Raw genomic sequence first — 72,089 nt, 5'->3', positions numbered from 1 at the left:
GTCCAAGTATTGGTCGAGCAGCTGCATATGTACACGTCATCACCTAAGCTCTCCAACTCAAGGATGGTCCAGCTTTCTTTTGCCTTTACCTGCACCACATAGCACCCGTGAGCCAAAGCCCAGCAAGAAAACTCATATGCTCATAAACAGTCATATCATGATATCAAATCATATCTGGCATGCCTAGCAAACATAGCTTTTATCAAGCATGCAAATGAATTCAAACAAATGCTGGGGTATCCAGGATAAGAAATCCTGCTCTTCTGATTGGAGGACTATCAAGTCAATCCTAATCAAATGAGTGTTTCGACACTTGAGGTTCTGATAAACCATATTGAGTGACCAATAAGCAAGTCACTACAGGGCTCAGCACCCAAAGCCATGCATATGATGATCAAAATGATCATACAGAGCTCATGGCTCTGATCAGATGAGTGAATATCACTTTGAGGTCCTGTTAAACCATACTGAGTGACTGACAAGCAAGTCACTAAATTAAACAGAATAGTGGTTGCTGGGTAAGCCACTAGCCTTCACAAATGAGAGACTGATGGGTAAGCCACACAAGCGCTTATAATATTCATCGAACTTGAGGTCGGTCCGGCATTAATGCTCTTTGACTCATCCAATGCAGATTGTTGATTAGATCTAATCTTTATTGGCTTGCATTAAACATGCTAAAGCCGTCCTGGCTTATGAGTCAGCACCATGTGACCAGTGCCCAGTACCACTGCCGAACCTGACTGATTAGTCACAGCTTCACAGATGATACTAACACCTTTGCCAATTCTGACTAATGAGTCAGTACCATGCACAAGTAAGCATTGCTATCAAACATATATCATATGTCACACATCCAAAGATGGGGCACTCAACATGCTTACTTAACAATTGCGAGCATAATAATGATCATGCACAAACACAGAGACTCAAGCTCTGACCAATCTCATATTCAATATCAATGGCATGCCATAATCACATGTTTCTCGTGCATCACATGCATCACACTTAATCATCCATAATGCCTCAATAATAATCATATGCAAATGAACAAGATTGCTAAGCATTCAATATGCTATCAATGTTTACATTTAAACATCCAACATGCATCAATAATACCCATGCATGTCACACATGTGGTGCAGTTTTCTTACCTCTAGTTCGAGCAAGAATTAGTAAAAGAACAACTCCTGAGAACGATCAATTCTTTGATCCTTTAGTGGTCACCTAGTCATAACCAAAATATAGGATTCATCAATAAAATGAATAACAAAGGGTTCCCAAACCAAAACCTAGCCTCCGAGACATCAAACACTACTAAATCGGGTAGTAGGATCGACCCTAAGGCCTAAGGCTTGAATCCCCAAGCTAAAAACTCATTTTTGGCCAAAAATGCCCTATGGGCCGCAGCCCTCCCTAGCTGCGCCGAGGCTCGCCCCTCATACAGAGGCGGCTCTTCCCTACCACCCAGCATGGGTCGTGGCTCACCATAGCCATGTCGCGGCTTATTATGCAAAACAGCAAGAACTAGATTTTTCTCCCCTGCGTTTTCCTTAAAACCAACCCTTCAAACCAATCCCAAACATCAACCTAACACCCAATTCAACCCCTAAACTTCACCTACAACTCACCCTCATCAAAACCCAAGTTAAACATCAACCAAACTTCCATTAATTCCAACTATTTACCAAGAAATCACAAACTGAAAACTTAAAGAAAACAGGGTATAACAAGACTTTCATGGCTGAGTTTCCTTACCTCAAGCTTGATTTTGAATCCCCTTCAATGGCTAAATCAAGTTCCTAAGCTCAAACCTTGACTCCCTAGCTTATTCCTTCAAATTGGCTTCAAAATTCCAAAGAGAGAAAGAGGGAAAATGGTGCACGGGTGAGGGAGAGAAAGAAGGGTGATGATGCTATGTTTTTTACACTTCCACAGCCTTCTAAACTCAAAGGGCTGATATATATCTTAGGGGTGAAAAGACCATTTTTCCCCTAGGTCATATAAAGGCTTCTAAAGACTCCCAAGGGTAAAATCGTCCTTTCCCGCCTATCTCGTTAATTATAATTAACACCCTCCAATTCCCATTATTCTCAATATTCTCAAATACCAATAATTCACATCCCATTACCCTTTAATTCCCAGCAACGTTCTAACCACCAAATTACCCCGAGACTCACTCCGAGCCCCGAACTTAATCTCGTTATGACTAGACCGAAAACTTGCATTCCATGATCGTCTCATGTTGAATGGCTCGAACCGATCCACATATAATGTGGTATTATTTATAATTCACCCACATGCACGAAAATACACAATCACGCCCTCAATGGGCCAAATTACCAAAATGCCCTTATAATTAAAAATGAAGCCATAAGCATGCATTTACCATCATATAATAATATAATCCACATAAACATGCATATAATCATTGAATATTGTACGCCCTGGTTTTCCCACGGGCTGATTAGCATGTCGAGCCTCGGACTAATCAAGGTTAGTCCGTAAATTTCCCCAGGCCGGAGCTCCTGTTTTCGAGGTCGTACCCTATTAGCTCGAGGTATCCTCAAGGACTCGCCAAGGTTGCCCAAGACTGGGGGAAGGAGTTTGAAGGCCTCAGGTCGGGTCAGGGGAGCAGCTCGTGGTACGAGCTTCTCATTGATCTCTGACCCTTTGTAAAGTCAACACACGCAAGATAAACGTGCCTATATCTGACATCACGTGTCCGATATCTCCCTCACTTCTCGGACACGCAGCAGGAACGTGCGTGTTCAGACACCCACGGCTGGGTTGGGCCGTGCGGCCCATTATCTCCTTACCTATCGATTTGACCATACTTATGTGTCAGGTTTAGGAATTAATCATGAATGTCACAGAGTTGATATGACATTTAAGAAGGTCACGGGATGACCTCCTTACCAACTTCTAGGTGCCTTCTCCTATAAATATGGGGACCCTGGGAGTTGATAAGGGTTGGAAAAAATAGTCTCTAAAGGGATATATACTTTGTAACCAAATACCCAGAATATATCAATAATATTGAATAGTGGAGTAGAAGGATTTTAACCTTTGAACCACTTAAAAACGTGTCTTGAGTCACCTAGTTCATCCTCTAAGATTTCATATCTGTGACGGTTCTACTTTCAGCACTAATCCCTTTCTCTTCTTCTCTTAATTACCTGTTGGCGAAGAACCGCGTCAACAAATATCATAATAAATCAATTATGGCCCTCCCGACCTCTTAATCAAGGTCCTGAACCTTATTAGGTAATTTGGGGCATTACAACAATTATCCCCTCGTTATAGTAATTTCAACCTCGAAATTTTACTTGAAAAACTCGGGATACTGATCCTGCCTGTTGGACTCTCACTCCCATCTCATCTCCTCGACCTTGTTGTTCCTCCATAGTACCTTAACTAAAGGTATGGTTTTGTTTCTCAGGACCTTGTCCTTGCTGTCTAGTGTCTTGACTGGCTATTCCTCATAGGAGAGATCTGCCTGAAGCTCCACACCATCGTAACTCGATACATGATTCATGTCTGACACATACTTCTAAGGTGTTAAAATATAAAGTACATTGTTTATGATCGATAGTGCCGAAGGTAAGGCCAATCTATAGGCCCCCTGATCGATCCCCTCCAGGATCTCATATGGTCTAAAAATTCTAGGGCTTTACTCGCCCTTCTTCCCAAATCTCCTCACCCTTTACCATGATGAGACTCTAAGGAAGACGTAGTCTCCCACTTAGAACTCCACGTTCATGAATTTTAGATCAGCTTAACCTTACTGTCTACTTTAAAAAGTGAGCATCTGAGCTCTGATCTGCTCATGAGACTCATCAGTCACCTAAAGTGCCTCAGGACCCAAGTATTTCCTCTTACCCATCTCATCCCAGTGAATGGGTAGTGTTTACGGTGAGAACTCGTCAACTAAGTTAAGTTGGAAAGAATTGCAAGATAAAGATTATCAATAGAAAAGCCTTAGAAATTTAAGTATCAACTCTAAGAACAATTGCAGAAGAACAATGGTGAAATCAGTTTTTCATTCACTATGGTGCACTTACTACAGTAAATTTTCCAACCTCCTTTCAGGTGGGGTTAGAGTCCATTTTATAGTGGGCTCTAATGACCCTGGGTACATGGTGGTCCAGGGGACCAGATGGTACACGAGTCCACTAAGAGGAGAGTGGTTCCAGGGGTAGTGGTGTCGGCTCTGGTACATGGTCAGAGTTCATGGGAGCACCTCAGCTTTTGTACCCGGTCATGACTCCACTATTTACCTTGTACGGGTGTCAGAGACGTGGTGGTGGTGTAGCCACTCTTCGTACCATTCCCAACCGCCACTACTTGTCGGGCACAGGTGTCAGGCCCGTCCCCTGATCCTAGCAGGCATGTACGTACCCCTTTTGAGGTACCTTGTTCGTACTCTTTTTGTCTCTTGTGGGCCACCTCGACCACTGTCATTATGCACGCGAGGCCTTGGGACGAGATCCATTGGGGCATGGTTGTCTCACACGCGTAGCTCTTTGGGAGAGGCCTTCACGAGATGCCGAGAGGGTGGCACAGCCTCGCAGTTGGGCCAGGACGAGGGCCTCGCACAACCGAGGCAGAATGGCCTCGCGTGGGTGAGGCGGCAGGGATACGGACTCGTGGTTGGGCCTCAGGTGTGGCCTCGCGTGGACGAGGCGGCAGGGACACGGCCTTGCGCCTGGTTGCGGTCGAGCGAGGCGGTGGCTCTAACACTCACTTAGGCCTTTATGGGACCTTAGTGTGCATCTTTGATCTTTTAAGGGCGTGGAATATTGAGCATCCACACTTGCCCCCCAGTCTAGGAGAAGACCTTTTGGTGCTCTTTTAGACTATTCTCCTTGATTCTTATAAATAGGCCCTCACGTAAGGCTTATTATTTACACCTTACTTCCTTAGCTTAGTGGTTCCTAGACCCTTATTCCTTTCAAGAGGTAAGGGGTTCAATCCCCCACATCCTCATTTTTTTTTCCATAGTTTCCTTCATTTTGTTTTTTCATTTTATTTTCATCATTCATTTTTTTTTTTTACATATGAGCTAATTTTTGGTATGTCTATTTGGAGGCTAACACATCATTTTTGTTTATTTCTGCAGACACATGCTTTCGACCACTTAGCTCCTTTTTGACCCTGCCGGCGCGTTTGGCCCTCGACCTCCTATAGACCGTGACTGCATTCTATTTTTCCTGCTTGAGGTATATTTTCTTTTTTCCTCATACTTATTGGGTCCAAATTAGCATTACTCGGGATGGGGTACTGTAACGCCCTGGATAGCCAAGACCATTACACAGTGTACTTATAAAAGTGCAGGACTTGCTAATCAAGTCATTAATTTGAAAACATGTTTCTAAACATGTGAGATCTATGGTTAAAAAGGTTTTGGTCTCAAAAGACTCATTTCATATATTTAAACATTGGTAAACATGGGATCCCATACAAAACAAAGTTAAGATAAGTTTACAGACTCCCAAAAGTACATAAATAACTGCTAGCCATACTAAGGCAAAACAGACGGTCTTTAGGTTCCTCGTCCTTGCCTAGACCTCAACCGTGGCGGCCGAGCACCTGGCTATGTACATTCCGCTCGCTGAGCTCTCCAGTCAGGGCTGATCTAACTTGCCCTTGCCTTTACCTGCACCACGTAGCACCCGTGAGCCAAGGCCTAGCAAGAAAACGTCACAGGTAACTCAAACAATAACAACAGACAAATAGCTCAGTAAGCATGTATACTTATCAGATAATCCACAACAGATAATCAACATATATAATCCAATCCATGATACATTCTATCACACATAACATTCATATCACATAATATTCAGGGCCGACGACTTAGGCCGCACCCTCTGTTTAACTCACTGACTCTGGCCCGCTTAAACCAAGCCCAGTGCATAATAAGCTGTCCTCGGATACCAGTGTCCGAGCCGCGCCCTGTGCGCTAGTGAAACCCTTGGGACCCTTAGGCCGTTGGTTCACTAAATGGCTTGCATGGCATAATACCATCTTTTCAAGCTTCCACAATAGGGAGCCCTTAGTCCCGTCACATATATTCAATCGGGTGCAGTTTTCTTACCTTTAGTGTGTACGATTACCGAATTACGAGCAACGCCCCTCAAGCACGATTCGTTCCCGAGCCTAAGCTTTTATCACCTAGCCACAACCAAAACATAGGGTTTCATAAATAATCAAATATAGGTTTCTAGTTACAAAACTAACTCCTGAGACTCCTAATTCCGCCAAGCACGGTGGTGAAACCAAACCTGAGCACACTAGACCACCTCCCCATGCTTAAAACCCTCAAAATCTCAAGTGTGCAACCAAGGGCTGCAGCCCCCTAAGCCTAGCCGTGGCCCTTCCTCAAAAAAGAGCCCACTCCCTCACTGAACCACACACGCGCCGTGGTCCTTGCTTTGGGCGCCGCGGCGCGCCCCCTTGGCCGAGCCCCCTTGGCTTCTTTGCATGCTAGGGCCGCAGCGCTCTAGAACAGAGCCACGGCCCTCCCCTTCGAACCCAGATTTTACACCATTTTAAAGCTCAAAACCTTACCTTAAACCATCCCAAAACTCCCCAACACTTAACCAATTAATTCCCAACCTCTTTAGCATGATCTAAACAACATAACTCCCAAGAAAACACAGCCAAACACACTCCAATCTCTTCCTTCCAATTTCTGAAACCCAAGTGCTAAAACACTCACAAACTAGCCATCAAGCTCAATGGAAAACCTCCAAACCAGGAGTAGAGACTCACCTTTGCTATAGTATCACTTTGCCAAGCTGTGACCAAGCTAAGCTCCCAAGTTTCCCCTCTTAATTCTGCCTTAGAACATCACAACTAAACTTGTTTCAGCACTTAACTAAAACCCAGCTAAAACTCATAATTCAACCACAGAAAATAGAGTTAGATGCTTACCTTAAACCTTGCTTCAGTTCCTTAATAAATCCCTGAGCTAGACCTCCAAATTCTCACCACCAAACTCAGAAATCCCCACTAGTTTCCCTTGGTTTCCTTTGTGTTTTTCTTTGTGTTTCCTTGAGCGTGAGAGAGAGAGAGCCTAAGTGTTTAGTCGGTTTATTTTTCTTCTAAAGGCTTCCTTAAGTCTAACTTATCTATTAAGTTAATCCCGAGGCTCGGGGTGCTGGAACCGTCCCCGAGGCCAAAATGGTAAAATCCCCCATTACTCCCACCTAGACATCCTAACCCCAAATATATCTCCATATATTTATTTTCATGTCCCGGTAACCCAAATCACTATCCACCATCTAAAAGTACCCCCCGACTTGTCCAAAGTCAAATCTTAAACCCCATTGTGTCTTTTCCCGCTATCTGACACTAGAGTCGTCTTGAGTCGTGCTCAACGAACCTGTCCACATAATAATGTGGTTCTCACATATATCACATATCATATTTCCACATAATACAATCAATTATCATATAAACAATATTAAACACATAATTACTCATTAAATCACAATTATTCCAGCAATGCCCTCCTGGCATACTAATCAAGGCCCTTAAGCCTTATTAGCGAATTTGGGTCGTTACAGGTACCTTGGCCTGAGCTTGCAGTGAGTTTGCCCATTTGCATGCCCCTCTTCTTTATAACCCGTAGTGAATCATCTAGGGCGTTTGCATCTAGATGTTCTAAGCCCATTCCTTTGTGTTTTGTAGCCATCCCCTCATTTACACGTGAACCCCTTTTTTCTTTCAGGACGAGGCCTCATGGCTAGTGATGGTCCGTTTGACATACCTCCGGGGGTTGAATTTATTGACCTGTCCTCAGACTCAGAGTGCCCTGAGGAAAACCCTCACCAGGACTATGACTCCTTAAGGCAGGCCCGTATCCGCCATCTTGAGTACATGGCTGAACTTAGGTGTAAAATTTGGGTGGTGGAGAGCGAAATTGACTCGGTGTTGAGAGGAGACGGAGCACCTTTCCCCCCAGACCTTAGTGACCATGTAGCGAGCCTTAGGGTGACCCTTTTAGATTTGCAGAGGGAGTTGGAGTTTATGGAGGGACACCTTCTGCCTGAGCCCTCCAGCCCATCCTCGCCTGATGACTGTCATGGGGCTGCCTCCGCTTCTCCTCAGCCCCTAGTCTTGGTTTTTCCTAGCTCAACACTTCCGCAGTCGCTCCCTCGATGGAAGACTCTTGCTAGAAAGAAAAAATGGAGGGTCAAGGGTTCTGTCTCTTCTTCACATTTTTCTTTTGATTTTGCAGATATGCTGGGGGCACGACGACAGGTGGCTTCCAATGAACCAGAAGATGCTCCTTTACTGGCAACCGAATTGGTGTCGCGTGTGTCCGAAAACAAACTGAGGGACATTGTGGATCACTATCGCGTCCCTCCTGAGTACACGTTATATGTTCCTCAGGAGACATGCCGGGCTGACAGTCCTAGGCCCGACTTTGTGGCCCTCAGCGAGCACATCCTGAAGGCGGGTGGTACCATCCCGTTACACCCGTTCTTTATTGCGGTCCTCAACTACTTCGACCTTGCCCCGCTTCAGCTGGCTCCCAAAGGCTGGCTGACTTTAAGCGGCCTTTTCGTTGCATTTACGAAGCTATTTAAACGCGCTCTTACGACGACAGAGGTGCATTTCCTCTACAACCTCATGCCCCTTCCCAAGTCCAAGGGCTTTTACTATCTACAAAAAGCCAACAACGAGGCCTTTTTGATAGAGGTCTCGGTGTCTAACCCGGGGTCCTGGAAACAGGACTTTTTCTTCGTGGTAGGCCCCCTCTCTGTCCGCGAGGACTTCCGGGCCACTCTCAGAAAGTACCCTGAGCATCACTTTCTCTCTTTTACTTTCTTACAACTTATTGTTTCATGACTTATGTTCATATCGACCATGGCGTGTATTATGCAGAGAAATTCACCAAACCCACAGTTGTCGGGTCGGAAGCGAGAGACATGAGAACATTCCTCAGTGCTGACCCCGCTATGAAAAAGGCGGTGTGCCTATTCACCGTGAAGAATCTGAACCGCCATAAATTGTCCCCTGTCTCGGACCCCAAGTTGTTGTGGACCATCTCTGGGTCCACGAAGATGAAGGGGGGCTTGGCCGAGCCTTGCTCAGATGACGATGAGGATGAGGAAGAGCTGAAAGAAGCCCCCCTTGACCGTGGGGGATCTCACCAGCTGCCTCCGTCTCCTGGGGGATGCCCTCCATGTGCCTCTTATGTTCTGGACATAGCCCCTCATTCTCAAGACCAGCAGGGCGTTCCGGGGTGTTATGTTTTCCCTGACCCTGAGGGCTATGACGCCTTCACTCAGGCTCCTCTCGACCCTGGACCATCGGGGACTTTTTTCCTCGATCTTCTGGAGCCTCCCTCTGATCTACCGGGGCCTCACTTTTCCACTTTCACCGCACCCCCTCCCGTTTCAGGGAGCAGGTCGTCTGTCCTCACCCAGCCAGGTGCCTCTGGTGCAGGTGGGGAGCCTTGGGTGACTCGGATGGAGATGTCTTACGGGCAGCAGTACATCCAACTTGCCTCAGGCCTCCCCGTATTTGACTGGAAGGATCTTGGGAATGTTGCTCTGCCAGACCTTGGGGAAAACCTAAGGCGCACCATGGCTTGGGTGAGTTCCTGCACCTCGCGTCGGCCCTATTATGTATAGATATACATGCATTATTTTTTTTTCTTGTTACTTATTGTTGTTGTCGTTAACTTTCTTGTGCAGGCCTATTCCGTGGCTCTGCGGTTTGCTGACTTGTCTAGCAACCTCTCCGTGTCTACTACTGAGAGGGACTGCCTCATGGCCTGGATCCAGGAGCTTGAGAACACTCGGGCTGATCTGCAAAGGGTCCGGACCAAACTTGCTGACTCGTCGAGAAGGAAGCTAGAGGCGGTTGCTAAGGCCACAAAGCCGAAGGACCAAGTTACCAGCCTGAAGAGCGAACTCTTGGCAACCAAGGCTATCGTGGCAGCATCGCAGGAGAGGGTTACTTATTTAGAGGCCGAGGTCTAGGCTACCAGGGCCGAACTCCAGGCTGCTAGGGCCGATGTCGCCTCGTTGCAGGAGAGAAATGCTTCCTTGGAGGCAGAGAAGGCTGCCTTTGAGTACCAGTCCATAGATCGCACCCTTTACAGCGTGTGGAGGCAGAACCCCAATTTTGATTTTTCTTCTTTCGGTGAGCACGCCGTTGCTCGAGCGGCCATGTGGAGCGCCCGTGGCAGGAAGCCCTGAAGTTGTTATTTCATAACTTTTGTCAGCTAGCACGCTATGGGTGTATGCTCTTTCTTTCTGTTTGTGTAAATCTTGTACTGTCTTCAAAAATTTCTTTTTCAATGTATATATACATGTGTGGCTATTTATCCCTTATTCCACTGCATTTGAGGTCCTTTTGAGCCTGTATGATGGGGTTTGGTTGGTTCCCTTCTTTTATTTACCATGCTGGAGGTCCTTTGGAGCCCATGTGAAAGGGTTCACTGGGACCTCTTTTGGTGCCTCTTGATTACTTCTATAAGGATATTTTGACCCCTTGGGTCCTAGCTATCCTTTTATATATTCTTGCACGCACTTATTATTTTTTGCGAGAAGTGTCCTTCTCATCATTATTCATAGTACTATTTTTGCAAGGGTCTCTTTTAGGACCCTTTTTGGCTAGACGGCTTGGTGGTTGCTCTAGACTTATTAGTGTTGTTACTATATATATATATTTTTTTATTTTTTTATTTTTTTGTTGTAAGACCCTTTGGCCTCCTTGATGTTCACAAGGGTAACTAATCCTTGTGAACCCAAGGGATGCCTTGCAAGGTCCTCTCCCTGTTTTCTATATATAAGGACTTCACCTATGGCCCCGATATAAGGGGTCCTTCTGGGACCTCCCGTTAAAGGGTCCTTTTTAGGGTCATGTTCCCTTTTGGGTCCTCCTGATGGAGGGCCCTTTTTAGGATCCTCCTGGTGCATATGGTCCTTTTTAGGATCCTGGTGCAAGGGGTCCTTCTTTGGATTCTCCTGCTTGTTGCTTGCATTATCTTCACATGCCACTTCCTCCTGATAGAGGGCCCTTTTTAGGATCCTACTGATAGGGGGTCCTTTTCAGGAGCCTCCTTTTTAGGAAGGCAAGGGGTCCTTTTTAGGATCCTCCGTTAGAGGGTCCTTTTTAGGAGCCCTTTTTAGGTCCCCCTTGCTAGCTGCATGTTTTTGCCTCCTGTCCTGCCCCCTAAGTGTTTGGTGAAATTTATTTCAGCAGGCACTTTGGCTGATGCCCGCGTAGCGAAGAAAAGTAACACATGAAGTTGCAAACAGTTTCATTCATAGCATGCGGTTTACAACCAACCTTGTAAATAAAAGAGTTACATCTAACTAGGAGGTTACCTAGGTAGCCTCTTTGATTCTTACTTACTTAAGCTAAAACAACAAGGAACAAACTAAACATAGGTTCTTTTTGTACTGAGTGCCGAAGTCTCGCTGGTAGCACTTCTCGAGATGATCTAACTTGTGCGGGTCTAACTTGTGCGGGTCTAACTTGTGTGGGTCGCTCCTTCATACACGACCATTGCCATCGGTACAGATGGTTTGGTGGCTGTGCGGAGGGACATGTTATAGCATTCCCTCGCTTCCTTCTGCTCCCCTTTCACGCATGCTACTCCCTCGGGAGGTTTGGAACTTCATAGCTAGGTGATACACAGAAGTGATCGCCTTCAATTCTCTCAGAGAGGGTCTCCCTAATACCGCATTGAAGGCTGAGGCGCAATCCACCACGACAAAGTTAGCCATTACGGTGGTTTGCCTGGGTTACTCCCTCATGGTGAGGGCTAATTCGATTGCCCCCAGGGGCTGTATCGAATCTCCCATGAACCCATACAGAGACGTAGTGTAAGGCTTTAAGTGACGGAGGCTCAATCCCATCTTTTCCAGCGCTGGTTGATACAAGATGTCCATAGAGCTCCCGCTATCCACCAAGACCCGATGTATTCTCATGTTAGCAAGCTGGGCAGTTAGCACCAGGAGGTCATTATGAGGGAAATGCACCCCCTGCGCATCTTCTTCAGTGAAAGTTATCGAGTCATTCTCGCCCTTGAAGCTCTTCGGGGGGCGTTGTTCCAAACTTAAAATGCAAGGTGGTGGACTTCGTCTGGCCTCCTTGGCGTACTTGTCTCGCCCCTTCCTTGAATCGCCTCCGAATCTTGGTCCTCCAAAGATGGTCCTGACCTCTCCCTGCACTTCTGGGGCCGCCCCTCGTGCCCGCGGTGGGGACACTCCTTCTTCTGGCCTCTGGTTCTCCTTGCGCACATATCTGCCCAAATGTCCTCTGTGGATGAGTTCCTCGATTTCCACCTTCAAATGGTTGCACTCCGCGGTGGTGTGGCCGATATCCTTGTGATATTGGAAATTCTTGCTCGGGTCTCTTTTAGACCGATCTTTTTTTATTGGCGGGGGCCTTTTGAAAGGGACCTGGTTTTCGTTCGTAACAAAAATATCCTCTCTCGCGTGGGTGAGGTCTGTGTAAAAGGTGTATGGGCTCTGTATGCGCTCATCAGAGTGTTGGTGCTTCCGGGGTCGATCATCCCTCGTTCCCTCATAAACCCCCTTCATCTTTGCACCGCTTTGGTTTTCCCAGGCTAAAGGTTTTGGGGGCGATGGGCCTTTTCCATCCTTGAGGTTCTCGTGACCATCCTCCACGCGAATGTACTTTTGTGCCCGCTCGTAGAAATCATCCAAGTCTGTGACCTCTCTCTTGAGAATGTTATCCCATAACTTGCTCCCTGGGCGTACTCCCGTTGTGATGGACATTTTCAGCTCTCGGCGGGTCAGGCTCCCTACCTTAGCTGCCTCCATAGTGAACCGGTGGATATAGCTCTTCAGAATCTCGTTTCCTCCTTGCTTCACATTGGTGAGGCTGGTGCCTGGCATCATGTAGTCTCGCACGGCGTGGTGTTGCTGGAGGAATTCATCAGAAAGTTGTTGCCAAGATCGGATGGACCCCGGTCTAAGCCTCTTGAACCATTTGTATGCAGGTCCTCTTAGTGTGACAGTGAAGCAATGACATCTCGCCCCGCTGCCAATTTCCCTCAGCTTCATCAGGTCATTAAATGTATCTAGATGATATTTTCGATCTGTGCTTCCTTCGTAGGGGGGTATATGGGGTTCTTTAAAGTTGGTAGGGGGCCTGATGGCTTGGATCTCCCTGACGAAGGGTGACTCATGGTCGAACTCCTCCTAAAAAATTTGACCTCCAGAGGTGGTGACGATCTTGCTCTGCAGGCTCCTCATTTCTGTGTCCAAGTCTTGCTTCCTCTTGCTTAGAGAGTCCCTCAAAGAGGACGGGTTAAGATCCGCCTTTCCCTTGCCCTCTCGAGGCGCCATAGGGGGCGTGGTCCCTTTACCCGCCCTCTTTTTATTGAGAACCTCCCGTAAATCCGAGGGTGCTCTTTTAGAGGTGACCTCGTCCTCGTTGCGAGGGGCAGCGTTGGTCCTTGGCTCTGGTTTCTGGGCCTGCTTCGGTGGTTCAGGATGTTCGCGTTGCTTCACTCGAGGGGTGTTACTGGTGGAGTGTCGGGTCCTCCCATCATCTACTGGTACGGTGGTCTCTACCCTCTCCCGACCTTTCTCCTTCCGCCTGGGGAAGGTCACACTTGACTTACCCTGCAATAGGCCATTCAGCACCTCTTGCATGTGTTTCCAGGGTGGTCTCCAACCTTTGGTTCTTACGGTGGAGCTCACGTATTTCTTCTTCATAGAATCGAGATTTCGAACTCGAGCTCACGGAATGGACCCGGGGATGCTTATCGTGCCTACCGTAGAGGAGCCCAGGTCCTGCCGGCCGGAGTTCGGTACTTGTGGTGGTTTAGGGAGCGGGAACTCGTTAGCATTTCCCGGTGGTGCTCTTGGAGGACTCTCTACAGACGGGACGCCCGGTGACGAGGCCTCTCTATCACCCTCGTGGACCTCAGGGTCCCTTGGGGGCTCCACCTCTCTGGGCGGAGGGAGATCCTTCATGGAGGCCTTCAGCTGGACTCCGTTAAGGTGGACCTCCACCTCTCGTGGCTCCCTGAGTCGCTTTGAACGTCTTGGCATTTCTTCTTGCTGGAAGTAATGGTAGAACAGTAGCTTGGAACTTAAGTTCCCACAGACGGCGCCAAACTGTTGACGGTGAGAACTCGTCAACTAAGTTAAGTTGGAAAGAATTGCAAGATAAAGATTATCAATAGTAAAGCCTTAGAAATTTAAGTATCAAATCTATGAACAATGGCAAAAGAACAATGGTGAAATCAGTTCTTCATTCACTATGGTGCACTTGCTACAGTAAATTTTCCAACCTCCTTTCAGGTGGGGTTAGAGTTCATTTTATAGTGGGCTCTAACGGCCCTGGGTACATGGTGGTCCAGGGGACCAGATGGTACACGAGTACACTAAGAGGAGAGTGGTTCCAGGGGTAGTGGTGTGGGCTCTGGTACATGGTCAGAGTTCATGGGAGCACCTCAGCTTTTGTACCCGGTCATGACTCCACTACTTACTTTGTACGGGTGTCAGAGACGTGGTGGTGTTGTAGCCACTCTTCATACCATTCCCAACAGCCACTACTTGTCGGGCATAGGTGTCAGGCCCGTCCCTTGATCCTAGCAGGCATGTACGTACCCCTTTTGAGGTACCATGTTCGTACTCTTTTTGTCTCTTGTGGGCCACCTCGACCACTGTCATTATGCACGCGGGGCCTTGGGACGAGATCCATTAGGGCCAGATTGTCTCACACGCGTAGCTCTTTGGGAGAGGCCTTCATGAGATGCTGAGAGGGTGGCATGGCCTCATGGCTGGGCCATGACGACGGCCTCGCACGGGCGAGACAGCATGGACTCGCGTGGGTGAGGCGGCAGGGACACGACCTCGCAGCTGGGCCTCAGCGCGTGGCCTCACGTGGACGAGGCGGCAGGGACATGGCCTCGCGGCTGGGCCTCGGGCGTGGACGAGGCGGCAGGGACACGGCCTTGCGCCTGGGTGCGATCGAGCCAGGCGGTGGCTCTAACACTCACTTAGGCCTTTATTTAGGCCTTTATGGGACCTTAGCGTGCGTCTTTGATCTTTTAAGGGCGTGGAATATTGAGCATCCACAGGTAGTCTACACTTTCTACCATAAAACATCTCCTATGGTGCCACTTTATTAGAGGCAATGTTCATTCCAGGACCCTTAAAAGTCCAACATGCATGCTCTCAACATGTCTTCCAATATCTGGGTAATCTTCTCTAGCTTACCATCAGTCTGAGGATGATAAGCGATACTGAACCTCCGCTGTATATTCATTGCCTTCTATGAATTTCCCCAAAACATGGAAGCAAATGTGGGGTCCCTATCTGTCAGGATAGACCTCAAAGTCCATTAAGGGCTTACTATCTCTCTCACCTTGAGATCTAAATACTAGTCAGCTGTATTGCTCGTTCCCAATGATAAAAGTGAGCTGATTTTGTATACCAGTCCATAATGACCCAAACCGAATCATGCTGTCCCACTATCCTGGGCAATCTCACTACGAAATCTATCGTGATGTCCTTTTACTTCCACTATGAAATACTCAAAGGCTATAATGGCCTTACTGGTTTCCGACACTATGCCTTGACCTACTTCCAGGTCAGGCACACTTTGCCACATACTCAGTTACGTCCCTCTCCATCCCAGGCCACCAATAAAAAGCTTTCATATCCTTGTACATCTTCATGTTGCCTGGATGTAGAGAATAAGGGGTCATAAGAGATTCATCCTGAATCTCCCATTTAATTCCAGTGTCCATCAGAACACAAATCTGATCCTTTATACCTCAATAAACTCATGCCTGACACTATATAGTCCTTAGCTATTCCAGCTAGGACATCCCCTCTAATCTTTCCCAACTGTGGGTCACTCCACTGTTTTTCTTCAATCCTCTATAAAAGAGTAAACTTAAGCATAATGTTGACCAACTGGCCCACCAGCAACTCTATTCCATCTCTGGTTATATTCTTCAACTGGCATGAAGAATAGGCAATCGCCTTTTCTGTCTTTATAAGGACGTAACTTATACCAAAATATCATCGATAAAGACAGTCACAAACCAATTTAGATACTTTTTATAAACCCTGGTTATTTGATCCATAAATGTTGTCAGTGCATTAGTGAATTCAAATGGCATGATTAAGAACTCATAATACCAATATCTGGTACAAAAGTAGCCCTCGGTATATTATTCTCCCTGATCCCCAGCTGGTGATAACCAGATCGAAGATCCACCTTGGAGAATACTGTCTTATCCTGTAACTAAACCTTTCGTTCCTTCAGCTCTGCTAGGGCCATTCGGTATGGTTCCCTAGACACTGGCTCTGTCTCTGGTGTCAACTCAATAACAAATTTTGTCCCTCTTTGTGGCGGCAATCTTGGTAATTCCTCTGGAAACACATCTAGGAATTCATAGACTAACCTAGTCTCTTCTGGTCCCACTGGCATGACTGGGTGGTATCCACCACACTAGCCAGGAATCTTATACAACCTCCTTGCAATAGGTCACTAGCCCTTAATGCTAAAATCATTGGTACGCGGGGTCCATGCATAGTGCCAACAAATACAAAGGGGTCCTTACCATCAGGATCAAAGGTTACCATCATTTTCTTGCAATTTATGATTTCCCCATACTTCTCTTAATCAATCCATACAAAGAAATCATGTTAAAGTCGGTCATAACAAACTCTACTAGGTCAACTGACAACTTTCTGTTGTCTCCTATCGTTGACAGTAATCTAACCCGTCTCTTGGATACTACAAAATTCCTTGCAGATGATGTCTTCACATCTGGCACACTTTGGATATGTCCTCCAGTTCCAGTTGTCGCTCTGGCGACCAATCTGTACACCCCGTCGCTCCTATCAGAGCTAGAAGCCAACACAGTATCCGAAGCTTTCCTTTTCTGGTCACTAGGGCCTCTGCCCCTACCCGATCCTGTAAAGGGAGGTTCCATTCTCCCGGTATCCCTTTTGGTCGCACTCACGCGCCAAATCTGGTTCTCAGTGCCCTCTATGGTAGGGGCTCTTTTCACTACCTGAGTGTATGCCGTCATTCTAGGTAATGTTGTGATTCTAACATCCCAGGCTATCATAGATTGCAACGTCTGAAGGAATCTTTCCTTCCTTGTCCCATCGGTGGACATCAAGTCTGCAGCGAACTTGGCTAATCTATCAAACCTAAGTGCATACTCTGCCACTGTCATCTTACATTGCAGCCATTTAGTGAACTCTTTAGCTTGTGCAACCCGAACTACCTCATTATAACACTGTTCATTGAATTGAGTTCTAAACTCTTCCCAATCCAAGGTATTAATGCCCTTATTCGGGGATACTACCTCCCACCAGATTCGAGCATCCTCCCAAAACATATACGTGGCATAGGCCACTCTCTCATTGCCCACCATCCTCATAAAATCTAGGATGGATGTGACCATGCTCATCCACTACTCTGCCTTGAGTGGATGTGTGCTACCCTCGAAAATTGGAGGGTTCTACTTCCTGAATCTTTCATATAACAACTCCCAACGATTCTCTATCTCTGGTTCCTGTTGCACGACTGGTACTGTTGCAGTGGGTGGGGCCTCTGGCACAGCATTCCTTGCTAGAACCTGTTGTTGCCTCAACTGGCGAATCTCTTCTTCCTGCCTCTACAACCTAGCTTGCATATCAGTAAGCACCTGTTGCCAGTTTTCAGAAGATGGAGGAGGGGTCTGACCCTAATTATCATTTTCGGCCAGTATTCCCTGGCCGACTTGCAGATTTGACTGGCTTGGAAGCATACTTCCAAACGTGTACCTTGTTGTAGTAACCAATTTGGCCAATTAGGTAGTAATAACTAAACCTCTTGCTGCCCTGCGGCTCAAGACCAAACAAACAAATGTTAACACTCAACAATCATGCTAGTAAGCATGTCAATCCATATTCATATCAAAACATGGTGCTAATAAGCACTTCCTAACATTTATAAACAAGTAACAGTGCTAATAAGCATTTTCTAGCACCCATAAATAGTTAAGGATGCTAATAACCATCTTCTGACATTTACAGAAAAATATAAATGCTAATAGGCCTTTCTTTAACATTTAACAATGCTAATAAGCATTTCCTAGCATACATGTCTCAATAACAGCGCTAATGAGCGTGTCCTAACCTACATGTCCATACAACAATGCTAATAAGTGCTTCCATTTGAATCCATAAGCGATGCCAATGCTAATAAGCATCTTGATACTCTCACACATATACAGTCATCCTAATAAGTATGGCGATTCATATTCATGCTCCAACAAAGTACTAATAAGCACGTTTTTACCATTCATATACATAACATAATGCTATTAAGCATTTCTAACATTCAAAAGCAATAACAATGCTAATAAGCATTCCTTTTAACATTTTCAGTGTGTTAATAAGCATATCTTGGCATACATGCACATATAGCAGCGCTAATAAGCGTTTCTGACCTTCAAAAGTAATAATGATGCTTATAAGCATTCCTGTAACATTTACAAGTGACTTTTGTGCTAATAAGCACTTCTTTAACATGCATACAACAGTCAAGGGCCAGACCCTATCAAAATAGCTCATGCTTTCTATTTAAAAAATTAGGTAAGACATATGTACTTCATTTTAGCAATTGCACACATAACTATATTAATAGTTACTGAAGCCTGAGTCGAGCATGTATTTGACAGCGAGTGTACATGCCCAGTCCATCATCAGGAACCCTTAATCCTTGGCAACTCTGATACTAAGTTGTAACGCCCTTCTAATTATGCTCTATTACCACATGTGTTTAAATTAGTGCGGGACTCGCTAAACGAGTCATTTTACAACATGTGATTAAGCCCCTAAGGGTTCATGTATTAAGAATTTTGGTCAACTAATAAACATTTTCGTTAAAAGAAAACTTTAGTCTTTACATGGGATCCCAAAATACAAGTTTAAAATTTTGTTTACAACTCAGGGATTACAAAATAAGCTGACCTAAGCGGAAAAACAGGGTCCAACCCTAGTTCCCCTGCGATACCTCAGCCGTGGTGGTCGAGCAGACTGCATATGCACACATCGCCCCTAACACTCTCTAACTCATGGCTGGCCAAGGTTCTCCTTATCCTTACCTGCACCACAAAACCCCCGTGAGCCAAAAGACTCACCAAGAAAACACATTAGCAAATTCATTTAGTCCACAGAATATAACAACATGCTCAACAATAATAACTGGAAGGAAGCATACACACTATACTAGTAAGTGACCATAGGGTCACACAAGTGCATGTCACAGTCCCATTCATTCCTATGGCATCCGGGCCAGTCAGGTGCATAATGCACTCCTGTTCATTCCTATGGAATCCGAGCTAGTCAAGTGCATAATGCACTCCTGTTTATTTCTATGGAATTCGAGCAAGTCAAGTGCATAACGCACTCCCAGGGTGGCCTAGCCATAACGGTCTGGGCTCAACGCGCACAATGCCAATCACGGCTCATAAGCCAAGCCTTGCGAACCCTTCACTCATAAGTCGAGCCTTGTGAACCTTCAACTTATAAGCCGGGTCTTGTAATCCCTCGACTTATAAGTCGGCCTTGTAAACCCTCGACTTATAAGTCGGGCCTTGGAAACCCCACAACTCATAAGTCGAGCCCCTTTTTATCCCCCTGCTTATAAGTCGGGCCTCTTTTATTCAAGTATACCCTCAACTAGCAGGCCGAGCTTTTGGTTAGGTACAATAGACAGACTTCTGACTTATCAGTCGAACCTCCCAATTGGGGACAAACATACACATGCTACCTTTGTCATACACATATTCAACACAATATGACGAACTTACACAGGTATACACATGCATAATTATAATTATGTTCATTAGTTGGGCCTGAGCCCTAATCATGTTTACATTTAACAGTTGGGCCAAGTCCCTATCATATTACATTTAACATTTGGGCCAAGCCCCAATCATATTAGATTTAATAGATGGGTCGAGCCCTAATCATAATACATTTGAGAGCTGGGTCGAGCCCTAATCATAATACATTTGATAGTCGGGTCGAGCCCTAATCATAATACATTTAATAGTAGGGTCGAACCCTAATCATAATAATTTAATAGCTAGGAAGAGCCCTAATCATAATACATTTAATAGCTGGGCCGAGCCCTAATCATAATACATTCAACAGTGGGGCCAAGCCCTAATCATATTACATTCAACAATGAGGCCAAGCCCTAATCACGTATCTCACGCATCGGGTGCAACTTTCTTACCTTTGGTTCAAGCACAAGCAAATAAGCAAGCAAGCACGGCCTCCGAGAATGACCCTCTCCTGAGACTTAGCGATAACCTAGTCACAACCCATATATAATATCTTATCAACATTAGATTCCATAAATGAATCCTGGGACTAATCCTGTGCTTTGGGGACCTCCTATTCCACCAAACAGGGCGGCGAAATCGTCCCCTGAGCCCCTGGGCAAAAACCCAAAACATTGGATTTTGGGGATCCTAAAATTTGGCCTAGCATTGCAGCGCAGCCCCCCAAGCACCGCGGCACACAGCCAAGGCTCCCTGCCATGGAACACCCCTATGTCGTGGCTCAGAAGAACAACACTGCGACGGTCCTTTGTACACCCAAAAAAACTGGGTTTTTCCTGTGTTTTCTCCAAACCCAAACCTTCAAAATAACCCCAAGGTTTCCCCAAAGTCCCAAATGAGTCCCAAATGCATTATTACAGAACATATACATCCCAAACATCCCAATAACTAACTGAAATCCAAACCCAACCTCAAAACCCATCAAGGTTTAAAAGTCTAACAAAACTTTAACCGCCAGAAATTAAACTCACAAACAGAACGAATCCTTACCTCCAATAGCTGAATCATGGCCCCAAGTTACTCCTAGATTGATCCTAGACACCAAACCTTCAATTCCCAAGCTATGTTTTCTCAAATACTTCAAAATTCTCAAGTCACCAGAGAGGGAGAGAGAGAACTATAGGAGAGATAAAGAGTGAGAGGTTTTTTTTTCTGTTTTTCTGAGTGTTTCCCTTATTTTCCATTGCATTCCAAACTAGCTGAGTCAAGCCAAGGACTATCCAAAAGACCTAAACATCCTTAACTCAATTTTTCATCTCCAATGCTAACAGGGCACTTTGGTCAATTACCACCATTCCCTCTAGTTCCTAATAAACTCAACATTTCCAAATAAATCCCAACTATCTTCAAGTAATAATCATTTAATCTCCCATTACCCGGTAAACCTCAGTAAAGTGAAAAATTACCAAAATACCACTAGGCTCGCCCCAAGCTGGGTATTTTACCCCGTTGTGACTTTTCCACTAACTAGTTCCCTAGGGAATTTGGGGTGTTACATGCGTCACTACCCTGTTCTTGGGGTGTCGCGGCCCTCCTAAACCCAAAGGTTAGGTGCAGTTTCCTAATGCGAGGTCGGGCCGCGACGTTTGTTCAATGAGAGGAGAGGCTGGGGCCTCTGACTTGGGCGGGTCGCGACTTAGATGCTTGGAGCCGTAGAGCATAATGGATTTTGGGCCTTGGAAGGGTTTGAGTGTGAGAACTCAAACCCAAGGGCTCGGGATCGATCCTACTACACAATTTAGTAGGATTCGATGTCTCGAAGGCTAGGACTCAGTCCAGAAGCCTTTATTTACTAGTTTTTGATGGGATTCTATACTTTGTTATGACTAGGTTATCACTAGGGGGCTCGGGATCAGGATTGTGCTTAAGGGGCATTCTTATTTTATATTACACTCGGACTTGAGGTAAGAAAACTACACCCAATATGTGATGTCCATGATTATAGCTTGGTCTGAATGTTGAATAAAGATTCGATTAGCGCTTGGACCCCTGTAAATGTGCATGATTATGATTATGCCTGTAAATGATTGATTAATCATGTTGAATGCTCTGTATATGGATATTTATTATATAATGAATACATAATTGAGAAAAGCATTGACTTATGAGTCATGGACGGCAATAGCGCGAGCACTAGTAGAAAAGCATTGACTTGTGAGTCAAGGGCAGCAACATTGCTTCGAGCGCTGGTCGTTTTGGATAGACCTAATCAAGAGTCCATCATATTCCTGTCTGACCCAAGGGTCATGGAAAATTAAGAGCCAGGTACGCTGGACCAACTCCAAGGCTGGTTATACAGAGAATAGGACAATGGGCCTCGTGGTGACTTATTAGTCCCATATCCTAGGGTGCTAAGCCCTAGTATGATTTATTAATCATGTAACTTGGGCAACGGGCCCCGATATGATTAAGTTATTATTTAATTAGGGCATCTGTCCCCATATGACGCTGTAGACATTTATATGAATGGTACGTATGCATGACTAGGGTTATTACTGCTAGGCATGCTTATTATGGTTTGGTAACGTATTATTAACTCCGTATGAGCACGTTTAAGTTTTCTTACTGGGCCTTGGCTCACAAGTGCTATGTGGTGCAGGTAAAGGGAAAGGAAAGCTGGACTAGCCATGAGTTGGAGAGCTTAGGTGGTGATGTGTACATATGTGACTGCTTGACCAACACTACCAAGGTTTCTCAGTGGGACTAGGGTTAAACCCTATTCTTACCACTTAGGTCGGAGGGTTGTTACTTTTGAGTTGTAATTACCCTTTTGGAACTATAAACAACTTTGTAAACATTTATTATGGGATCCCATGTACAACTTAACGTTTTAATGAAATATCCATTCCTTTTGACCGAAATTTTTAACCCTGGATAATTAATCACATTTAGATGCACGTTTATTGCCAAATGACCCGTTTAGCGAGTTTAGCACTATTTAAAATACACAGTGTAATAGTCTTGCCTAAACAGGGCATTGCAACTTGGTATTAGAGAGTGCCTAGGTTAAGGGTTCCTGAAGACGGGCTGGGCAAGTACACTTGCCACTAAAGACAAGCTCAACTCATGGTTCGATAACTATTTATGTGGTTATGTGTTTAACTGCTTAAATAGGATATAAATGCCTTATTCACCTGCCTTATTAGGTAGCATGAGATATTTTGCTAGGGCCTATCCCTTGACTACTACATGACATAAAAGGATGTAGTTATTAGCACTGGCATTGCTTGTGACTGCAAAGGAAATACTCATTACCGTTGTTATATGGACAAGTAGGTCAGGACACGATCATTAGCACTGTCATAGATACATGTATGTCAAAATATGGTTATTAACATTGTTATTTGATTATAAATGCTAGTAAATGCTTATAAGAACTGTTAAATATTAAAGAAATACATATTAGCATCATTTTTTTAATCAGAAGAAAAAAAGTATATTTGATAGAAACTGTTGTCCTTGCTGCTGTTGTCTATTATATTTGGATCATTAGAAACTGTTGTATATTTGATCGTTATTCTATGTCTGTTTTGAAGTTGGACTTTTTGATTATTATGGGTCTTAAAGCGATGTTGTTTAGGTTGGTTAGGTCGAAGCTTAAAGCTACTGAGAAGAGGATGTTTTATTACATTCAACATTTGTAATGCTGTTTGTGGGTCTTAGTTTTTGGAACGGTTGGTTGTAAATTGCTTTAGTGCATATTAGCATCATTATTGATTATGACTTGGATATGAACATGAATCGACATGCTTATTATCATGACTGTTGAATGTGAATGATTATTTGCTTGATCTTGAACCGTGAGGTGGGAAGAGGTATAGTTATTACTACCTATTGACGCGATTTTTCACCAACAGTAGATTAAGAAATCAAATAGGTAGAATAGTGCTAAATTATAAATCGTAATTAAAAAATAAGAACTCTCTCAAACAGATACAAATTTTACGTGGTTCAGTAGTTAAAATCCACCTAGTCCACGAGACAATGTTATAGCTTTTCTGTCTCAATTCCCGTATAGTTTTAGTAATAGAAAAATGGTCATCCCCTTCCTTGTCCATTTTTCCAGATATTTATAGGGGAATTTCTTGTACATGTTTGGGTAACCACGTGAATAAATATGGTATACATTTAATACAGATTATTCCCATTTACATTGGGATATAATTTGATAACAGATTGGAATATACTCCTACTATCTCGAATAATAAATGATAGATATTCAATACAGCCTAGGCATAAATGAGCTTATAAGGAGTCTTCGAATTTTTTGTGATCCTGCAATATGTGATATGTCCAGGTTTCCAAGAGATAAATAATTCACCGGAGCTCGTGTTCAAAGGCTATCTGAACCCTAGCTCGTTGTAAGCTCAGAATACCCAAAGTTGGATCTATCCATTATAAGTCTTGAACTCAATTATTATCCCGAGAGGAAATCTGATAATAACATGTATATCGTGTACGAACTGGATTGATGATAACCTAATTTTAGTGTCGTTTTAGAATGTGTTTTTATGGTAATCTGGAGTCTTTATGTGTATTTTGTGCAAGATTACGCTTTTGTTTGTTTTTGTTGTAGGTTGGTGCGTAGAATCATGAGAAAATATACAAAGAAGAGAAAATGGTAGAAAAACGAAGCTCTTGGTGGTTGTTTGACTCAAAATGGTGCTAAGGATGAGTAAAAGTTAGTTTGTGATGAAGAAACGAGGTTGAAAGACTTAAATTGAGAAATAATTGAATTAGAGCCGCGACTTGAGCTTATAATTCGCGTCTCTAGGCAAGTCAGAAACACAAGGTTGCTAAAAGGAATTAATGTTGCGACTTGCCCTTATGAGTCGCGGTGCTAGGCAAGTCAGAGGACAAAGCGAGGGGGCAAACAAGACGCAGGCCGTGACTTGAGATGCCTGAGTCGTTGTGCCTGAAGACACAAGCAGATTCAAAGGGCCTTTCAAAATTGACACGGGTTGCGTCCTAGAGAAGGCCAAGTTGCGGCCTACCTATGAAAAACAACACATTTGTGATTTTTTTACTATAAATTCAGACTTAGGTTTTAATTAGGTTGTTAGGTAAGATTTTAATTACGTTTTTAGAGACTAATTTTGATTCTTAGACTAGTTTTCTGCATTTTTATATTTTTCTTTCTTCTTAAAGTTTTTGAATCTTATGTTTCTAAATTATTGTTTTGTTGATTTAGTCATGGCTAATATGAACTAAATATTTTTATCTAGGGTTTAATGTAGTCACTTGAATTTCTATTTAATTTAATTATGATGTTCTATTGATTTTTCTTCTCTATTCTAATCTATATAATGTTTCCTTAATGCTAGTAAAAACTTTATCAATATTTGCTTGATTTATGATTTTGATTCCAAATTCGAAAGATGAGAATTGAATATGCTATTGTTATATAGACATAGGTTACATATTGGAAGAAAGTACCTGAATGGCTTGTGTAGTAATTAGGTTTCCATGCTTAATGCCTACTATATGTTTAAGTTTATCATAGAAATGTAGAAAACCTGCATATATGATGAGATCTTATATCTTGAAAAAGAATAGGAATCGATTTATGTTAACCTGCTATTAGAATAGAAAGAAAGAAATTTCGAACTCATTAATGAAATTAGTAGAATGAAAAGTTGATGAAATTAACACCCTATGTCTTTTTAATAGTGATTTTCATATTTTAAATAGTTATTTTTGTTCATAGTTATTTACAATTTTCAAATTAAATTCATTCATATAAACTTTGTTAGCCAAATAGAAATCAAAGAACAATTATTGGTAATTGGTTAATAGTCTTTGTGGGAACAATACTCTATTTATCATCTATATTACTTGAATCGATTGTGTGCACTTGCGTGCATATTTTCACGATCAAGTTTTTGGCGCCGTTGCCGAGGAATAAATTGCCAATATCAAAATTAATTGTTGTTTCTTCTAATTTGGTTTCTATATTTTACACTTATTTGAATCGAGGTTGTTGTTTGTTTCAGGAATTATTGGTATGTGGGGAAGTAGACAAAACACACTCATACTGATAGTTCTTGAAATTGAGAGAACGTGCAGAGAAAATCGCAAGATATAGAAAAGGTTGGATTTCACCATGGCTGAGAACACAAATAATGGTGTGAAGAACAATGCAAATATGGGTAATGCAAATGAAGTCGATCCGCCATTGAGAACCTATGTACTCCCTACTATTACAGGGATACATTCAAGCATTCGTCCTCCTACTGTTAAGGCAAATAATTTTGAGATAAAACCCTCAATTATTCAGATGGTACAAAATTGTGTACAATTTGGGGGGGTTACCAAATGAGGATCCAAATCTCCATATCACAAACTTTTTAGAGCTGTGTGCGACATTCAAAATGAATGGGGTGAGTAATGATGATGTAAGATTAAGATTATTCCCATTTTCACTAAGAGACAAAGCTAAGAGTTGGTTGAATTAATTACAAGCCAACTTTATAGTTACTTGGGAAGACTTGGCTCAGATTCCTTGGTAAATATTTTTTTCTTACAAAGTAAGCCAGAATAAGAGGAGAGATTAATAACTTCCATCAGCTGGATGGGGAGTCTTTATATGATGCACGGGAACATTTTAATGAGTTGCAAAGGAAATGCCCACATCACGGAATAGAGAAGTGGCTGCTAGTTCATACATTTTACAATGGTTTGGGGGGAAGTACAAGGACAGTTATAGATGCAACATCGGGAGGAGCGTTTATGAGAAATAATGCTAATGAAGCATATGAATTATAGGAAGAGATGACCATGAATAACTATTATTGTCCTACTGAGCGTGAGAAGAAGAAAGTAGCAGGAGTCTTAGAGGTTGATCCAATTTCTTTATTGATCGCTCAAGTGGCATCTCTAACCAAACAATTGTAGCAGAATGATCTCGTCGCACAAGCATTGCAAGTACATAATGTCATGAGTTGTGAGATTTGCGGGGGACCACATTCTTATGAACAATGCCTAAGCACAGCTAGTTGCTCAACAGACGTGAATAATATGCCGTTGGAACAGGCATAGTTTATCAGTAAATTTTCAAGACCTGCACCCAACACCTACTCCAATTCATATACTACTGCATGTAAAAATCACCCTAATATGTTTTGGAAAAATAATCAAGGGTTACAACCACAGTATCTGCGGTACCCACCTCAACAACCCCCTAATCAATTGACTTATGGACTACATTCTAGACCTTATTACGATCCAAACCCACTCCCATCTCATCCACCACCACATCCTCCAATGAATACACCAGCAACACAACCTGAAGTACAACCCAACTTACTGAACCATTTCATGACTGAAACCAAGGCCTCTATCAAGAATTTGGAGACACAAATAGGTCAATTAGCTACAATGTTGTCTAGTAGACAGCAAGGGAATTTTCCTAGTACTATAGAGGTAAATCCTAAAGAGCAGTGTAATGCAATATCCTTGAGGAATGGGACTAAGTATGATGGACCTACAGTGGATGACAAGGGGAAGAAGACAGGGGATCAACATGGTATTAGTCCAGCACAAGAGGAGGCTAGTGAAGACCTTTTGAAGACAGAGAGGCCAAAATACACCAAGCCAACACCAAGGATTCTGTCTACAGTGAGAACTCATCAACGATGTTAGGTCGGAAAACTCAAAGCTTAGTAAGAAGTAACTAAGTAAGAACCTAGAATGGTCTTGAGGAACAATATGTGCAGATCAACAATGGAGTAAACATTCGTAAATTGTTTAATAGCCTGAGTATACAATGAATTTTCCAACTCCCCTCAATGATGTTGTGAGGTGCTATTTATAGGTGAGCTCTAATGTCTCTTGGTACATTGTGGTCCCGAAGAGACATGGGTTGCATATTCAGGCGGCAAGTTGTAGTGGTGTTGGAGGAGTGGTGGTCGACTCCAGTATATGTCAGTGGTTTGCAAAAGTACTCCTGCCTTGGTACTGTGCCGTACCTCCACTACTTGTCAAGTGTGAATGTCATAGACGTGCTAGGGGAGTACTTGCTATGAACCATTTTATCCCGCAAAGAAAATGGGAAGAGTCTCAACCTTATAGCATCATCATTGACCCCATTGTACTTGAAGTTATCACACAACTCCAAGAAATTTGGCAAGTGCATATGGGGGACTTCAGAAGGAAAATCACCAAATTGGACAGTGGATTGCACCATTTTCAAGATCGCTGGCTTAATCTCAAAATTATTGGCCTCCATAGCCGGCGGTCTTATATAGTTTTGTACTCCCGTAATAGTGGGCAGTACATAATCTCTCAGTCTCATTGCTGCAAGATTTTGAGCCTGACCTTGAACAACCTTGGGAACCTCATTATTCTCGTGATTCTGTGCCATCTCAACAGTTTGACGAGCTAACCTCTTGTTTCTTCTGTTGTGTTTGCAAGCCTTCTCAATCTCAGGATTAATAGGAATAAGACTATCTGCTCCTCTTCTGCTACGCTATAACAAAACTACCTGCAATTGACAAAGAAACGCAGTTGAAATAAGTTAGTAACAAGACAAAGAACAACCAAATTAGAAATAAAATTAATTAGACTAATATTGATAGTTTTTAGTCCCCAGCAATGGCGCCAAAAAACTTACTGCGAAATTTATTGCTACACAAGTGTATGTATAACGACCCAAAATTACTAATAAGGCTTAAGGTCCTTGATTAGTGTGTCGGGAGGGCATAACTGGATTATGAGTGATTTAAATGATTAAATGCATGCTTATATAATTATTTGGATATATGTGATGCATGACTATGTGTACTAGTATGCATGTAGGCCATGATTATGTTATAAGGGCATATTCGTAATTTTGGCCCATTGAGGGCATAAATGTAAATATTTGTGATAAATTGTTGAGACCACATTATTATGTGGATATATTTGTAACTTGTGACTCGAGGCGATCCTAGTGAGTGGTTTATCAGAAAAGTCACAGCGGGGATTTATATCCAGCTCGGGGTGAGTCTGGGGGTATTTCTGGGAATTTAGAAAATATAATTGGTGATTAGTTAGGTGTCGGGATGTAAGCGGTAATTAATAGGGGCACTCGAGGAACTAGCAGGAACTGAGAATAATGACCAAAATTCCCTTAGAAGGACTCAAAGGCTTAGGAATTATGGGAGGGCAAATTGGTCATTTTGTTTAAAATTAGAGATAAGTATTACTTAGCCTTTATACACTTAGTGTAATGTCTAGAATTTAAAGGAAGATCAAAAAAAGAAAAGAAAAGAAGAAAGAAAAATAGAAGTCTCTTCTCTCTCTCTCGGTTTGGGATTTATTCTCCAATTCTTGGGGCCTTTTGGAGCTGTGGTTCAGAGGAGGGCTAGGTCAAAGCTTAGTAACTGGGTTCTTGATAAAGCTTGAAGAATAGCAGAAGTTAGTCATCCAATTGAGGAAAATTTTAAGGTTCTTTTCTTGAATTTCTGGTTTTAGCTGAGATGGTTTTCTAAACTTGAGTTTTGGATGGAATCAAGGGGGATAAGCTTGAGGAAGTGAAAGGCTTGAGGCTGAAAGGATACTAGAGCAAACCTCGGTTGAAATTCTCCATTGAAGGTATGAAATTATAACTTTAAAGTCCTGAAGTTTATGTCATTTTCTATTGAGTTTTGAGCTTAAAGCTTAATCATGGAGAATTCTTTATCTTGGGGTGCATGTGGTTGATTTTCATATGGTAGGGTCTTATGGGATGTGTTATAGATGTTGGTAGGCTTTTTTTGGGATATGGTTGAGGTTTGGAAGGATTTTGTAGAGGTTTGGCTCGGGGAAAATCGAAGGAAGAAAAAAGCAGGGTTGGTTGTGCTATGACTAGCGCTGTAGCGCTAGCCTTTGGGCGCTACAGTGCTAGGCCTTATGGTCTGGGCGCCTGTTGGCTCTGCTTGTAGCGCTATAGTGCCCTCTTTATGGTGCTATAGCGCTACCCTATTTCCAGAAGGGGATTTTTGGGTTATTTCTTAGGGTTTTTGCCTGGGGGCTCGGGGTTTGATTCCACCACCCCGATTGGTAAAATTAGGGCTTCCCGAGGGCTCAGGATTGGTCTCGAGGTTAGGTTTTGGGATTGAAGTTTGGTAATGGTTCTAACTTATGACCGTGACTAGGGGTACGCTAGGGCTCGGAAGGGATTGTGCTTGAGGTTTGTCATCATTGATCAAAGCTATCAGAATTCAAAGGTAAGAAAACTGCACCCAGTTATATGATTGTATTGGGACTAAGAGCTCCCTGTATCTGTATGATGTCATAGATGATATTATTCCATGAGATATGTGATAAACGACCTAAGAGTGCCGGAATCAATATTTGCGCACAGAGCGCGGCTCGGCCACTGGTATCTGAGGACAACTTGATGTACACTGAGCTCGGTTTAAGTGGGCCGGAGTCAGTGGGGTAAATAGGGGGTGCGACTTAAGGGCGTCGACCCTGGTTATTATTTGTGAATTGGTTATTAATGATAATTGATAAGCTTGGTATGTTGAATGCCTAATTATATGGATGTTTCGGACTGTTAAGTATATGGCTATACTGTATGAATTATCTGATTGTTTGATTGATGATTGTGCTCAGTTATTGTGTTTTCTTGCTGGGCCTTGGCTCACGGGTGCTACGTGGTGCAGGTAAAGGCAAGGGTAAAGTGGACCAGTACTGAGTGGGAGAGCTTTGAGGCTGAATGTACATAGTCAGCGGATCAGCCACCATGGCTGAGGAGTGGTACAGGACGGGAAAGCCTAAATGTCTGTTTTACCCTTAGAGTGGCTAGTAGCTGTACCTATAACCTGAAATTTTGTAAACTGTCTTTTAAATGCTATTTCTTTTGGGATCCCTTGTACTAAAGTGTTTAAATATATTAAATGCAACGTTGTGACCAAAATCTTTTAACCCTGGTTCAATTATAGTTTCAGTAACACGTTTCTAACTAAATGACTTGATTAGAAAGTCTTGCACTTTTATAAATAGACAATGTAACGGTCTTGGCTATTTAGGGCGTTACAACTTGGTATCAGAGCATCCTAGGTTTAAGGGTTCCTAAAGACTGGCTGGACATGTACATTTTCCATTAAAGACAAGCTCGACTCAGGGTTTGATAATTTTGTATACATGATTATATGCTTAAATGATTAGAAAGGATTATGAATGTTGATATCTGTATGATAATAGGAAGCATGAGATACTGATAGGGCCTGGCCCTTGACTATTGTGTGATGATATTGAGGCATGCTTGTTAGAATTGCAATGCATGTGAATGAATATATATGGATGAATACTTTGATAAACTGTTATATCTTGATTGTTGTGAATGTTCGAGTTCTAATGGTGGATCATGGAAGGATTATTACCCTGTCATCATAGTTTGACTGCTGAGTCATTGATTGCAGATTAACTTGGATAACTATACGTCCAAGGAAATCTACATGACTAGCCGGCACCAGGTCTGAGACTAGAGATGATGACCAGGGCCAGACCCCTCCACCAGTCCCTAAGAACTGACAGCAATTTATGGCAGGCATGCAAGCACGGCTACAGAGCCAAGATGAGTAGACCATATTCTGCGACAGCAGGCTCCATCAGGGAGTGCTGCTCCTATTGTGCCACCTGTAGTGGTACCAGTTGCACAGCCAGTAGAGGTTGGGAACAGATGGGAGCCGTTGTATGAGCGGTTCAGGAAACAGCAGCCCCCAATCTTTGAGGGAGGACCTGATCCACTGATGGCAGAGCAGTGGATGACTATGATTACTACTATCCAGGATTTCATGAGGGTAGAGGGATATGACAGAGTGGCCTGTGCCACATATATGTTGAGAGAGGATGCCCGTATCTGGTGGGAAGTGGCATCACAGACCAGATATGTTACCACTTTGAGTTGGGAAGGATTCAAGGACTTATTCAGTCAGAAATACTATAATGTTGCCATCATGGCAGCGAAGGAAAATGAGTTTGTGGGGCTGGTTCAGGGAAGCATCACAGTTACAGAATATGCCCTGAAGTTTGACAGACCTACGAAGTTCGCACCAGATCTTGTGCCTACTCGTGCAACTAGGCAGGACAGATTTATCAAAGGGCTTAATGCTATGATAGCTCAAGATGTGAGGATTACAATAGTTCTTGGGGGGACAACTTATGCCCAGGCTGTTGAGAAGGCTCTTACCGCTGAGGAAGTGGAGAATAAGATCTGGAGAGAGAGTGCAGTAAGGCAGGAGGGCCGCAGGGCGGTGCCTCCATATTTTGGGTCTGGTAGGGGCGGAGGCCCCAGTGATCTGAAGAGGAAGACCCCTGATACTTCAGCTAGTTCCGATCCTGATAGGAGGGGTCGGGGTACCCAGGGTGGCCATCAGGGAGGCGATGATTCATGGAGGAGCTATCTTGAGTGCACGAGGTGCAGAAGACGCCATCTGGGTGAATGTTGGGCTAAGGCCTGTTATGTGTGTAGGGTAGTGGGACACCTCAAGAAGGACTGCCCAACATTGAAGAAAGGAGATACAGGGAAGGTGGACAGCTTGACTCCAGCTCGAGTGTTCACCCTGACGCAGGCGGAGGCCGAGGCTAGTCCCTCGGTAGTGACAGGTCAGCTTTCTAGCGCTGGCTCTCCTTTTACTGTATTGATTGACTCTGGTGCTACACATTTGTTTGTTTCTAGTAAGGTAATTGATAGACTGTGTAGACCTAGTGAGTATTATACTTCGGAATTAAGGACTATTTTGCCTATAGGAGAACTAGTAGTTTCTAGGAGGTGGATTAGAGCACTGCCAGTGATGGTTGATGGCAAGGAATTTTCAGTAGACTTGATTGAGTTGGGTATGGAGGACTTTGATATGATTTTAGGCATGGATTGGCTGGTTAGACATGGAACTACTATTGACTGCAGAAAGAAGATGGTGACCTTTGAGACGGAGGGCGAGGATCCCTTTATTTGTTAATAAGTTAGCAAATTTATTTGTTAGATTTATGATAACTTATTGGAGCTTGATTTCATAGGCCCATGGTCCCCATTGTACCTTGGATAAAATCATCTAGATAGTCTCAATTAATTGATTTAATCATCAATTAGAATTATCAAAGTTGACCAGGTCAATTTTGGATAGTTTCACAGAGTTGTGTAATTTTGAGAAGAAAAGAGAAATTATGGCAGATTTATTAATTAAGATAAATTGGTATCTAAATTAATAAATAAATTTAAATCAAGGTTCAAATTATAAATAATTAATTTGATAAAGGATTTAAATAATTATTTAATTAATTAAATCAATAGAAAATAACACAGGCCTTGATTTTAAGTCCAATGGGCTTATAATCAAATGGGAAATTTCACAGGCCTATAGCCCATGATAATTTCGACCTAGGGCTTCAAAATGGCTGCTATTTTATTGATTTTTTAATTAAATTAAATGGCCTAATTGAGTCTATAAAAGGAGTGCTTATAGAGAAGTTAAAATAAGGGTTTTTGATAAGTCAGATTTTCTGATAGTTTTATATTCTCTCTAAACACAAGTCATTTTCTAAGCCACTTTCTTATTTTCTCTTCTTCTCTCTATATCTATCTCATGTGTTGAGAATTGCCCACACTAGTCTAGGTGGTTCTAAGGATACATTGGAAGATCGTGAAGAAAATAGAAGATCGGTTTAGTTTCTTGATAATACTCTGCGACAGAGAGGATACAAGAGTTAGAGAAACTGAAGGAAGGACTCTTAATTCCGCTGCGTATACTGTAAGTATTATATTGTTTGTTTCTCTTTGAATTCAATTTAGAAACATGTTTTAGGCTATCTCGTATTAATTTGTTTAATATCAGATATACATGAAAATAAATAAAGATCCTGTATAAGCTTTTTCCAACAACTGGCCTTAGAGCCTTTGGTAATCTTTATTTTCATGCATGAACATGTTTAAAATTGGATTATTTGATATGTTTGAATAATTGGATGGTTTCTCATGTTTTTATGAACATATTGATTTTATGTGAATTTTAGCAATTTTTAGGTTATTTTGTTGTATTTTCTATGCTATTAATTTTTATATATGCTTTATTTTGTGTAAAACATGGTAAAAATTAATTAGAAAATTGTTTTGGTTTGAAAAATTGCTCAAAAAAAATTTTGGAAATTTTTTGGCCTGGCTGCCCATGCGCGCGCGCACGCCCGCGCGCACCCGTGCGCACCTCCGCGCGCACCCGCGCGCACGCCCGCGCATCTCCGCGCGCCACCCGCGCGCACCCGTGCGCACGCCCGCGCGCCTTCGCGCGCATGCACGCGTGAACAGTACCGCGGGTACTATTCATCCATTTTTTTTTTTAAATTAAAAAAAAAATCAAAATTTGTAGAAATAAATTATTTATAATCAAAACCAAAAATATCTTTTTTGTTTCATCATTTATTTATTTTTAAATAAAGATATTTTTGTTAGTTGGGATTTAAATAATTAGATATTTTCTACAAACATTCAAATTCAAATTTAAAAATAAACTAACAACTTAATTTTAAATCTTTTAATATATTAAATATTAGAATTATGATATCAGATATTTAAGATATTTTCATTTAAATTCTTGATTTTGTTTTATTAAATCTTTATTTGAAAATATAAATATCTTTTTATTCTATAGTTTTTAATATTTAAATTATTTGAAATTTGAACATTGTTAGTTAGATATTTTTATGGATATTTGAATTTGTTTAACTATTTGAGATATTTTAGGAATGTTATAACTATTTGTATTTTATTATTTTTCAATGGTTAAAATATTAGATAATAGTTGTAACAACACAAGATATTATAGAAAATAGTTAAGATATTGATTTTAAAATTTAAAATTGGTTAAATTTTGAAAAATATCAATTTTTTTTCAGCCAATTAATAAAAATATTTTTTAATAAATGAGATTTAAATTAACTTTGGTTAATTGTTGATAAATCCTATTTAAATTAAATTAATATTTTTTTTTATCAAATTAACCTAAAACCAAGTTGATTGTTGATAAATGAAATTTAAATTAACTATTGTTAATTGTTGATAAATTTCATTTAAATTGACTTATTTTTGTAAAAATTTAATTAATTTGAATTTTTTTTATAAATTCTAGATAATTAATTGTGGTATTTTTGCAAATGAAATAAATTGTGGTATTTTTGCATAAATTCATAGAATTGCTCATATAGTAACATGATTAGGCCCATCCAATTATAATATGTCTGTTTACACTATATGTGGTATTTTTGCAATTGGGCTTAGATGCATATAGTGGCCCATATGTTTGTTAGATATATGGTATTTTGCCAAATAAAATATTCATAAAATGATAGGTTTTATTTGGGCCCATTAGAAAATGTAAAGTTTAAATTCCTCTCTTGTGGGTGATTCCACTTGTGAAGGCCCATTTGCTTTGCATGACTATAATGAGCCTAATCAATTAATAACAATTAATAAAACGAAGGTTTAAATTCCTGTCTTTTGGACCTTGTATGGAAGATAGGGGGCCTTTGTAGTGGGAACGACATACTGGACCCAGCCCTCCTCCATACAAGCCCAATTGTTAAGGCCCATTTACCTGAGTTGGACTTAATTGTATAGGTTCATTATATTAGTTAAACCTAAATATTGATTAGCAACAAATTAATTCTAAATTAATTGAATTTGTTTCAATGTGACACTTTAGAATTAATAAGAAATTATAGGACTTTGGTTTTAAAAATTTTAATCTGTTTAATTTTTTTTAAAACCATAGTCATTAATTTTCTAAAAATAAATAATAAAAATACTAATTTTAATTTTATAATGAGCTTATTTTAAGAATTTTATTCGATTTCCACCGTTGGTTTAACATAGTCAATAGCTTAATGGGGCCTCGAGGCGCTTTGATTCGTCCCCCTACGGAAGGTGTTCATTAGTTATTTTGGCAAGGTTAGATTTCGAAAGATAGATAATTATAGGTCGAATTCTACTAGACTCACCCCTACGGTGACTACTAGGACTAAATCTATGATTATTGAAACCGTGGGTCTAGCTCATAAAATAAGAGATTTTGTTTTCTTATTTTGATCGAATAGTAGGTTGTTAATAATGGTGTCCATTATTAAATGAGTTTACAACTCTATTTAACTAGTGGTATTTTTTACTCTCGCCAACCGGGATAAGGATATCATAGATTAGTTAAAAACCTAAAGAAATAGAGATATGATTGTTTTTGGTATTTTTTCTCATATCTTCATATTTTTGGTATATGTTGTGCTATTTCTTGAAATTTGTGTGATTAGAAGTTTTATTGAGCAAATGTGATTGATTTCTACTTTATTGATAATTTGTAGTTTTAAGTTAAGTAGTGTCTACTCCCATCCTTTCTCAACTTTCGATGGAGAAACTCACCGGAAAAAACTTCCATAATTGGAAGCAGAATATCAACATAAAGTTGATTGGTGACAACTCCGAGTTCGTCATGATTGAGGAATCCCTAGAACGAGCATCGTCTCCAGACGTTCTTGATAGCGTCGTAAATGCTTGGATAACACCATCTCCACACGAACGTGATGGAACCGTGAATTCTAGTGATGGCACCGTCAATGCTCGTGATGGTACCGTAAATGCTTGGATAGCATTGTCTCCACACGTACGTGATGGCACCATGAATTCTCGGATGGCATCGTGTCTACACGTTCGTGCTCAACTCAACTATGGTCTGACGCAGCTGACGAACGAGCTTCAGATTATTGAACCTACCATGGGTGGACCTAGTAAAGGAGATGAAAATAAGACTATGGATGTTGCTGCTCATCTAGCTAAGGCTGAAGCTAACCGAGCTTCGTCTTCGAAAGCTGGAAACAAGAGGAAAGGTGGACAAATAAACAACCCCAAGCCTGCAAAGGCTGCAAAGACGAGTGCACAACCACGTGCACACACGCCTAAGGGGAAGAACAAGAAAAACAAGAAAGGTAAAGATAAGTGCTTTCACTGCAAAGAGAAGGGGCATTGGAAACGAGATTGCCCTAAGTTTCTAGCAGCGAAAAACAAAAGTAATGATTATAGTTCATTTATCTTGGAAACATGTGTTTTAGAGAATGATAAATCCATTTGGATTAATGATTCTAGAACTATTAACCATGTTTGTAACTCTTTACAGCTTCTTGAATCGTGGGAGGAAGTGAACGAAGGCAGCTTAAAGCTTAGAGTTGGGAACGGAGCCTTCGTTGCGGTCCAAGCTAGAGGAAGAGCTCGTCTGAAGTTCGGAAATAAATTCTTAATTTTAAAAGATGTATTTTTTTATTCCAGATTTTAGTAGAAATTTAATTTCAGTTTCCATGTTGCAATTAGAACGATTTGTTATGACTTTCACAAGTTTTAATATATCTATTTCTTTCAATGGATCACAATTGTGTATTGCATGTTTGGAAAACGGGCTTTATATTCTGCGACCTAACGAACCCCTCGCTCTTAACAATGATTTATTCAAAGTAGCTAAACCTAGGACCAATAAACGTCAAAAGACCGATAACAATAATATGACGTATTTATGGCACTTGAGACTAGGTCGCATTGGCTATGATAGGATTCAAAGACTTACAAAGGACGGACCTTTGAGGGAACTCACCTTAGGTGAATTACCTGTCTGTGAATCTTGTCTAGAAGGCAAACTGACCAAGCGCCCATTCTCTACAAAGGGTGATAGGGCCAAAGAACCACTTGGTCTTGTGCATTCAGATGTTTATGGACCTTTGAATATACAAGCCATGGGTGGTTTTGAGTATTTCGTCACTTTCATTGATGATTACTCTAGATACTCATGTCTTTACCTAATGCATAGGAAATCATAAACATTTTCAAAGTTTTAGGAATTCTTAGCAATGGCTCAGAACCAATTAGGTAAAAGGTTAAAGATCTTGTGATCTAATAGGGGTGGAGAATATTTGGATATGCAGTTCCAAGATTATTTAACTGAACTTGGGATTTTATCACAACTTACTGCCCCAGGTACCCCGCAACAAAATGGTGTAGCGGAACGCCGAAATAGAACTTTATTGGAAATGGTTAGATGCATGCTTAGTTACTCAACTCTACCAACTTCGTTCTGGGGACATACAATTGAAACCGCAAATGACATTCTCAATGTCGTGCCATCAAAATCAATCCACAAAACACCTTTAGAACGCTGGAATGGTCGTGAACCTAGTTTATGCCATTATAGAATCTGGGGGTGTCCCGCTCACGTCCTGAGGAAAAAGGAGGGAAAGCTAGAACGGCGAACTGAAGTTTGCATGTTTGTTGGCTATCCTAAAGGTACTCGGGGTGGACTTTTCTATAGTCATTCAGAAAAGAAAGTGTTTACTTCTACAAATGCTACTTTTCTGGAAAATGACTATGTCCAGAACTTTAAACCTCGCAGCAACGTAGTTTTAGAGGAGATGGTTAAAGAATTGACTCCAACCAATGTTCCAACGTCATCAACGCGAGTTGATGATGAAATTCCCACTCTTCATGTACAACCGACGCAAGTCGATTTAAATGAAGAAAGTACCATTGTTCCTGAGCAAACAGTCACGGAGCCTCGTCGTAGTGGGAGGGTTTCTAGAAACCCAGTTCACTATGGTTTGGATGGTGAAACCAATATGGTTGTTGGTGACACTAGTGATGATGATCCATTGTCTTCCAAACAGGCAATGGCTAGCCCTGAAAAGGAACTTTGGCTCGAAGCCATGAAACAGGAAATGGAGTCTATGTACTCAAATTCCGTCTGGGATCTTGTGGAAGCACCTAGTGACTTTACGGCCATTGGGTGCAAGTGGATCTACAAGAAGAAACGAGGTGTTGATGGAAATATCGAGACTTATAAAGCTCGATTAGTGGCAAAGGGTTATACCCAAAGAGAAGGCATGGACTATGAGGAAACTTTTAGTCCGGTAGCCATGCTCAAATCCATTCGCATCCTCCTATCCATAGCAGCCTCTCTCGACTATGAGATTTGGCAAATGGACATCAAGACAGCTTTTCTTAATGGAAAGCTTGACGAGGTCATTTATATGGATCAGCCAGAAGGATTTAAAGTATCTGGACAAGAAGGAAAAGTTTGTAAGTTAAATAGGTCCATCTATGGACTTAAGCAAGCTTCTCGTTCCTGGAATTTTAGGTTTGATGAAATAATCAAAACCTATGGCTTTGAAAAAAATATTGATGAGCCCTGTGTTTACCAACTGAAGGCAAATCAAATAGTGGTATTCCTGGTTCTTTATGTAGATGATATCTTACTCATTGGAAACAATGTTAAGAAATTATCAGATGTGAAGAATTGGCTGAGCACTCAATTCCAGATGAAGGATTTGGGTGAAGCAAGTTATGTTCTAGGTATCCAAATCATCAGGGATAGAAGGAACAAACTTTTAGCTCTATCTCAAGCAGCTTACATTGATAAAGTGCTTGAACGTTTCTCAATGAAAAATTCCAAGAAAGGACGTCTACCGTCCCGCCATGGAATTCATCTTTCAAAGAAGCAGTCTCCCTAGACTCCTGAAGAGGAAGATGCAATGAGAAAAGTTCCTTACGCATCTGCAGTTGGAAGTCTGATGTATGTCATGTTGTGTACTAGACCAGATATCTGCTATGCAGTGGGAGTAGTGAGCAGGTATCAGTCAAACCCAGGACTGGAACATTGGACAGCAGTTAAGCATATCTTGAAGTATTTGATACGGACTAGGGATTATATGTTAGTCTACAAGGGTGGTGTTCTGAACCCTGTAGGCTACACCGATTCAGATTTTCAGACTGATGTCGATGACCTAAAGTCTACTTCTGGAATGGTGTTTACTCTTGGGGGTGGAGCTGTGATTTGGAGAAGCGTAAAGCAGTCTGCAATCTCAGATTCCACCATGGAGGCTGAGTACATAGCTGCGTCAGAAGCAGCTAAGGAAATAGTCGGGCTAAAGAAGTTCTATTCGGATCTTGGTGTTATTCCAGAAATGGATAAACCGCTTGTGTTGTTTTGTGACAATACAGGAGTGATAGCCAACTCAAAAGAACCTCGAAGTCACAAGAGGAGTTAGCATATAGAAAGGAAGTATCACATTATTCGAGAATATGTGGCCAGGGGAGATGTGAAGGTTATGAAGATTGCAACTGAAGACAATCTTGCGGATCCGTTTACAAAGACACTACCAGAAGCTACATTTGATAAGCATATCAAGGAGATGGGATTAGTAGAATTAAGGCATTAGTTTGAATTAGTGCAAGTGGGAGTTTGTTGGCGTTTTATGTACTAATTAAAACCCAAATTCTTTGTAATCTCATTTTATTATCAATAAAAGAATAGAAATCATTTTTTGACTTGGTCAATCACTTTGCTCACATGTTTTATTTTCATGATTATTTATTTAATATAAACTTCTATTAAATCTCGAGCATATAGCAAATCTTATTTATAGTGACGTAATCACAGTGGAATATAAATATGATTATATGTTCAAAAATAAGTTAGTCCTAAGATTAGTCAGTGCACCGGATTTACACTGACTTGCCAATCTACGATATGATCTACTTACACATTACAGTGTTATGTTCTTTCCAGAACATTAGCAAAGTAGAAAAGATCGGATGTATTTGTTACATCGGACAGGACCGATATTGACAGTTGATAAGATAAGTAAACATACCGTTATTATCTATTCTAGTCATATCATATAGTTGACCATAGGTCAATTCAATCTCAATTCTGAGTGGTTAGTATTCTAACTGATTGTATTATTTGAGTTCTTTGACTTGTTCGTTACCAGCTTACCCTACGGACTAGCCCATACTTACATCTTGGGAACTCGGTAGTATAATTGAGTGGGAGTGTTAATCATAGATATGAACATCTATAGCTTCTGATGAAGAAGTGAAACGATGGTTTCCTTTTAGTTTGGTTCAAGGTGTTAAATGATAGAGATCTCATTTCAGTAATTAAATTAGTTTACTGAAATATCATTTACAAGGAACTAAGTGTTTTAAGGATAAAATACAATGAGGGGTAAAACGATATTTTAGTCCTATCTCATTGTAGACCGTCTATAGAGGATTGAGTGACAATTATGGTTGTAACAATGGATAATTAATAGCGTATCTATATTTGTTATAGAGCGTTCTATGAATTCAAGAGTGCAATTCCAAGTCTATAGTGGAGTCACGAGGAATTAATAAGTTGGCAAATTTATTTGTTAGATTTATGATAACTTATTGGAGCTTGATTTCATAGGCCCATGGTCCCCATTGTGACTTGGATAAAATCATCTAGATAGTCTCAATTAATTGATTTAATCATCAATTAGAATTATCAAAGTTGACCAGGTCAATTTTGGATAGTTTCACAGAGTTGTGTAATTTTGAGAAGAAAAGAGAAATTATGGCAGATTTATTAATTAAGATAAATTGGTATCTAAATTAATAAATAAATTTAAATCAAGGTTCAAATTATAAATAATTAATTTGATAAAGGATTTAAATAATTATTTAATTAATTAAATCAATAGAAAATAACACAGGCCTTGATTTTAAGTCCAATGGGCTTATAATCAAATGGGAAATTTCACGGGCCTATAGCCCATGATAATTTCGACCTAGGGCTTCAAAATGGCTGCTATTTTATTGATTTTTTAATTAAATTAAATGGCTTAATTGAGTCTATAAAAGGAGTGCTTATAGAGAAGTTAAAATAAGAGTTTTTGATAAGTCAGATTTTCTGATAGTTTTATATTCTCTCTAAACACAAGTCATTTTCTAAGCCACTTTCTTATTTTCTCTTCTTCTCTCTATATCTATCTCATGTGTTGAGAATTTCCCACACTAGTCTAGGTGGTTCTAAGGATACATTGGAAGATCGTGAAGAAAATAGAAGATCGGTTTAGTTTCTTGATAATACTCTGCGACAGAGAGGATACAAGAGTTAGAGAAACTGAAGGAAGGACTCTTAATTCCGCTGCATATACTGTAAGTATTATATTGTTTGTTTCTCTTTGAATTCAATTTAGAAACATGTTTTAGGCTATCTCGTATTAATTTGTTTAATATCAGATATACATGAAAATAAATAAAGATCCTGTATAAGTTTTTCCAACATAAACAACTTAACCATTATATTTAACCAATCTCAACTTTTTCCCACTTAATTTAATATAATCCTTTCCCCTTAGCTTAACAATTTTGGTGCATAAAATAAAGTGTCTTTCATTGGTGTCTTAAAGATTGAACCAAGTACTCCTTAGTGATAAAACTGGTAACACCTAACACACCTTCAATTGACCATTCATTTTCCCACTTTTCTCGCTTAGCACTCATATGGCCATGTGCTCATCCATTTCATGAACTTTCTAGGGAGAAACTCCAATTCCCATGAGAGGCAATACCACCTCTAAGTTCACATATGTGAAGTTCTTACAAGATCTTTTCTACCTATAGAGATGCTTGTTGCACATAACTGTACTTCATTAAAAGTCATAGGATTAACCCTCACTTGGTAGCAACCAACACTAACCATCCTTGGATGGAACTAACGATTATGTTAGTGTAGAAACTATTCACCCAATGACTTATTCTTACCCATTGAACTCTTGCCCATGATGTTCACATGATGAACAATGGTTTTAATTTATTTTTTATATTTATTATTTTTTATTTAATTAAATTTTATTAAGTTTTTAATATTTTTAAATTTTAAAGTGATTTTAAAATCATTTTTATAATATTTAATGAATTTTTATTATTTGGACCAATGTAAACATGCCATGTTTGCACTTGTATTAGACATTAATTCTAGGTACCAACAATTGCACTATTTTGTGCACTGTATATATTATTACTGCAAAAAAGAAAAACGATTTAGGTATTAAAGCCTAACAATTGAAAAAATTTGGGTATTTTTGCCACTAATATTTCAATTAAATACATAGTACTATGTTCTTGATTAAATTTTGGTTTAATCAAAACTTACCAAAGAAATAATTTAAAGATATATACCACTTTACCCACTGTATTTTGCTTAAACACCCATTTACACCCCTATAGTTTCATTAATATCTGTTTACATTATTGTTTTAACAAATTATATGAAATATCCCCTACACAAATTTTTGGTCAAAATTAATTTTTAATAAAATAATAATACCCTACCTTTATTTATTTGATTTTTTTATATATTTTAAAAAATCATTAGAACGCATTTAAGTAAAAAAAATATAAAATTATTATTTTAATTTTTGAAATATATTTTATCATTAAAGAATTTTAGATCACCTGTGTTAAAAAAATAGTTTATTACAATAATTAAGATTTCGGTTTATTTTACAATAATTCATCTCTTCAAACGATTTTAAAATAAAAATTTATTTCAAATAGTAAAATATATATTTTAGAAATATTTATGTTTTATTTATATACAATTTTTTTAAAAAGAATGTAATATTTTGAAAAATATTTTTAAAAATTAAGTTAATAAATAAGGGGTATTATTGTCCTATTACAACTATTGTTAACTAAAACTTTTATCGATTGGTATTTTGTATTGTTAAAAGACAAGGGTGTAGTTTGGTATTGTCTAAACCACAAGGGTATAAGTGGGTATTTGATAAGTATTTAATATGCTATATATTTGGAGTCAATTCCCTCGAAAAATTCACGCATTTTACTGTTTGAATAGATTGTTTATTTAGTTTATGTGTTTAAAGGTTTTACAAGAAATATAGTAGAATAGTTGAATTTGGAGGTATGAACAGAGTGAAGGAATGAGTTGTGATGGCTCAGGAATTGAAAGTGGAGAAAAAGAGAAATTGTAAAAAAAATGTTGTAGCGTCGGAGCGCCACTATTCCAGCGTCGCGGCTCCCATGGTGGAGGTTGTGCAAAAATTTGTCATCTCTACTCACATCAGCATTGAGATTTAGCGGTTTGAATTTTTCCAGGTAGCGCCGCAGAGCCACTGTAGCAGAGCCGGGGCGCCACTATTCCATTGTTGTGGCTCCGACTTTCGTTTTGGGAAAATTTTATGCGTTTTCATTTAAATTTTAGAGACATATAAATATTTTTTGGCTACTTTTGAAAAAGGAGATCAGAACTTTCATTCCTAGAACGAGAGTGTACGCCCTGATTTTCCTATGGGCTGATTAGCGAGCTGAGCTGCGGCCTAATCATGATTATCTCGTGGACATCCCCAAAACCAGAGCTTCCGTCATAAGGTCGTATCTCCTTAGCTTGAGGCAACCCAAGGGTTCGCCAAGATTGCCTAAGACTTGAGTCCGGACTCTGAAAGCCGAAGGTCGAGTTAAGTATCCAGCTCGTGGTACGAGCTGGATATGGAGGCTATGACCCTTTGTAAAGTCAACACACGCAAGGTAAACGTGCATATATCAGACATCACGTGTCTGATATGCCCCTGACTTCTCGGACACGCAGCAGGAACGTGCGTATTCAAACACCCACGACTGGGTTGGGCCGTGCGGCCCATTATCTCCTTACCTATTGATTTGACCACGCTCATGTGTCAGGTTTAGGAATTAATCATGAATGTCACAGAGTTGATACGATAGGTAAGAAGGTCACGGGATGACCTTCTTACCAACTCCCAGGTGCCTTCTCCTATAAATATGGAGACCCTGGGAGTAAATAAGGGTTGGATTATCTCTTGTAAAAAAGACCCTATAATCAAATATCCAGTATATAGCAATAATATTGAGTAGTGGAGTAGAAGGATTTTAACCTTTGAACCACTTAAAAAACGTGTCTTGAGTCACCTCTTTCACTTTCTAAGATCATATATCTGTTCCGGTTCAACGTTTAGCACTAATCCCTTTCTCTTCTTCTCTTAATTACATGTTGGCGAAGAACCGCGTCAACAGTTTGGTGCTTTCATTGAGAGCAAGTTCGATTAGTGCTGTTGCAAACATCCAACTATGGTGACTACTCGATCCAGGCACGGTAACGAGACAGAACAGCATGATGGGCAGGAGGCTCATCATACTGCCGCCCCTGGTGAACAAGTTCCGGAGGCCCAGCAGCGGCCATGAAATCAGCCGGTGGGCCAAGATGACACCGGAAGTTCGGCCCCCCGGCCACCTAATCCAAACCCGTGTTATTACACGGCGGTGGAGATGGAGAATGCTCAGCTGAAGAGACAGCTAGCAATAGCTAGCCAGCAGATCAAGGATGTGTTGGCCCGACTACCCTCTATCACAATCGACGCTAACGTCAAAGAGAGGCAAGGCGAGGCTCCTAAGTCTCGCCGGGGTAACCGGTCCAGGCATAGCCGATCGGATAGACTTTCGACAGCCAACTCCACTCCTTCATCACATCACCGAGCGACAAACTTCGAAGAAATGCCTGAAGCCAGACAACAGCAATACAGCCGTTCGGTCAGAACGTCAACTCCTAGCTCCCAACCATCCTCGAGAGCGCCTAGGGGAGCTTGAGGAAATTCCCGAAGGAGGTCCGGGGAGGGCTCACAGCATCAGCCCGTCCCCAACAACCGTCCTGCGCCTCGTCCAGATCGCCAGGCGCGGGACCAGCAGGTTGGCAGGGCCGAAAGGCCGCCACCAAACTTGATCCGTCCTGACGGAACTAGGATCGCCTCTCCATTCAGGCATCCTCCTTCTCCAATCAAGTATCCGTCTCCTCCTCCACCCGTCCGAGATATCCCAGCCTATGGGAGTAGTAGGAGAAACCCGCCATCAGCTGGACCTTCCCGGCGTAGCAGGGCGCCAGGGGAAAGCTCAGATCCTCACCACCAAAGGTGGACTCCAAGCCTATCCAGCAGGAGCCACTGGACCGGCAGTCGCCGGAGTGATCTCTCTGGGGGAGACCTGCGTCAGCATTTGAGTTCGGTACAAAGTCATCAAACCACCCAGGGAGGCGACCTGCGAGATCGCCTCAACTCTCATAGAGGGGAACAAGCAGGAGGAAATGGCCATGCTCGCTCAGGGGGGACTCTGTCCGAAGTACGTAACGGAGGGAATGTCCAAGGACATCTGGACCAAACCCTCGAGCGCCTGACTCAGATGACTTTGTACAGCCCCGGAATAACCAAGGACATCTGGACCAAACCCTCGAGCGCCTGACTCAGATGGAGGAGCTGATGAGGATGCACCTGTCAAAAAAAGAAAAAGATGAATATGATTCAGGGGACGAGATGGATCTCTTCGCCCCCAGTATAGCAGCAACGGCGTACCCATCTGGTTTCCGTATGCCTCACTTGTCAAAGTTCAATGGGGACGGAGACCCGTCGGACCATCTAGGGATGTTCAACACCCTTATGATGGCCCACAACATTGGCCTCGAGCTGTGATGTTTAATCTTCCCTTCCACACTGACTGGACCTGCCAGGCAGTGGTTCAAGCAAAGTAAAAGACAGTCAATCAACTCCTAGAAGGCTTTCTCGGAAGATTTCAAAAGGGCATTCCGAGCCTCCTAGGCCGCCCGTGTTCAGGCCGACTCCCTGGCCAACGTGAGGCAGCAGCCCGGTGAGACTCTGAAGGCCTACCTGAGCAGATTTGCGAACGTCCCCGCTCAAGCCAGAGACGCAGATGATAGCTCCAAGCTCATGGCCATGAGAACTGGAATCCTCGTTGAAGGAGACCTCTGGAAGGATATACAAAGGAAGGGAGTCATCTTGGTTAACGAATTCCTTAACAGGGCCCAAGAATGGATAAACTTGGAGGAAGCCGAGGCCTCAGCTGCGGGAACCAGCCAGGTCCCAAAGCAGCCCGCTGGAGTGGGGATGGAGGTCGTGGCAGCGACCCAAAACGTCACACAGAACAACCAGCCTGGTGGAGGCAAAAGAAAGGGAAATGGCGAAAACAGTCAGCACGGCCAAAAGAAGAATAAGTCCATAGACAAGTTTAGGACTGTCTTCGCGACTTATACAGAGCTTACCCAGTCCAGGGAGAATGTCTTCCTAGCCAACTCTACTCGAGTCCCCTGGAAGAGGCCGGAGCCATTAAAGCACCACGAGGGGAAGAGGGACACTTCCAAGTTTTGCCGTTTTCATAACGATGTTGGCCACAATACCGACGATTGTAGGCATCTAAAAGATGAGATCGAGACTCTCATTCAAGCCGGCCCCTTGGCTCAATATGCACGAAACAGGGTTCCAGCAGGCCGACCTGCTCCAGAAGTCCCGGCCAGTCAACCCGGACCTCGGGTAGATCAGGACGTCCCTCCTCCTGTGGTTGGAGGAGAGATATCCACCATCTCTGGAGGTCCGTATATGGCCGACACGAGCAGAGGCGCCCAGAAGAGATATGTGAACGAACTAAAGGCTCATAACGGAATAGAGTTTTTCTCGGAGCAGCGTCAGTCAAAGCAGCAGCGATTGGAGAGGCAACCGATCATTTTTACGGAGGAAGATGCGGGCCGTGTCCAGTTCCCTCACAATGACCCTTTGGTCGTGGCAGTTCAGCTCGCCAATCGGAGGGTGAGGAGGGTACTGATCGACAACGGGAGCTCGGTGAACCTCCTATTCCGATCCACGTTGGAGAAGATGGGTTTGACCGTCGCCGAGCTAAAGGCGACCTCCATGATGTTGTATGGTTTTTCGGGAGAAGGATCAGCAGTGATAGGGACGATCGAGCTGGTGATCACCCTAGGAGAAGGACCTCGGACAGTCTCCAAACTCCTCTAGTTCGTGGTCATTGATTGTTCCGCGGCCTACAATGCCATTTTGGGACGACCGACGCTCATGGCCTTCGAGGCCGTCACTTCCATTCGCCACCTCGCGATGAAATTCCCTACTTCCACGGGAATATGCACTGTTCGTGGCGATCAGCTCGCTGCCAGGGAATGCTACAGCATTTCTATGAAGGGAAAGTCTAAACCCGGGCAGCTGGCAATGGCCATTCAAGATGGTGAAGAGGAATCTCAGGAACCCTTAGCTGATCCTGAGATTGAAAAACCTCAAAGTGCCGAAGGGGAAAATGTCGTCTCAAGTAAGGACATTGACCCCTAAATAAGCGAAGACAGATCTGAGCTCCAGGTGATTGAGGAGCTCAAGGAAGTGAACCTTGATCCGCAAAATCCATCACGGATGGTCAAGCTCGGAAAAAACCTCTGTAGCAAGAGGAAGGCGGAGCTGACCAAGTTTCTGCGGGATAACCTGGATGTGTTTGCATGGTCCCATGAGGACATGGTGGGAATCAGCCCGAGTGTCATCATGCATACACTTCATCTGGATAAAAGCATTCCCGCCAAGTCCCAGAAGCAAAGACACCTAGGAACAGCTCGAGCTGAAGCCTTGAAGGAAGAGGTGGCCCGGCTCAAGAAATGCGGCTTTATCCGTGAAGCCAAGTTTCCAATATGGGTCGCCAACCCCGTGCTAGTTCCAAAGCCTAACGGGAAATGGCGGACCTGCATCGACTTCTCCGACCTGAATAAAGCCTGCCCCAAGGATTGCTTTCCATTGCCAAGGATTGATCAGTTGGTGGATGCCACGGCAGGGCACGAGCTCATGTCCTTTATGGACGCGTACTCAGGCTACAATCAGATCGCGATGAATCTGGCGGACCAGGAACAAACCAGCTTCATGACCCCGACTAACGTCTATCGTTACAAGGTCATGCCGTTCGGGCTGAAGAACGCTGGAGCTACCTACCAAAGGTTAGTAAATAGAATGTTCACAGAACAGATCAGAAAAAACATGGAAGTGTACGTTGATGACATGCTAGTCAAGTCGAAGACTGCTGATAACCATGTTTCCGACTTGGAAGAATGTTTTAAGATACTACGGGAATATGGCATGAAGCTCAATCCACAGAAATGCACTTTTGGAGTCGCGTCAGGGAAATTCCTGGGGTTCATAGTCAATACCTGAGGAATCGAGGCGAACCCCGACAAGATCAAATCACTGCTCGAGCTTCCTTCGCCCAGGTCGCGAAAAGATGTCCAAGGTCTGACAGGAAGAGTGGCAGCCCTCAATCGGTTTATCTCCAAGTCCACTGATAAGTGTTTGCCATTCTATAACCTGCTTCGAGGAAACAAGAAGCTCGAATGGACAGAGGAGTGCGAAAGCGCATTCCTCGACCTAAAGGCACATCTGGCCGAGCCACCCGTACTATCCAAACCCAAAGCAGGAGAGCCTCTTTTTCTCTACCTGGCTGTCACCGGGGATGCAGCTAGTGCCGTGTTGGTACGAGAAGATGACCGAGTTCAGAAACCAGTCTACTACATCAGCAAGAGACTTCTCGGGGCTGAATCCTGGTACCCGTTGATGGAGAAATTGGCGTTCTGCCTCATCACGGCCTCGCGAAAGCTCAGGCCGTACTTCCAGTCCCACTCGATACACGTCATGACCGATCAACCTTTAAGGCAGGTTTTGCAAAAACCTGAAGCATCGGGACGTTTGTTAAAATGGGCAATCGAGCTCAGTCAGTTCGAGATTTTTTACACTCCGCGAACTGCTATAAAAAGTCAGGCCCTGGCCGATTTTATAGCAGAATGCACGGGATTCCAGGAGGATCCCACAGAAGACTCACCCCAAGTCACCTCGCCCTAGGCGTCGTGGAAGATCTTCATAGATGGTTCATCCAACGAGAATGGCTCCGGAGCTGGAATCATTTTGATATCCCCCGAGGGACATAGATTCCACTCGGCGGTGAGATTTGGATTCAAAGCCTCCAACAACGAGGCTGAATATGATGCTTTGCTGGCAGGACTGAGGATAGCCTGTGAGTTGAAGGCGAGCTCCGTCCAGTGCTTCAGTGACTCCCAGCTCGTGGTAAACCAGGTTCTGGGCGAATATCAAGCACGGGGACCCAAGATGGCCGCCTATCTGGCAAAGGTAAAAGCTGGGTTGTCCACGTTTGAGCGAAGCTCGATCGAACAGATACCTCAGGAGCAGAACGCTAACGTAGACGCTCTTGCCAAGCTCGCCACCTCTGGGGAAACGGAAACCTTGGGGCTAGTGCCCATAGAGTTCTTGGAGAAACCAAGCATAGTGGATGTCAGGACGGAGGTCGAGATGATCGATGCCAAGCCGACCTGGATGACCCCCATCCTTGAGTATCTCGTCGAGGGCAAGCTGCCTGAAGGACGTAACGATGCACGACGGGTCCTGTACCAAGCTCCTAGGTATACGATAGTTGATGGGGTGTTGTACCGATGTGGGCACTCCCTACCTCTCCTCCGATGTGTTCTTCCAGGCGAAGCAAAGGCCATCCTGCAGGATGTGCACGAGGGATTTTGCGGAGACCACACCGGGGGGCAAAGCTTGGCCTTAAAAGTCCTAAGGCAAGGGTATTACTGGCCAACTCTGTCCAAGGACTCGATTTCATACATGAAGAAGTGCGACAAGTGCCAGCGGTTCTCCACAGTTGCCCGAGCTCCTCCAGTCGAGCTAAAGATGATCTCGTCCCCATGGCCATTTGCCATTTGGGGGATAGACTTGGTTGGCGCACTCCCCACTGGAAAAGGCGGGGTCCGTTACGCCGTGGTAGCCATCGACTACTTTACGAAGTGGGCTGAGGCAGAACCCTTGGCGACGATAACTTCCAAGAAAGTGCTTGACTTCGTGGTTAAAAGCATTATCTGTCGATTCGGCCTGCCCAAGAAGATCGTTTCTGATAATGGCACTCAGTTCGACAGCGACCTATTAACCGAATTTTGTGAAAGGTACGGAATTGTGAAAAGTTTTTCCTCCATGGCCTATCCTCAGGCTAATGTCCAGGTCGAGGCTGTCAACAAGACTCTAAAGGCGAGCCTCAAGAAGAGGTTAGATGAAGTGAAGGGGGTCTGGCCGGAACAGCTCCCCCAGGTCCTATGGGCATACCGGACCTCGCATCGGACTCTTACGGGTCATACTCATTTTTCCCTGACCTTTGGGAGTGAGGCAGTCCTCCCCGTGGAAATTAAGGTGCTTTTGCATAGGGTCCAATCTTACGACCAGGACCGCAACCACGAGCTCCTGTGAAATTCCCTTGACCTAGTTGATGAAAGGCGAGAGGATTCGCAACTCCAGCTCGCCCATTATCAGCAAAAGATCACTTGCTATTTCAACTCCAAAGTCAAAAAGCACTCCTTCAGCGTTGGCGACTTGGTCCTAAGGAAAGTCTTCTTAGCCAGTAAGGACCCCAAAGATGGAGTCTTGGGACCAAACTGGGAAGGACCATATCAAGTCATCGAGGTCATTAAGGAGGGAACTTATAAGTTAGCTCGGCTTGATGGAGGGGCAGTCCCGCGGACTTGGAACGCCATCCATTTAAAGAAATATTATCAATGATTCACTTGTAAGGCCTGGAAGGCCATTTTTCATGTAATAAGCAATGTGAATCAGTTTTTTTTGTACATGTTTTCAAGTGTGATCTAAAGTAACCACGAAAGACCCTTTCCCAGTTACTTGGGGGGGCATATGGTACCTGGATATAACCAGGTCTCCTTAATGACTTAGAAGTTGATTCATATCGATTGACCGTTGTTTTTCTTAAAAAACGTGAGATGTTGATAAGGGTTAACGCTAACTAAGTCCTATCCTGGATATAACCGGGTCATAAAACTTAGAAGTTGATTTAAATCTATTGATCGTTGTTCTTCCTAAAGAGCTCGAGATATGAATAAAAGTTAATGCAAACTAAGTTTTCAAATTAAGTTCCTGGTCCTAACCGGGTCATAAAACTTAGAAGTTGATTTAAATCTATTGATCGTTGTTCTTCCTAAAGAGCTCGAGATATGGATAAAAGTTAACGCGAACTAAGTTTTCAAATTAAGTTCCTGGTCCTAACCGGGTCATAAAACTTAGAAGTTGATTTAAATCTATTGATCGTTGTTCTTCCTAAAGAGCTCGAGATATGGATAAAAGTTAACGCAAACTAAGTTTTCAAATTAAGTTCCTGGTCTTAACCAGGTCATAAAACTTAGAAGTTGATTTAAGTCTATTAATCGTTGTTCTTCCTAAAGAGCTAGAGATATGGATAAAGATTAGCACGAACTAAGTTTTTCAAGAAATTGTAACCAAAACGCATAAAGGCAAAAAAGAGGATCAATTGAAAGCATTGAATCAAATTGTCTCGAGGTGAAAGCACCTCATGCAAGGGTTACATAAAAAATATATATATAAAATAGTGAAGGGCACAAGAGAAGAAACGCCCTAAGCTCCGCCAGGTGGCCCCTTGGAGGTCGCCGTCTCGCCTTGCTCAGCTGCGCCAGAGCCTTCCCCGGTCTCAGAGAGCACCTCTTTATCAAGGCGAGCTTGGAACTTCACCAGCAAGCGCTCCCAAAGGCTCGCTGACGTGAAGGAGAAGTCAGTGTCTAGATTGTAGGCCCAGCAATGGTAGAACAGATCTTCCAAGGAATTTTCCGAAGTTGTCCGCTCGGCCTCTAGGGCAGCCTGGGCGGCCTTGGCCTCAGTCTTCGCGGCATCTAGGTCTGTCCGCGAGGTGGCGAGGGAGGTCTCGAGCTCTTGGACTTTCGAGCAGGTTTTTTCCAACTCGACCTGCGAGGCCGCCAAGGCATCCTTAGCCACCTGCAGGGTAGTCTGGTGCTCGCTCCTCATGTCCTCGAGCTGAGTTTTGGTCCTAGCGATGCTCCGGTGAAGGGCAACGGCGCTCTACGAAGGTGAAAAGACAATTGCCTTAGAAAAAAAAAAGAGAGAAAAGCAGGGCAAAGTGTAATGATAAAAACCACAAAAAAGTTAGATAGCTTACCGTCATGGCCATGCCCAATGAAGACTCCAGCACGCCCACCGGGCTCATTGTCTCGATGGCCGGGAGCTCCTTCTCGGTGAACTTGTATATGTGGCTGACAGCGTAGTTCGCCGACTCATACACCATTCCCCGAAAGGCCTCGAGGATCTTCCCCAGGTCCTGGGGATTGACTGGGATGTGTACATCGGAGGGTACAATGGCCGAAGTCCCGACCTCTGTTCCTGCGTCCCAGGCGGCGGCTGGAGCTCGCGGAGCTGGTGGAGGCATGTTGCTTCCCCCTGCAGCAGGAAGAACCGCCCTCACGAACTGTGCTGCTGGGGCTTGCTCCTTATCCTTTGCAGGAGACTTGGTGGGGGTCCCGGCGCGCGTTCTTGGACGTCCAGAGCCTCTTCATTCTTGGCCCAGCGGCCCCAGCTGCGGCGTTCCCCCCGAAGACCGCACCTCGCAGGCTCTCCTCGGGCTGAGACATCTCTTCTGTCAAAACAAAAACATGGTTAGTACGAGTTAGCAACCATACAGAGACAAAAACAAAGGGGTAAAGAGAAAGTCAAGTATATGTATACTAAGGGAATCCTACCCCCTGAGCTAGAAGATGAATCTAAGTTGATTACTTCCCGAGTTGTCGCAAGTTCTAGGTCCGAGGCTGACTCAGGGCTAGATTCCTCTACATATTGCCTAAGCCCCGGAGCTACGGCACCCCTCCGGAGTGATGGCCATGTCCGAAGGTTAGTCCCATACTCCTCGAATAGGATCGACCTAAAAGCTAGGGTATTATCTACTACTACGGTACCCCTAGGCCGGCTATCTTGGTAATCCAGCACAAGCCGGTCGACACAATGGAGCAGGGTTGTGTTCAGATCTGGATCACTTCGGTGACAATGTACGAGCTACCTAGGATTGAACCTAGCCAGCCGGGGGTCTGCTGTGGCCCTATCTAGATTCCTAAACATATAAGGGTTACCTTGGCCAGAAGGACCCGCGGCTGCTCCAGATTGGATCCTCTCCTCGCCCGTCCTTTGGGCAACCTCCAAAGCCCGCTTTCTGTTCCTCACGAGCGGAACTTCGTTGTCCTCGTCCTCCTCATCTTCATCCTCGAAACCTCCTCCACGATGATGGGTCTGGTGTTGCGAGCTGGGGGAAGCCCCCGGGGCCTCTTTAGGTTCAAAGTCTGATTTTGGAAAATCAGCTTACAGGCCACCATCGTCTCGTCTGTTATGAGCACGCGGTAATCTTTCTCACTGGGGGGCAAGCCCGCCAGTGTCTCGTATTGGGCCCCGAGGGTCACAAATTTCTTTGTCCTCGCGAAGATGGATGCATGATTGGTCTAAGTCAGAAAGGGATACGGGAGGAACTAAAACGACACTTAACTTACGAGCTAAGGATAAAAAAAACACTTACGAGGACGATTGAAGTAGTGGAGCTCACAGTTTCTGAACCTCGTCGACATGAAGAACTGATCCTTGAAGTCGTTGGGGTGGCTGGGCAGCTCGATGACCGCAGCCGTATTGGGAAATCGGGTTAAGTAGTAAAACCCGTCGCCTCGCCCCCGCTGATCTGGGCTGGCCTTGAGGCAGAAAAAGTATAAAATGTTCGCAGGAGTGGGGACCTCCCACTCGTGCTTCTGAAATAAATACCTCAACCCCGCCAACAACTGATAAGAGTTGGGGGGGAGCTGAAATGGGGCCAACCTCACGTAATTCAGGAAGTCAGCAAAATACTGATCCAACGGGAGGAAGGCCCCCGCCTTAAAATGCTCGCCGCTCCAGGCCGCGAAAAATTCGTCGAGCGGCGTACAGCTCCGCTCGCCTTCCGCGGGAGGTCGGGAAATCACTGACATCCTCCTCAGCGCAATGTTGTGGGAGAGGAATATCTTATTGATCTTCGTCTGGTCGATAATCTTTGAAACGATCCTCTCTGCCTCAAAAAATGTATCAGGAGCCACCTCAAGCTCCTTCTCCACTTCCGGCCCAAAGCGGGGGATCGGGGAGTCGGGCATCACCGCTTTTCCTTTCTCCTGCTGGGAGGCCGAGCTGCCGACGGTCTTCTGTGGGGCATTCCTCTTTGGTGCCATCTGGTCGCCTAACGAACAAAAAAAAAAGATTTTAGAAAAGGCGACCTAAGCATGAGGAAGAATCACAGTGTTATTTGCACGAGCTGAGGTAAGCCCAGCCCGTGGAGAGTGAGACCACGCAGTTCTATGAACACGAGTCTGTGCTCCCAACAGATCCCAGATTACTTGGAATTCGTGTGCAGGAGAGTCAGGATAGAATTTGCCTTGGGGGGAAAGTTTCAATAGGCAAGGAAGGCAAAACCGCCTGTGAGGCATGTCCCCTAAGCTACCCGGTTTTGCACCTAAATCCTGGATATCTTTGAACTAAAATACCAAAATTCCTACCCAGAAATTTTCCCCAGAAAATGCATCCTGTGAACCATACTCCCAAACATTTTCCTACAGCAAAACTACCCTAACCTAACAGGCTTTCGCCCTTCATACCCTTAAAAAAACCAGTAAACCCTTGCATGTGGCTACAGTAAATATTTACCTAAGCTACAGTGAAAAATATTTTCAAAACACACATGGTCAGGAGACTTACAGTGTTTGGCTAGGAGGTGGATGAAGGTGTCGCCTAGGTGGGAGCTTCATCGGAGTGTTTGCTTCCAATGCTTTGAAGAAATCCTTACGTTTGAGCTTCTTAAGCAACTGAGAATGGCGGTCACAAAGAAGAGGGTTTCTTTTTCTTCTGAAATGAAGAGAGAAGAAGGAGAGAAGTTCTGAGAAATTTCAAATGAAAGGGTGGCCCATGCGTAGGGTGGCCACCCCTTTTATATACGTGAAGGGTCACGTATAGAGGGCCGTTGGATGGCCCTGATGTGGGATCCAAGGCCCTCCACTCGAAATACGAAACGACGGCTGGGCATAGGCTAGGCCATTAAATGCGGTTCTCGTAAGGCGTACCGTCACCAACCACGATGTTCCACCTATCAGGCGCCTGCGAAAGATATGGAATGTGAAGAGTTCATGGGGAAGCCTAAAAGCCCCTACTGTGGCCTTATCTGACGTCGTATACCACGAGTAGGGGCTTGGGGGGCAGATGTACGCCCTGATTTTCCCACGGGCTGATTAGCGAGCTGAGCTGCGTCCTAATCATGATTATCTCGTGGTCATCCCCAAAACCGGAGCTTTCGTCATAAGGTCGTATCTCCTTAGCTCGAGGCAACCCAAGGGTTCGCCAAGATTGCCTAAGACTTGAGTCCGGACTCTGAAGGCCGAAGGTCGAGTTAAGTATCCAGCTCGTGGTACGAGCTGGATATGGAGGCTATGACCCTTTGTAAAGTCAACACACGCAAGGTAAACGTGCATATATCAGACATCATGTGTCTGATATGCCCCTGACTTCTCAGACACGCAGCAGGAACGTGCATATTCAGACACCCACGACTGGGTTGGGCCGTGCGGCCCATTATCTCCTTACCTATTGATTTGACCACACTCATGTGTCAGGTTTAGGAATTAATCATGAATGTCACAGAGTTGATACAATAGGTAAGAAGGTCACGGGATGACCTTCTTACCAACTCCCAGGTGCCTTCTCCTATAAATATGGAGACCCTAGGAGTAAATAAGGGTTGGATTATCTCTTGTAAAAAAGACCCTGTAATCAAATATCCAGTACATAGCAATAATATTGACTAGTGGCATAGAAGGATTTTAACCTTTGAACCACTTAAAAAACGTGTCTTGAGTCACCTCTTTCACTTTCTAAGATCATATATCTGTTCCGGTTCAACGTTTAGCACTAATCCCTTTCTCTTCTTCTCTTAATTACCTGTTGGCGAAGAACCGCGTTAACAGAGAGAATTGATAGAAAATGAGAAAAAGCTTCTCAAAACGGCGATTGTCAGAATCATCGAGCCAGTTCTTCTTCTCTTTTATCTTTCTCACTTTCATGTTTTTAATTTTGGATTTTGATACTCAAGTTTCTATGGAGTAGTTCTTTTCTTGAGGTTAAGGGATATTTCAATGCCCTAAACATGACTATTATTAATTAATAATAGTTCAATTTCTTTCATTCCAATTTATTAATTTTTTCATGTGTTTCTACAATAATTATATATGATCATTACTTGCATCTTTTTTGGACGGTTGCTGAATTGGATGGAGTTTTAATCGATTGCCATTTTAGAATTGTTATTCACCTAATAGTCTAGGATTCTAAATGTTTTTGTTAACTTTACAATTATTAATCATGCCAAAATTATTTTTAATTGTGATGAAACATTTGACCTAGGTTGAATAAGTTACCTTTGTTAGCTTGTTATTTAGAACAATCTATCTCTATCAATTTTAATGCTTTTACTAGGTTGAGCTTAGGTACATTTCCTTAGGTTATTTAGTAGAAAGAGTTAGTCAATAACCAATATTTTCCATACTCATCATGGGCGTACAACGAGAGGTTTGGGCCATACTTCATCGATCACTCATCTGTGTTTGCTAGTGAGAGTGCCTTGATTACCCACTGATATGGGAGTGATGAGGCAACCAATAATTGAATAAAGCCTTGTTGATGGTTATCAAGAAGGGGTTGCTGATGTTCCTGAAGGGCAATATGAAGAACAGAATGTTGAAGAGGAATCAAGGAATGAGCAAATGGAAGTTGATCTGATGCTCGCACTATCACCTCCCCCCGTGCGCTCAATGAGTCAGATTTATGACCAAAATGAATATATTATGACTCAACAAGAGTATCTTATGCAACAAAACAATCATTTGATGAATTGCTACAATGAGTGGTCCCATTATAATGCTGAGAATGTGAACTGCTACAATGCACTGCTGGGAAGGTGGGATCAGAATCAGGTTGATCCAATTTTCTTCCCGCCACCGCTGATGTTTCGACCATTCCCTCCACCACAAAAACGTTGTCCTCTGTGCGAGGTATCAAGCTACTCCACACTTTCAAGTACCAAGCGTGCAACATTCTGAGACAATAATTCAAGAGTTTTTCTTATCCCGTTATTTTGATGACTATCTTAAATTTACTAAAATGCTTTAAGGAAAAAGCTTGTATTATGTGTGGGGGAGGGGTTATTTTCTTAAGGATGATTGTTGTTTGTCTTTTACTTGATTTTGTTGTCTACATGCATTAGTCTTGAGATGATTAATTGGGTTGATGATGAATGTCTAATTGTGCTTGTTATGATTTTTGGAAAATCATAGACTTTACATAAATTGTGTGCTTGGCTCTTGTATATATCACTGTTTAGGCTTGATTTTTTTCAAATTCATGCACGCGTTTGTTGACCATCGAATAGGCCAACGACATGGAGTCAAGTAAAATAACAGAAATGAGATGAAATCAAGACGAAAAGATAAATGACACAAAAGATTTATAGTGGTTCGGCCCCAATAAATGGTAACAACCTACGTCCACTTAGTGTTCTTAATGATGTAGAATTCAAAGAACTGTGATCAATGAACTAAGGTTCACGAGTTTCACATGCTTTTGGACGAATACAATTATGGTGGATAAAAACACTATATTTCTCTCTTAGAATTCCCCAGTTCCCAAAAAAGTCCCCTCTCTTGAGCCATTTCATTCTTATTTATAGGCTCAAGGAGTTCTACATGGGCCGATGGGCCTTAATTACATTTAATACAGGCGTATCTAAATAATAATGGAAATCGCAATTAATACGTATTTATAAGATTACATATCTGAAGGAAATAAATGAAAAGTTACGACTAGACTAGTCGCCCATAAATATGATGTCTGATGAGCCAATTCTTTTCTGGTCGATGGTCGAGCAAATCATAGTCACTTAAACAGTCACGTGTATCCCATGTGTAGGCTAATTCTACCACGTCATCAGGTAGTCCTTTTTTGGGTAAACATTTGCCCCCCCCCCCCCCCCCAAGTTTATTTTACTGCAACCAGCATATAATAAACTTACTCGACCGACCTGCCGTATGACCTGTCACATTTGTCAGCGCCTTTTCGAAAAAGTAACTAATTATGGTCGTTGTAGTTTCCCAAACGTGTTTTGATGGCTAACACAATTCCCCACGTTTCGAAAACTCACCCCCATCATTACCTTTTTGAGTGTTCCATGATCAATATAAATAACCCACACTTTTCACTTTTTACCTTTTACCACTCTTCTTTTTCTCAAGAACTCAGAAGAAAAAAGCAAGAAAAACTCAGAAAATTTTGGTGATCTGAGGCGTGTCTATCTAGCCGCAAGCATCAATGCACATGACTTCGCTGCAATCTTCCATTCAAGTAAGTTTCTTGACCGATTCGTCTCTGCTATATCGTGCAACGTTTATTTCTCTAGTTTACTGATATTCGGGCTTGTAGGTAGTAACATGATAGGATTGGAGTTTTAATTAGAAAAAACACTAAGTGAGGCTTTGAAATTGGAGTGGGAAGTAGGAATACTGATTTAGGGCTCAAAATCGAAGTGATAATTCGATTTTTATGCTTTTTGAAAAATCTTGGTTTTTCCCGCCTGTTTTCGGAGCCAAAAACTTTCCCTGAAAAAACTTTTCACTTTCGCTTTTTTATCTGTTTGTCAAAATTGTTTGCATGTTTTTAGTGTTTACGTTAGAATGCTAATGGTCATATAAAAGCTTAACTTTTATACACGAGCAACGTTATCCCAACGTTTCCACTTCTTCTATCTGTTGGCCGTAGATTCTCATCTCCCATTTTCTGTTCCCAAATTTTCATGTACGATTGTAATGCCCTGAATTTCCTAATAAGGGTTAGGACCTTGATTAGGAGGCCAGGAGGGCCATAATTGATTTATCACTGAATTAAATGATCATATGCGTGTTAATGTGAATTATATTATTATATGATGATAAATGCATGCATATGGGTGTATTTATAATGATAAGGGCATTTTGGTAATTTGGCCTGTTGAGGGCATATTTGTAAATTGGGTGCATGTTGTAATTTGTGAATGAGATTTTATTATTATGGAGATATATTCGAGTTATTCGGCATGAGACGATCATAGATTATGAGTTAGCAGTTTTGTCATAACGGGGTCAAGTTTGGGGTAATAGAAATGTTTATTTGATGATAAATTGAGAGTATTTGAGATCAGGATGGAATTCTGGAAGTTTTGACTATAATGTCCCCGGGGGTGTTTTCGGGACCCCGAGCCCTAGGTTTTATTTGAGGTTACGTAAGCTTGAAGTAGCTTGTCAGATAAGAACGTATGTTAGAAAATCTCTCTCTCCCTTCCCGATAGCCTATTTTACCGTTCGAAGCTTTCTTAAAGGAATTTCGAGTTCTAGGAGTCGGAATCAAGCGAGGGTCGAGGCATAGCGATCCTAGGAAAGATTAGAAGCTTCTTAACCGAAGGATTTGACAGAAAACAACCCAATCAAAGGTGATCTAAGTTTGAAGTTTTGAGTTTCTAAAGTTTTTAAGCTTAGAATTGGACTTTGTGAATTGTTGAGTTTTTGGTTGGTTTGAACCTTGGGTTTTGAGGGTTATGGAGCTTGGGGAAGCTTGGGAACTTTGTTTTGATGATTGTGATATGTTTGGGTATGATTTTGGAAGCTTTTAGAAGTTGAAAATACGTTTGGGAATGGCCCAAGGTTGGGGGTCGCGGCCCTGTTCTTGGGCGTCGCGGCCCTAGCTCGATGAAGTAGGAGAAGGGTTCTGACTTTGCTAGGCGTCGCGGCCCTTGGTGTTGGAGGCCGTGGCGCTTGCTTTAGGTGATTCTAGGGGCCGCGGCCCAAGGTGCCAGGGCCGCAGCTCTTGCCCTGTTTTCACCCTGTTTGCTCGTTTTGACCCCGGGAACTTAGCTATAGGCCTCGGGAGTGTTCCTACTACTTGGATTAGTTTGGATTGTTGTCTCGAAGGCTAGATTTTGGTTTGGTAACCTATGTTGATCATTTATTGATGGTGTCCCATATTTGGTTATGACTAGGTGACTGCTAAGGGCTTAAAGGTTGTTCGTTCTCAAGGGTCGTTCTTATATTGGTTCTAGCTCGAATCTGAGGTAAGAAAACAACACCCTGTGTATATGTGACATGCATGGCTATTCTTGATGCATGTTGGTTGATTATTAAGTATGACATGCATGGCTATTATTGGTGCATGTTGGATAGTTGAATATAATGCATATGATGAACAAGAAACATGTGAATAGGACATGCTTTACACATTGAGTATGATGTTGTTCAGAGCTTGGGCCTCTGTGTTTGTCCATGGTCCTAATTGTACTAGTACTTGTTAAGTAAGCATGTTGAATACCTCGTTATCGATATTGGATATGTAATACATGTTTGGTGGCATAGCTTACTTGTGTGTGGCACTAACTTATTAGTCAGAATCGGCAGCGGTGTTAGATCCATCTGTGAAGCCATGATTTACTAGTCAAGTTCACAATGAGTTGAACACTGGTCGTGTTTTACTGACCTAAGAGTCAGAAATGGCATAGCATCACAAACGCCTAGCCAAATGAAGATTAGATCTAATCGATATCAGCGTTGAATGACTCATATGGGGTATTAATGCTGGACCGACCAGAAGGTCGACGAAAATTATAAGCGCTTGTCTAGTCTAAGACTAGTTATTCAGAGCCAGGGCATATGGCCCAGGTGACTGCTTGTCACATGGCTAGGGAACGATGTTCCATAGTTATGACTCTAGAGTCATGAGGAAGGTTATGTTGGTGACTAATCACCATGCACCTATCCTGCTAAATCTAGTGAGATGCTCACCTATCTGTTAAGCCCTGGTGATCCTATCGTCACATGGATAAAGGGTGTTGTCCCCATATTAGTGACTTTTGAGATTGTCACCTATTTGTTCAGACTGAAAGTCTTGAGTGACTGTTATGAACATTGTTGATATTATATCATGTTATATTGTGTTTTCTTGCTGGGCTTCGGCTCACGGGTGCTATGTGGTGCAGGTAGAGGCAAAAGAAAGTTGGACCATCCTTGAGTTGGAGAGCTTAGGTGATGAGGTGTACATATGCAGCTGCTCGTCCACCACGGCCGAGGTTGAGAAAGAACTAGGGTTAAACCTTGTTTTGCCGCATAGAACGGCCTGTTGTAAATATTTTCTTGTAGTAGACTCTGAAATTATAATTTTGGGATCCCAATATATATATTATACGTTCTAATGAAACGTTACATCTTAACCAAGAATTTTAATCCCTAAACCGCTAATCATACTTAGTACACGATTTTGGCCAAATGACTCGATTAGCGAGTATAGCCCTGTTTACAAGGCACACTGTAACGGTCCCTGGAGTTTAGGGCATTACAACGATCCTTGGGGAGGTGAGAGGCCGATCAACGACGATCTGATCGCGCTGCTGTTCGAGGATCAAGAACAACCATCATTGATGTTTCCAGAAGTACCATTTTCTCAACACAACCCAGCGACTAGACCTCCGACAAGTCCACCGAACATGGGTCGTGTGAAATATACTGCCCGTAGGAAGAAGAAGACAACCAACCCTTCTTCTAACCAACCTGCCCCTCGTACTGAGGACCCTTCTACAAATCCCCAGCCTATAAATATTGCACCCCAATAAATCCAAACTAAAGCCCGACCTCGCGACGACCTTAGGCCAAAGGTCGAATGGTACGTAGCGCCTCCTAGCATCATATCAGCAAGGATGGTAAACAACTATCTCAAGAAGTACGGTCTTCCTGGGATAACCCTAATCAAACCTTCACCCGACCAGAGGGCAAACGTGCCTGAGGGCGCCTTCAGTGCTTGGTCAAGGTACCATATCAAGGCAGGGGCTATCTTGCCTCTGCACGAATTCTTTCAAGGGGTGGCCAATTATTTTGAGGTCGCCCCCTTCCAAATTACCCCCAATGGATATAGAGTACTATCTGCACTCTATATCCTTTATAATCATAAGAAGTGGCTCGTGCCTACACCACACAAGATCAATTACTTGTTCGATCTCAAATCCAATCCCAACCACAACAACACAGGGTTCTTCCACTTCTACCACCAAGAGTCCGCTCGTACCTTCCTGAGTGACATCACCTACAAATCCAATTTAGGGAAGTACTTCTAGGAGTACTTTCTTACAACGGACCTAGTCGCTGATAATTTGGCCTTCACCCGAGGAGGTAAATATTTTACTCACTGGTCGCTTAATTTCTTCTAGCTTTTCTATACTGTCTTTAGAACTTTGGTGTTGTTTAGGTCCATGGTACTGACCAGACCCTACTCTAGAGATGGATAAAAGGGTAGCAACCTTGGCCAGCATGACGAACATCGAGAAGAGCATCAAAGAGCTGGTTACAGAGAGCAACTTAAAGTTGGTCAGCCTTCTGGCACCTCACCAAGATGTGAGGGAGTCTACATCAGGGAGTGCCACTGGAGGAGAGATCCCTGAGCAGCAATAAGATGTGTCACAGCCCCCGCGATGGCGGGCAACAGGAATGAACATTAGGGAACACTCTAGCATCCCACGAGCTGCTACTGCCCTGACCCAACATAGGAAGGGCAAGAAAAAACTTCCAGAATACCCCGAGCCCATACTCGAGTCTTCTTATGAGAATGGTACTGACTTCTCACTTTTAGAAAATTTGCCCATTCCCTGTCATTTATTCGACAAGGATGGTAACTTTAAAATATATGATCAATAGTTAGAATTCAGACTTCTTCGAGGCAGAGAGTGAGTGTAGCAATAGTACCATAAATAATGTATCGACCAATAATAATAGCTCGGGTATATTACTTAGAATTTTTCTTGTTCTTATTCCCTTGCTTTTTTCAAGTAACTTAATTTATATTGTCTGATTGTTTGTTTCCATCTTGCAGTTATGCTTGCCGGTGAAGCGTTTGACTTGTACAGTAACCCTACTGTCGCGGCTCCTGCGAGTAGAAAGAAAGTGAGCAGGAGGCACCTTGGGGAAAGCAGTAGCGACCCTTCCAAAAAAAGGACTCGAACTGAGGATCCTCCTGCACCAGTACCTTCCAAGGAAACGACTCCTCCTCTAGCTCCCGTCAACCCTACTCCTCCAGCTCCCATCGACCAGACTCCTCCAGCTCCTCATAACCTAAGTCCTCCGGCTCAGCCAAGGAAGACTCAGGCCGAGGCTGTCCTGGGCACGGCTTGCAACTCGGCCAACGATAGGCTGAAGAAACTGTTGAAACACCAGTGCAGTCAGGAAGCCTTCAGCAACATCTCCTCCATGAAGGTCGAACAAATTCTCAACCGCGTGCTGAATGAAGTACTCAGTGTAAGTTTCCATTTTTGTTGTTCTTTAGTTGTCTATCTTGCCCTTTTATTCATACTAACAACTTTACTTTTTCTTTGATCGCATGGAGTTTTGACCCTGAGTACCGATTGGCGTTGCTCAGAGGAGATGTCTGTCCAGCATGCTTAAGTGATTAAGACTGTCGAGGAAAGACTCAGGGAGCAGCTCAAAGTGACTGAGGCCAAACATGCTGAGCAGCTTGCCAAGGAGGCCTTGGTCAAAGTCATTGAGGTCAAAGAGAGGTACAAGGAGGCTTCAGTGTTGAACTTCAAAGAGGCCTCCAAACTCTAAGATGAACTGGCGATCAGCAGGAAAGAAACTGCTGAGCTGGAGGAGCGAGTCACATTGCTCGAAAAAACCAACGCTAGTGATATGCAAAGGTTCAAGGGAGTCAGATTCAACTACTTATATATGTTCTGGAAATGCAATCCCGAGGCAAACTTTGATGATCTGCCAGAACATATGAAGCAGGCTAAGTTGGCTAAGTGCATTGCTCGCCTAGAGGAAGAGGAGAAGGCTCATGGATCCACTGAGATCTCTTTGGCGAAAGGTATTGAAGGCATCGAAGAGGATGTTAAGACCACAGTCGACCAGCAGCCCATGCAAGATCCTCCTTCTGCTCCTGCCAATCAATAACTTTCTTTACTTTGTTTGTTTATTTGTAACTTAAGACATTCGAACCATTGTTCGCAATATCATGACATTTTTTTGCTGCGTAGGGCGGCCTTTCTTTTAATTAATAGTTACATCCGAGCAGCAAATGTTCACAATGTAACACAATTCTATTTCGATATTATAATATTTGCAATTTATTATAACCTTTTTTCGCATGACCAAACTTAGCATAGCACTTTGTTTTGATTTGACAAAATTTTGAAAAATACTCTAAGTATCATAGTATGCTTTCCCTCATTTTGCTTGTGTATTTACATATGCCTGTTGATATGCTTTGCTTGCTTAGTACCTTATATGCCCCCCAAGTGATTGAGGAGCTTAGGGTCCTCGGTCACTTTCCATGACCAAGACCTGTTCGAACATTAATGCTCATAATAAATACTTATAAAAATGATAATATAGCAAAACAACACACGTAATGAGCAAATACTTGTAGTAAATACAATAATTGGCAAGAATAACTGGTTGCGCACAGTTCCTTTTATTTCTCGTAATAAATGGACAATCGTATTTGTATGAGTGATCAAAAATTGATCTTACACTTATAAGCGACTAGTCATATGACTGACTAACCCTTGTTCATAAACTTGTAAAAAGTGAAATTAATACAAGTCAATTCTTTAAAAAGAACTGTTTTATTGATAATACTTGCGCAGATGTTCTCCATTCCAATAGCGAGGAATGAGATCTCCATTCAAGCGAGCAAGTTTATAAGTGTAATGCCCCAAATTTCCTAATAAGGTTTAGGACCTTGATTAGGAGGTCGGGAGGGCCATAATTGATTTATTATGATATTTAATGATTATATGCATGTTTATGTGAATTATATTATTATATGATGGTAAATGCATGCATATGGGTTCATTTTTAATTATAAGGGCATTTTGGTAATTTGGCCCGTTGAGGGCGTGATTGTGCATTTTCATGCATGTGGGTGAATTATAAATAATACCACATTATATGGGATTGGTTCGAGCCATTCAGCATGAGACGATCATGGAATGCAAGTTTTCAGTCTAGTCATAGCGAGATTAAGTTCGGAGCTCGAAGTGAGTCTCGGGATAATTTGGTGATTAGAACGTTGCCGGGAATTAGAGGGTAATGGGATATGAATTATTGGTATATGAAAATATTTATAATAACGGGAATTGGAGGGTGTTAATTATAATTAACGAGATAGGTGGGAAATGACGATTTTACCCTTGGGAGTCTTTAGAAGTCTTTATTGGACCTAGGGGCAAAATGGTCTTTTCACCCCTAAGATATATATCAGCCCTTTGAATTTAGAAGGCTGTGTAATTATAAAAAAAAAAAAAAAAAACAGAGCATCATCATCCTTATCTCTCTCCCTCACTCGTACACCATTTCTCCTCTTTCATCCTTTGGAATTTTTGAAGGCAAATTGAAGAACCAAGCTAGGAGATCAAAGGTGGGAGCTTAGAAACTTAGTTCATCCATTGAAGAGGACTCAAATCCAACTTGAGGTAAGATTTCAACCATGAACTTAAGCTTTACCCTGTTTTCTTATGGTTTTCAGTCAAAAGAATTTTAGGTGTTAGTTGTGAGAATTCATGGAAGTTTTTGTGTAAGATTGCTTGGGTTTTGATGAGGGTGTGATGTAGATGAGGTTTGGGGGTTGAATTTGATGTTTTGATGATGTTTGGGATTAGTTTGGAGGCTTGGTTTCAGGGGAAAATCGCAGAGGAGAAGACCAGAATTTTCTCTGGTTTGCTGTTGGCGTCCCAACGCCATTCCTGGCGCCCCAGCGCTAGGCAGGGCAGATTTTGGGATTCTTTGACTTTGGGGCAGCACCCCAGCACTAGTGATTTTTCCAGCAACCTATTTTTAGGGCTCGGGAGGACTTTTAAGGCTCGGGGTTGGTTCCTTTACCCCGTTTGGGTAGATTAAGAGTCCCGAGAGTGCGGGATGGATCCCGAGAGAGTGGTTTTAGATTATAAACCTTTTTATGATTTATTTTATTGATGGGATTCCATATTTGGTTAAGACTAGGTGACCGCTAAAGGATCAAAGGATTGATCGTTCTCAAGGGTTGTTCTTTTACTAATTCTTGCTCAAACCCGAGGTAAGAAAACTGCACCCTGTGTATATGTGACATGCATGGTAATTCTTGATGCATGTTGGATGTTTAAATTTTATGCATGTAATGAATGAGAAACATGTGATTAGGGCATGCTATGAGTGTTGAGTATGAGATTATTTAGAGCTTGAACCTCTGTGTTTATGCATGATCCTAATTGTGCTGGTAATTATTGAGTAAGCATGTTGAATTCCGTGTATTTGGATATTTGACATATGATATATGTTTGGTGGCATGGTTTACTTGTATATGGTACTGACTAGTCATGGATACTGACCTAAGAGTCAGAATCGGCATAAGTGTCCTGAATGCAGGGCTGAATGAAGATTAGATCTAATCGATATCAGCGTTGAATGACTCTAGGATCATTAACGCTGGACCGACCCTAAGGTCGATGAATCTTATAAGCGTTTGCCTAGTCTAAGACTAGTTACTAGAGCCAGAGCCTAAGGCCTAGGTGACTGCTTGTCACATGGCTAGGGAACAGTGTTCCATGGTTATGACTCTAAGGTCATGAGGAAGGTTATGTCGGTGACTAATCATCATGCACCTATCATGTTTAAGCTAGTGAAAGGATCACTTATTTATATTGGGAACAGAACCCACTTTAGTGACTTGTACCACTGTCACTCTTTTATTCAAGACTATCAACCCGGTATGGTTACCGGAACCACCAGTGTTAAATCACTTATCTGATTGAGAATGACTTGATAGTCGTCCATTCAGAAGGGTAGGATTCTTTATCCTGGATACCCATTGTTACGTGAATTTGTTTGCCTGCTTGACTAGGGCTATATCTGCTAGGCGTGTGCCTTATGATTTGATGACATGTTATTACTGTTCATGAGCATATTAAGTTTTCTTGCTAGGCATCGGCTCATGGGTTCTATGTGGTGCAGGTAAAGGAAAAAGAAAGCTGGACCATCCTTGAGTTGGAGAGCTTAGGTGACGATGTGTACATATGCAGCTGCTCGACCACCACGGCCGAGGTTTGGAGAGGAACTAGGGTTAAACCTTGTTTTGCCGCTTAGATCGGCTGTTTGTAAATAATTTCTTGTAATAGACCTTTAAATTATATATTTTTTGGGATCCCAATGTATATAGTAAATGTTCTAATGAAACGTTACATCTTAACCAAAAATTTTAATCCTTAAACCGCTAATCATACTTAGTTACACATTTTTGGCCAAATAACTCGATTAGCGAGTCTAGCACTTTTTATAAGGCACACTGTAACGATCCCTGGAGTTGGGGCGTTACAATAAGTGTCTTGTTGGAGGACTTCTTCAATTTGATACGGACCCTCCCAGTTAGTTCCGAGCACTCTGGCAGCTTGATCGCGGGTGTTAAGAAGGATTCTTCTAAGTACCAAATCTCCCACATTAAATTTTCTTTCACATACTTTAGAGTTGAAATACGAAGCGACCTTTTGCTAGTAAGCTGCTACTTGGAGTTGAGCTTGCTCGCGCCTTTCATCGACCAAATCCAAAGTTTCCATTAATAACTGAATATTAATACTCTAATCGTATGCTAGCCTTCTATGTGATGGTGGGTCTAATTCAACAAGCAACATGGCTTCATATCCATAGGCCAAATAAAATGGAGTATGGCCCATTGATGTTCGATGGGACGTTCTATACGAACAAAGGACTTTTGGTAGCTGTTCTAGACATGCCCCCTTCGCTTCTTCATGCCTTTTCTTCAGGGTATCCTTCAGGGTTTTGTTGACAACTTCAACCTGTCCACTTGCTTGTGGATGAGCTACTGAAGAAAAACTCTTGATAATCCCATGCCTTTTGCAAGAATCTATGAACAGATCACTATAAAATTGTGTGCCATTATCTGAGACAATCTCTCTTAGCAACCCATAGCGACACATGATATTTTTTATTACAAAATCTAGAACCTTCTTGGTCGTTATTGTTGCAAGTGGTTCAGCTTCGGCCCACTTTGTAAAGTAGTCAACAACAACTACTGCTTACTTGACGTTGCCTTTTCCTATGGGTAAAGACCCGATCTAATCTATCCCCCACACTGCGAATGTCCATGGGCTTTGCATCTATTTGAGCTCATTAGGGGCTGTTCGTGGTATCTTGGAGAACCTTTGGCACTTGTCTCATTTCCGAACAAAATCCATAGGGTCCCCATTCATGGTAGGCTAGAAGTATCCTTGCCTTAGGATCTTTTTTTATAAACTCTGCCCCCACCTAGCATGATCTCCGCAGAAACCCCCATGGACTTCTCACATTAGCTCCTTGGCCTTTTCTTTTGAAACACACCTTGTTTTTGCAAGTTGCGACCGCGCGGCTTCTGGTTTTTGCAGAACTTGCCGAGTGGTTGGTCGATTACTACCACGATGGGATGAGCTTGGAAGTATGGTCGCAACTTTCTGGAGGCCAAAATCAAGCAATAGGCTAATTTCTCAATGGGCGGATACCGCAGCTCTGCTCCTACTAGCCTCTTGCTTATATAATACACAGGTTTTTGAACATGTTCCTCTTCTCTTATCAGGACAGCGCTAGCAGCATACTCGGTGACTGCCAAATAGATGAAAAAAGTTTCTTTCTCGACCGACTTGGATAAAATTTGTGGTTGAGACGTATGAGACTTTAGAGCCTAGAAAGCCTGCTCGCACTCTTCCGTCCACTCGAACTTCTTGTTGCCCTTGAGTAGATTAAAAAATCGAATGCACATGTCCATTGACTTAGAAATGAATCTACTCAAAGCGGAAATCCTTTCGGTTAAACTTTGAACATCTTTAGTTTTGGCAAGTGACTTCATCTTGATCATGGCCTTGATTTTTTTGGGATTAGCTTCGATACCTCGCGAGTTTACTATGAATCCCAAAAAATTTCCCGATCCAACACCGAACGAACACTTGAGGGGATTCAGCTTCATCTGATATTTGTTCAAGATGTTGAAGCATTCTCGTAGGTTCCCGATGTGCTCTCCTGCCTTCTTCTACTTGACCAGCATATCATCGACATATACCTCCATGTTAACAGTCGTTGGTAAGTTGCACCAGCATTTTTCAAATAGAAAGGCCTTACTTTGTAACAGTAAAGCCATGTGTCAATTTGAAAGCTAGTGTAATCCTCATCAGGTGGGTGCATACTGATATTGTATCCAAAGTATGCATCCATGAATGACAAGATCTCATGCCCTGATGTGGCATCGACCAGCTGGTCGATCCTTGGGAGTGGGAAACAATCCTTCGGGCAAGCTTTATTGAGGTATGTGAAATCCACGCACGTCCTCCACTTGCCATTTGGCTTGGGAACCAGTACAGGATTAGAGACCCAAGATGGATAAAATGCTACCCTGATGAATCCATTCTCCTTTAGCTTCTCGACTTCCTCTTTTAACGCCTTTGATCTATCTTTGTCGAGGATCCTCCTCTTTTGTTGTACTGGTGGAAAATTTTTATCTATATTCAAGACATGGCTGATAACTTCTGGGTCAATCCCAACCATATCTTTATGCAACAAGGAAAATACCTACGGGTTCTCCTTTAAAAATTCCACCAATTTTTGCTTTGTTGTTGTCTCTAGGTTTTTACCGACTTTCACAACCCTGGTTGGATCTGTCTCATCAAGCTGGACCTCCTCAAGGTCCTCCACTGGTCCTACATCTTCTTCAAAATCCCCAAAGCGAGGATCTAAATCCCTATCCTCACTTTGGGCAACACCCTATTTGGTGACCTATTCACCTGATTGGGTTTGTGCTTCATTTACCAACAACAACCTTTTTTCAGCTTTCTCCCCCGATTCGCCCTTTCTTCCTTGGTGATCAAGGAATTGTAACATTCTCGCGCTTCTCGTTGGTTTCCCAATATGCATCCTACCTCTGCGTCTGTTGGGATTTTCATGGCTAGGTGCCAGACTGAGGTAATGGCTCGCTGGTCGACTAAGATAGGCCTCCCAATCACAACATTATATGTAGAAGGACAATAAACTACTATAAAAGTAGTGAGTAATGTCATATTCGCTGGTGCAATTCCTGCTGTGACTGGAAGCCTGATCGACCCTGTTGGAGCTAGCACTTTGCTAGAAAAACCATAAATGGTTTGGTTGCATGGCTCTAAATCTTGCACTGATAACTTCATTCTTTCCAGTGAAGATTTGTACAAAATGTTCACTGAGCTCCCTGTATCCACCAATACTCGCTTAACCATCATATTAGCGATCTGGACATCTATGACCAGAGGATCCGAATGGGGGAATTGGACATGCTAAGCATCAAGCTCAGAGAAAGTTATCGGTTCTTCCTAAGTTCGTTCATCTACGTTCAACATTTCAATGTCCTGGTCATGACGTAAGGTTCGAGCATATCTTTCCCTCACCTTCCCACTATCTCCTGCCAGGTGTGGGCCACCGCAAATAGTCAACAATGTACCAGCAACTGAAGCTGGTTGTAAAGAGAGCGAGCGTTGACGTACAGGTGCCTGCTCGTTGCCTCCTTGAGCCTCTCACTGAGAACCTCCAGGGGCTCGTACATATCTTCTCATGTTTCCTTGTCAGATAAGGAACTCAATCTCATCTTTAAGTTGGTTGCACTCATTTGTGTCATGACCATAGTAGTTATGAAAACGACAGAACTTAGTTGTATCTCTCTTGGAGATGTCTTTTCTAATTGGGGTTGTTCGCTTGAAGGGAACAGAGGTGTTAGTGGCCTTGTACACTTCTGCTCTGCAATTGACTATTTCCTTATAATTGGTGAACCTCGGTTCGTATCTGTTACTTTTGGGGCGATTGTTTCCAGATGTTGACGGCTCGTGGTTCGCCCTTTTTCCCCCGTTTTCCCATTATTTTTGTCGTTGACATTGGGTTTCCCAAACCCATTGACGGCTTTGGTGAGATCTTCTTTCGGCCCCTGATCATCTGCAAGCGCCTTCCCTTCGTTGGAAATGGCCTCTTTGAGTTTGATGTACCGGTTTGCTCGGTCTAGAAATTCTTCGGTGCTCTTTACCCCATTCTTCCGCAAACTGTTCCAGAGGGATGAATGGCGCCATACTCTAGTAGTAAGTGCCATCATTTTCCCTTCATCATCAATTGTCTTAGCCCCAGCAGCGGCTCGCATAAAATGTTGGATGTACCCCTTCAAGATTTCTCCCTCCTTGCATTTCTCGACCAGTTGGTCAGCCTCGGTAGGATGTACATGACCAGCATAAACTTTTCCGTAAAATTCCTTCACGAAAATTTCCCAAGACACTATGCTGGCATGAGGGAATTTGAAAAACCACTCCTGAGCAGTATCGGACAAGGTGGCTGGGAAGATTCTGCATCAAGCATCATCTGACACCTTCTAGATGTCCATTTGTATCTCGAACTTATTTACATAAGATATTGGGTCTTCTAATCTAGTGAAATTGGGCAAGACCGGCATCTTAAATTTTCTTGGGGTCTCGGCCATTGCTATTCTTTGTACAAACGGAGTGCCTCTTCTCCGGTCGTATTCAATGTGGGATGTCTAGCTCCCCACTAGCTATTGGATGGCCTAATTCAATGCATCGAGCTGGGCCTGTACAGCATCTGGTATTGTTGGGGCGACCGGTGCT

General features: G+C 42.6%; 1 non-coding gene across 1 annotated transcript; it reads right to left on the bottom strand.

The window, feature by feature from the left end:
* Positions 1 to 26,407: 26,407 nt before the first annotated feature.
* Positions 26,408 to 26,514, bottom strand: LOC133813047 (small nucleolar RNA R71). The gene has a single exon (XR_009884093.1). It is a non-coding gene; the product is annotated as a small nucleolar RNA R71 (small nucleolar RNA).
* Between the last annotated feature and the right edge of the window lie 45,575 nt (positions 26,515 to 72,089).

The sequence above is a fragment of the Humulus lupulus genome, chromosome 1 (genome assembly GCF_963169125.1).
Source record: "Humulus lupulus chromosome 1, drHumLupu1.1, whole genome shotgun sequence".
NCBI classification, from domain to species: domain Eukaryota; kingdom Viridiplantae; phylum Streptophyta; class Magnoliopsida; order Rosales; family Cannabaceae; genus Humulus; species Humulus lupulus.
This window is presented reverse-complemented; position numbering and strand designations above follow the sequence as displayed.